General features: G+C 37.7%; 1 protein-coding gene across 1 annotated transcript; it reads left to right on the forward strand.

The window, feature by feature from the left end:
* Positions 1 to 17140: 17140 nt before the first annotated feature.
* On the forward strand, positions 17141 to 45235 carry MGAT4C (MGAT4 family member C). The gene is made up of 4 exons (XM_059846831.1): positions 17141 to 17264; positions 36006 to 36159; positions 40291 to 40438; positions 42258 to 45235. Exons 2-4 carry the CDS (start codon positions 36019 to 36021, stop codon positions 43412 to 43414), a joined length of 1446 nt encoding a protein of 481 aa, XP_059702814.1. The 5' UTR covers positions 17141 to 17264; positions 36006 to 36018; the 3' UTR covers positions 43415 to 45235.
* Positions 45236 to 60948: the final 15713 nt, after the last annotated feature.

Consider the following 60948-nt stretch of genomic DNA (forward strand, 5'->3'; position numbering starts at 1 on the left):
CAATAAGAAGGGGAGATAATACAGTTCATGTCTCTGTTTCTCAATGCGTGAGTCAGTAATTAAAAGCTAATTTAAACTGGTTACAAATTAAATTAAGGGAAATTTCCCAAGTCAAGACCATTCTTACCAGCAGCAAAACTGTGAGTTCACACTATATTTAGGCCAAATCAAAAAGGTGAACAGAAAAAATTATGGTCATGAGACTTGGCATGCTTGAGCCTGACTGTAGCATCCTCTGGCAGTGTAGCTGGAGGTTGTGTTCTAAAGCTGTGCCACATAAGTAATCAGAGACAACCATTGATTAGTAGTCATGCTTATATTCACTGGTGCTTGTTTTCCTGAGTGGCTATCCAGGACAAAATGATAGTGTAACTTTCAGAAGAATTTCATTTTGCAGTAGCATTTGTGGAAAGCACAGCATGAAGTTTCATACTAAACCACACAGTGGTGATGAATACTTTTTGTCTCCTGCTTACATGAGAAGCCATGGTGCTGCTCATTAGCTCTAATATGGCATTAATATCAGCTAGTGACAGTAATGCTAGCACTGGTAGGTTTGCAGATGCTTAGATGTGACTATAGATGTAAAACCTAATATTTTCTTCCCTCACTCTGGATGCTCAATATTTTTTGAAGTAGCATTGAAGCACCCATCTCCATGTCTCTTCCAATGTGATGGGATTTTAGTGGTCAATTACATGGGACCATAGACATGAAAAATGTGGTTATTATTTCAGTTGAATTTATAGTATGTTCCAAGTACCTTTAGAATGATAAAAATAAGTTGAACACAACTTTCAAGACTGAGATATCTCTGAGTCATTTACTACATCACTTGAAAAATTGCCTGATTTTTTTTTTCATTTCAGTGTTCATCTAATGTTAAATCGTATCAAAGCTAAGAAAATATATGAAGATAACCCAATAATTTGGATCTATCAGCAATTGTGTGTGCTCAGCATCAAGAATTAAATGAAGGGTGTTTTTTATCTTCATGTAGTTTGTTTTGAATAAGTGTAAAGTTAAAACTAAACCATACTAATAATTCAGGAAGTCAGGGGTCTATGCTAAAGTCCTAGAGACACTTTTGGGGTTTTTTGTTGCTAGTTCTACTTCAAGTTATATGGTTAAACGCATTTTTAACTAGTAAATTCTTTTTTACAAAATTAAATAAAATGCTGCTCATACCCTAACTCTTGGTAAGACTTGGTAAGTACTCAAATGTGGCATTATCAAAACAGAAGCAAGGACTGAGCAGATGGAACAATCACACCACTTCACTAATCCTATAGTATGCTCCTGCTTCATGACTGAAACTAATGCGCAGTATACTTTAGGAGATCACATTCATTTTTCCTCGTGGGAAATACTTAGTCTTCCTATCTGCAGCAGAACATGCTGGCATCTTGTTCAACAATTATGGAATTAACAAGAGACCCGCTGTTTCTTCAGGATAAATGGAAACAAAAAAACTTGTGCCTTTATTGCTATTGTATGAGTTCTATCCCAGGGGCCAGGCGGAGGGTGAACACACAGTGGTGAAGAGAGTGAAGAGACAGTTGAGGTATTTCTTAATATTTGACTGCTTGGCTTTCAGCACTAGTACTGACCTTTTAAAGCAATTTTGCTCATAACGTCAAGAAATTGGACTATTTAACTTGCCTATGGGTCTATTAGCTATCTTTTAGAGGCTGAGAATCAAATCAGAACCAAACTGCTTTTATTTGTTTTTCCTCTTTTATCTCTAGAGTGCTGTAGCATTCCTGTTTCTTGTATATGTCAGCTATTTCCTTTAGTAGTGTTCAACTTGCTTCTGGCATTTGAATTCTGATGGCTTAAAATTTCAGAGCCTTTTTTCTTATCATCGTTTCTCCATTACTTCTTAGCTTCAAGTGTAGGTAACTGTTACAGTGTATGTGATTTTCATTTCTTTACCTGAGTAGGGGGTGTTGAGTTGAAGTCATTGATCATACCTGAATTGTTGCACATATCAAGGTGTATTCCAGCTTTAATTCCAAGTATTCCTTTCATTTACAACAAGTGTTTTAGTGAAATGCATTTTTGTCACTTTTTAAAATTTTCTAGGAATAACTCTAGCTGATTCCTTTACAGCTGTTGCTATATAGAATGAATTATACTGGAAAAGATGGAAGAAAGTGCTACAACATATATATTTAACAGAGGTTTCTGTGGACAAAAGTATAATATGTTTCTAAAAGTGAACAACTATATATATATACATACATACATACATACATACATATTTATGGCCCAGTGCTAAACTGAGTATAATAATCTTGTGATTCAAAGCTAGCTAAAGCTTGTCTTCATAACTGAATGGTATCACAGTTAAAAAACGCACACATTTATATGTAGCATGTCAAGTGTTTGCTGTTACAGATTATTATCACAAGCCTTCCTCTGTAGAATTGGAAAAATGTTATGATTTAACAAGTGACTTTCCTTCTAGAAGCAGTGATTTTATTGCCTCTTGTGAGAGTCTGCTCAGATTTAGTGAAGTTTATAAAACATTAAATATGTTTTTTTCCCCCTTTCTCACCCATATTCCTCCAAGAATTCCTGCCAAAATCACTGAATGTTCCCATGTGGAGCTAGGCTTTTGCCAGGCCATGGAGACATAGTGTGGGTTCACTGAGCAGAAAAGTTTGTTGTCACAGGGCCTCTGTGTGAAGAGAAGGTAGAAACAAACCCTTCTTCCACAAGACAGCTCCACGGAGCTGAATTCCTCCCAGCCCATAAGACGCTGACAGAGACAGGAATTCTTGATTTCTTTCTTTCAAAACAACTTTTATACAGGCAAGAGGCTATCAGATTTAGTGGTGGGAATGAAGGGGAAAAGGACAGATTCATCAGGAAATACTGCATCAATACATGACTCCAAAACTGCTTGTCATGTAGAAATTAGATAGGCAACACAGCCTATGTGTAAGGTAAACACAGCAGTGACATTACCTAGAGGGAAAAAAGAAAAATCTTTTATAATAAGAAAACTTTGTTTGCAATTCTATGCCTGGATTCAATAAGTTAGCTAGAATATCCCAGGGAAACAATGCCAGCACAAACAGATTAAAACACAGTCCCTGTACACATCTTAGCAGAATTCACTTTTGTATTCTCCTGTCATAAAATACAGTAAAAGTTTCTGTGAGCCCTATTGATATTTTTTTACAGCTAGATTATTAAGGGCAATGTCCCAGTATCTTAATTACATATGGTAGCAGTTTTGAATTATGTAAGATTCTTCTGCTGTATTGATAATTTTTCTCAGAGATTTTACAAAACTTTTTATTTGGATGCTTTTTGTTGAGTTACATTAGTATTCCATAAGAAAGATAAAGTGCACAGAGGAGTCTGATAGCAATGCTGGTCTCCAAAATGTCTGAAAAAATCACAGTCTACTTCAGCATTTTTCATAAGAAATTTGGACAATTATGTACTATGGCCTTGAGTTATGGATAATTTACTCAATTTTTCTGATATGGTAGTTATAATAGACTGTATTCTGAAATCCTTTCACTAAAAATTTGTGAAACATCCAACACAGAATATTTCTAATTTAACATTAACTTTGAAAGCACTGAAAATCAAGGGCTTTTTAAGTTGAATTATATCTCCTATTTTTAATATACATAACGCATATATGATGCATATGTATATGCATAATACATAACACATATATGATGCATATGTATATGCATAATTTATTGCATATGTACATATTTTACTGCACCGGAATAAATTTAAAAATAAACTCAAAACTAAAAATCTCTTTAAACAAAATGAAAGTTAAAAAGATAAACTTTTGGGTTTGCTTTACAAAATCCACCTAGTCATCCTATTGTATGCTAGTTTGACCATGACCTATTAATTCCCCCAACTCTAAGGAATAGTGATTCTTTCTTTTTCTATAGAAGTAGAAATTTCTATAAACTTGAAAATTCAGTATTTTGTGCTGCTTCATATGCTTGGAAGGGGTCTTAAGGGTTTCATTTCACAAAATGTTGGCCCCTAACTACTTTTGAGGGTGTTATGTCGTGGTTTGAGAAGAAATGAGGTTTTTTTAAGATAGTGTAGTCACGCTAATCAGTGTTCAGATTTTAATATTAGCACCTAGTTTGTCTCCTGAGGGCATGGATACGCCTCTGAGAACACAGGGGGTTAAAAGCTGTGAACTCTTAAGAGAAACTCTCTTTGAGTTCCGGTCTTTGAAGAGAGGAGACCTCTCCCCTGTCCAGCTCTGAGCTGGGAGGGGGGAGGGGAGCCATGCGGCTGGAGGGAGGTAGGCCAGGCCTGGACTGAAGGGTGGAGGAGCATTGCACTGCGAGGGCTTCGGGCAGCCATCCCCCATTCCCCCCCCCGGAGGGAGAGAGAGAGAGCAGACTGTGCCTGTGATAGCACGGCTGGAGTGAAGGAGAAGGGGGGGGTGCCCAGCAGGGCAGCCAGCCGTGGGAGTTCATGAACCGAACCGGCAGAGCCTGGGACTTTTAACTTTTCATGGGATGATAGAAACTTTGCAAATGCTGATTCTTTTTGAAGTTGATGAGATAGAGTGAGATAGCAAGAAATAGGCAAGTAAAAGACATTGAGAGAAGTTGAGAAGAATTCTAAGTGAGAAGAAATGATAGAGTGGCCTTTAGCTAGACTTTTCTTGTATAGCCATGGCAGAACTCTTGAGTTCTTGTGACACAGAGACTGCATTCTAGGGGGATGCAATAGCTCAGAGCCAAGAGAGTGCAGTGATGTGAAAGTGTGTGAACAGAGACAACAAGTGAAGAGAGTAGTGGTAGTGCTCTCCGTCTTCGAAGAAGAAGAAAATGATCTCTGTTCAAGAGACCTCTCAGCCCCAGGGGGTGAAGTTTGGAGAAGACAGGTGTCCCAAAAAGAGAGAGACTGTGCTCTTTTTGGAACTGGACAAAACATCCTTAAAGAGAAAAACCCTGGAAGTGGCTCTGGTCCATGTGCAGTGGTGAGAGCACTGGACATAGAAGAAGTCACAATGGCAAATGTTCTCCGAGCAGTGCCAAGTGTGACGCAGAAACACGAGAAGTTTTCACTGTTTCCTGGAGAAGTCTGTAGTGCAAGAGGGACTCCTCTCTTCTCGAAGAATTGAGAATTGATTAACTAAAGAGTAGTGATAGACTGAGTGAGTGATCTAAAAGGTAGTAATGAAATTAGAAATTTAGTAGGGGGAGGAAGAAGAAATTTAGAAAGTTTTCATCCTGTGTTCTGTGGGTTTTTTTCTTGTAGTTTTAAGTTAATAAAGTTTTTTTTCTTTCAATCTTAAGTTAGAGCCTGCTCTGCTCTGTCTCTGATCACATCTCACAGTAGATACCAGAGAAAGAGGTATTCTCATGGAAGCACTGGCATTGCGCCAAGCTCAAAACATGACACGATGTTATGCTCAGAAATGGTGTTGAAGGCCTAAAAGTTACAGTAAGAGCTGCATGCCTTCTAACTGCCATGACCCTTCAAATTCCACAAATATTTCCCCTGTGAGGCTTAGAGTTTCTGATTGCTTGCAGAGCTCTGACCCCTGATCAACTTAACTTTCCAACAAAAGGATTTAACAGAGACAAAAAGCTCAAGTTTTAAAGGTGGCAATAGGTGAAAGGATTTTTTTCCTTACAGTTATATCTGGCAGCTTTATTTGTTTAACTTAGCTGCATCTGTAATTTGAGGTGCAGCTGGTAGTATCTGAGAATTTTTTCTTAATAAATCCCTCCAGAGTTGTAGCATGCTGACCAGTGCCTTTGATCTCTCCCCACTTCCTCTTAAGGAAGTTTATATACCCATTCTGTGAAGTTTATATTCCCATTCTGCCCTATAAATCTAAGTTTTCTTAGATGGGAGAAGTGCTTTCTGACACACAGAGAATGTGAAGCTGTTTGTGGGTATTTTTGGATATCATGCCTTCTGTATAGTTGTAAAGCATTAGGTCAACAACCCAGAGGATTCCTTTAAAACCTTGGTTACCCTGGAACTGGGAAGCAGACTAAAGTGTCTTGACCCAGATGACATGGATTATCTGTAGGCAATAACTGTTGAACCCAGTTTTCCCAAGACAGGTATCAGCTCTGATAGTTTTCTGTCTTGTTATTAAAAGAATGCCTGTCTAATAAAAATACTCAGGTTTAAGACTCATATATATTTTATTTAATGTAAACACATGAGAGATTTTCAGTCTATATACAGAAATAACATCTCCTTTTCCTTAGAGAAACTCATCAAGAAGCCTTCAATTTTTTACTGCTAATACTGCCAAATTTTTTATTGTATTAACATCTTTTCCCATCAATTATTTAGCTCTTAGGTAAAATAGATAATAGTCCACTGTAGACTCCTAACATGAAGCTCTGTGATGCACATAAAAGGACATATACAAAAAAAATATATATTTCAGTGATCTTTACCTAACAATGAAATAACTTTTAACTTACAATTTCCATCAATCATAGCATTGCTATCATAATTTTTCTGAATTTATTAATGCAATTGTAAAGCTATCTCACAATGGTAGTGAGATCTATCTGCAATCAGTAAGCATTTAGCATTTTGACTTTCTAAATACATAAATATTCATACTTAGAAATTAGTGGAAAGCTGTTAGGTCATTATGCTGTTCACTGAGAGTCATTTGGGAACTGCAAGACTCTACATGATCCTCATTAAGTGAAATATCTGCAATGATAATATATTATTGTGTCATCTGCTTAAGAAATTGGTATAAATTAGCACTATAATATCTGACCTAATATTAATCAGTACAATATAAACTATGTGCAAATCATGTATATCAGGATTAATGGATTTTCCAGTCTTGTCTGAAATTTAGTTTGAAAGTAGTCCAAAAGAATATTTTAGTCAAAAGTCTTCATAACACAGCTCTGCGTTGTGGTATCCTTTCCTAGCCACAGGATCCAGCTGGAAGCTGACACACAGGGATACCATCTCTCTGTGCCTCTGAGACCTATAGGGGACTTCCCCACATATTTGTAGGCCAGAAATAAAATCATACCACACTATACTGGCTCTCCACATCTGGACAAGAAAGGCAATATGGCAGTGGGTTTGAGCTGTGGTTTACTTGCCTGTTGTCTATACAAATTGTGCAAATTACTAACTATGGGGAACAGACCTGTTCCCAAACTTGAGAAATCACTTCAGTCCTATTTGTGTCTTTAAGTAAGAAAGACAGTAAAGTTAATAAAGGTAGGAAAAACAATTTTATCTGGAGTATCAACATATTTGCCATTTACAAATGTCTCTTTTAGCTATTGGATCACTAACTAAACTCTTGATTCCATCGTTAAAGGTGCATTCAGAAATTTGAAACACCTACAAAAAGTTTGATATTGATATATTCATCCTGGATACCACAATAATTATTTTTTCTAACTCCAGTATGAAGCACATATTGACATTGAAAAGAGATTTTAGCACAAATACCCTGTGTACTGCAGGATGAATCAGAATATGAAACACAGAGCAACACTTGCCAGCTCTTGTGCATGTTAATAGCCTTTATTCAGGAGTCTGTCTGACTTTAATGACATTCATGATGCACTTATGTATCAGTGATGTCAGAAGGACTAATCTGAAGGCATTTCTGGAGCAGCAGTTAGCTCTGCTGTTTGTCCTGGTGACAGTATTTCTAATGAGCCTGCTGGCTTGAAGTCCTTTTCATCTTTAATTGTGGACTTGCTTTTCTTGACATTGAGATAGCAGTGGCACTGGATTGAGAGCCTTTGTGTTGGTCTCTGCAGCAATGACCTCAGTAATCGTGTCCACTGGGGCAGTGACAGGAGTCTGAGGAATAAAGACTGCTGTCCTGCATGGGATAAGAGAGGCTTCTTTATGAGAAGGTGAGGATTTGGTGCCCATTATGTAGAAAAACTCAGAAACTGTTTTCTTCTCTGCCCTGGGCAGAAGTCATACCTTCCCTATGCCTATTTTGCTGTATCTAGCTCTCTGACCTCCGGGTTCATGGCTGTGCCCAGCAAGACCTGGCTGGTGTTTGCCTGTCCCTTTACATTCCAGCAGCCCTTGTCCTGCCTGATGCTCAGGCACTGTTCCTGAGGGACAGAGGGAACCTGCCTGTCCCAGGTGCCATCCTGTCATTCTCATTTATGTGTCTGGAGCACAATAAGAACAATTTTTTTCTATTCATTGGAGTGCATGATGTGCCTAAAGGTATAAAGATCAAGTTAAAAATCTGTCTCATTTTCCAGAGGAGTCTCCTGTCCCCAGGTTCCAGCATGGAGCTACAGGGTACAGTGCCCCCACTCAAGAGAGTGTTTACACGACATCTCCATTGGACAGAGATTCCAGCTCTGAGGTTCCAGGGCTGTAACTCCAGATGCTGCCATCTATCCACTGAGCACTAAAGAGGACACTCCCCAGAGACAAGGAAGGGCCATGCTGCCTAGCATCTTGAGATTCATCATCCATTACATCTGTAGTATCTGTAGATACCAGACACCTATTTGTTGTGTCTTTTTGGACATGAGAGAGAAATGCAAACTACTGCACTCTCTTTCTTGGTTCTGTTGCTAGGCCCACTAAAAAGACTTCGTATCAGCAGACTGTGATCCTCTACTGAGTGAACTCTGGTTCCTCTCAGAGCTGCTGGGTTCACAAAGGAGTCACAAAGGTGACTCAGGATGATGCCTGGAGTGCCAGGGTTCTCCACCCTAAGAAGTTTTGATTGGACAGAGACATTATATCTGTTCTCCTGGGCTGAGAGAAAGAAAGTTAATGAAGATGGTGAACACTTTAACTTTGCTAATGCTTGAAGGTAGACTCTCCAGTGAGATTTCTTCTTGCTGTGTGCTGGTGCAGGGCTGTGTGAGGCATTGGATGTGCAGGGTTCTGAAGGCAAGAAAAGACCAGAAGTGACCTACTGAACTTTCCATAAAGGAAACGTGGAATTTGTGCTCCTGGTGTTTATGTATGCATGCTAATTAGAGTCTGTAGGTATAGTTTCTTTCATTAACATATCTTTTGGAAAAGAGAAAGGTAAGATATACAGTGCTGCCAAGTATCTTTCCCAGAGAAAAGGATAACACTTTCAGTGAAGAAATGTTTCTTAATATTCAATCAAAATCTCCCCTGGAGCAACCTGATACTCTTTCCTCTTTTTCTGTTTCTTGTTACTTGGAAGAAGAGACTGGCACCCACCTGGCTGCACCCTCCTTTGAGGAAGTTGTAGAGAGAGATAATGTCTCTCCTGAGCCTATTTTCTCCAGGCTAAACAACCTCAGCTCCATCAGCTCCTCCCCATCAGACTTGTGCTACAGACCCTTTGCCAGCATCATTGTCCTTTGATGGATGTGCTCTTCCACTCAATGCCTTTGTTGTAGTGAGAAGCCCAAACTGGAGGTGAAAGAAGAACCCCAATCTGTGCCTGTAGAGACCAAAAAATCTGACTGCCCTCTGTGGACAGATATTATGCAACTCCCAGAGGCCATTCAGTGTGTGTGGTGTTTGCCAGCTCCTAATCCTCCCTGCATTTCTCCTTCTTTCCTATTCTGCACAGTATATACTGTGCTTTGCCCTCCAAGCCCTCCCACCTTTGCTGTGCTAGGAGAGCAGCTTTGCAGTGTAAGGACAGGAGTGAACAACTCACCATTAACATGGGCTGTGAGCCCATCTCACAGAGCAAGCTGGCAGTGTGGGATGTGCCTGGTGCAAAGCCTCCCAAAGAGCCAGTCCTCTCCATGAAGTGGGATTTTGCAGAGCAGTATCCTTCAGCAGGTCTCCTTGCTGGGGACAGGGATGCCTCTCCATCTTCTCTCTTATACGAAGTGCCTGAGAGGGAAAATTCAGTGAGAGAATGTCAGTGCTGTTCTAAGTGTCTGATATTCCATGGGGCTCTAGAAAATGAGCAAAGACCAGCTTTCCAAAGTTTTCCTGGAGGTGCAATAGTCAAGGAGGTGAGGAAGGGAGCATGGAAAGATGCATGTCAGGTGTCAGTTGCTTAAATGTGTGTAGATGTATGGCACTGCAGAACACGACAGCTGTTCACTTGGCTCTAAGTATTGACTTTGAAGAAAAAAAAAAAATTAAGGAAAGGTTTTGGTGCATATGTCTCAAAGATGCTGTCCTGTATAAGAGATCCAATCATAACTACCTTTGAGCTAAATCTTTGGGCAACTATCTGGGGACTGCACAGTGGGGAGAAGTCTTTAAAAGTGAAATGAACTGCCTGCAAATAGAAAAATGACAAGAACTTTTATCTGAAGCCTAATCAACGATTCAAAAGTGGCTCATCAGTAGCCTGTAAAAATTTATATTTTGCACAATATACTCTTTTGCCAAGGGATGCATTAAATGTTCAGCTGGTTCAGGCAACAAAAAAATACTTAGTTTTGAATGTATTCCAACTTCAAGAGTTTAACAGAAATAGCATAAGAGAACACAAAGAAAATATTTCTTAGCAACCTTCTTCACTTTTCTTCTGAAGTGATAATGTAAAAATGATGCATTGGTCATTTTCTTGAGCACCTAGTGTTTATATGTGAAAGAATTGTAGTCAAAAATGGCAAAAGATTATAAGAAACACTTTCTTTTATGAGTTTCTGAAAACCAAGATTGCTTTAAAACTATTATAAACTTTTTTTTGGCTCTCTTTCAACCAAAATTACAACCTGTAAGCTTTCAACACATTTTCTAGAAGTTGATAAAATATTAAAAAGCAAGTCATTAATCTTTTATATGAGTTGTACTTTATTCTTAGCATGTCCTCCCATGGTAATAGGTTTCTTTCAATCTACTAAAGTCAATAAATTGAAAGAGCACTTTCAATTTCTAGAAGTTCAGTTCAAAAGTCTTTATGCACTAGTACTGAAAAGCTTTTTGTCTATTTAAACTGTATATAATAATTATACCACAAATATATCACTAAGTAAATAGTCAAATTAAATTATTTTTATAATGCTACAGTTTAGCTATATCAATAGCTCTAAAATTCTAACACACATGAAAATTCTCCTATTCTGTCAATAGTACTTCTAAATTTAATCTGCCTGTCTTTATTCGGACAAAATTACTTTGAATTTTATTTTTATAAGGACTATAAAAATAAAACATAAAAATAATTTATAAACAAAGGGAGCTGAACTTTAAGTGCTATCATTCAGTAAAAGAATTTTCAGTGACATTTTTCAATGTAAAAGTGTTTACCACTTTAATTGATGTGACTGAGAGCTTTTCTTTAAGAACCAAATGGAAAATATTACAATAACTTTGGAGTTACATTGTAAAGTGTGAAACTGTGAAAAACCACTTCAGATATTCAGGAACACTAAATTAATTTCTCTTTAGATATAATATCAAAAGTACTGAGAAGTATCTGAATTGTCTTGTAATATGTTCTTTCATATTGAATTTTTTTTAAAATTAATTACTATAATATCTGAATAGATACTGTAATACTATAGTATGCAACTTTGTAAAGGAAGAATATGGAGCTATTCCACTCTGCCATTAAGCATTTTTAAAACTCATAATTATATGCAGAGCATATACTTCTTCCATGCTTGATATAAATTTCCTTTTATTTTTTATGGTGGTAAACTAGCACCCAAAGGCTTATTTGTGCACTTTCCTTACCATGAATTCAGGACTTATAAATTCTTGGATTTGTTTCTGTTCTACTCCCAGCCTTAGTGGAGCATTATTAGTTGTCCCAGTGTAAGTGAAATTAGGTAAAACCTGAGTATATTTATATCATTCTATGAACTTTAAATGTTCTTTCCCTCTTCCTTCCCTCTGCCATTTTTTTCTGTAAGAACAGATGTTTAGGAAAGAAACAAAAAAACTTGAACTAGTTAGATGCCATATATATCCATCCAATGGTAGCCTTCCATTACTGTGGACTATGTTTATAATTTTCCTTTTTACAGTATGCATAAAAAAAATTGTTATATCTCATTGGCTGTTTAATAAATGCTAATTGCAATTGTGTAGTATTGTTATATTTGTACTTTTTATACAGTTCTATTTTAAAACATTTTAAAATTAGGGGAAAGCAGTACATTCATGAGGTGAGTGAGAATTAAAAATCTCATGTAGGACCAACCTGTTTTTACATGTTTTTTCTGGTCACGTAGACCTTTTCCCTTCAGAATATGTCAAGATGTGAGCTGTTTAAACATGTGTAGATGCATGACACTGCAGAATGCTACCGCTCTTCACTTGGCTCTATGTACTGACTTTGAAAAAAATTTAATTTATGAAAGATTTTTTCTTTGGAAATGTTAGGGGTTCAGATTGGGTTTGTAGTGGTTTCTGATTTTCACAGACACCCCACTGCCCAGGAAGGTACTTCTGACATTTACACAAGACTAGCACTGGAATAACATTGCCAGTCTTCAGGAAACAATCATTTCTCCTGCCCCAGTAAATAAGAAAGAGCAGTTTGTTCTATAAACCTAGCTACTGAAAGATTAGATAGATAGATAGATAGATAGATTAGATAGATAGATAGATAGATAATCTTGTTTGTATTTCTGCTGAGATGGAGAAAGAAAAACAGAGTGGTTTGGTTTGAACACATATATGTAAATCTTCTATACTATTTGGTTGCAGTATGCAATAACAATTACTAGAAACCAATCTTATTAAATGAGTAGCATAGATGATTGAAAAGATTAAATGGCTTCTGATAGACACTGACTGTTTAGGAAGAGAGGTGCACTTCTTTGGCAGTAAAAAACCATAGTGCTGTGTAAAACTTTATAAAATCAAAAATAAAATAGGAAAAAAAGAGGTAATGCAGACAGGTATTAAATTTTATATTTAAGTGAAACTGGAAGATAAAAGTAAAGTTTTTAAGAACTCCAAGTGTAGCTTTTAATATTTTATTAAATTCTAATTGTAAGTCTTTTACATACATGTGTTTGCAACCATTTATTTATCCACAGATGCAAGAGGAATAGTACCTAAAATTATGACATGGACCAGTTTTGAAGTTCAGGAGAATTGGAGTTTATGTTAAATTAGTTCTTTAACCCATCCCGGTACAGCTTTAAATATTCCAGCCTGTCTTGCAGACATGAAAACTACTTCTCTATTGCTGTGAAAAACAATCAAAGCTGATATTGGCTTCTAAATTAAAAGAAGAAAATGTATAAAATAATATGTATTTTTCCTTCTTTATTCTATTTTCCTGGACTTACACAGTTTCATAGATTTCACTAGGCATATTGAATTTAACATTTTCAGGAAAGCTTATATAAATTCCTGTTTTACTTGGTCCCTCTGGAAAATATCCCCCTCTTTACACATCAGAAACTGCTTTTGCTAGAAGAGATGAGTCCATGTAAAAACAGCCCTTTTCCATCCCCTGCTTTTCTTCCTTAAATCCATAGGCAGCCCTCGAGGTTCCCACTGGGCACAAGAGCAGCGATGCCTGCACAAACCCCGGCTGACTTGGCACAGCATCCCTCACATCTAGCACAGCTTTGCTCCAGGAATGGTGCAGGTTCAATGAACGGCTCAGAACAGCTCCCAGCAGCCATTTCTGGCACACGACAAAAGGAGAAGTGTGCCATGCAAAAAGCCAGCCTTTTGCTGGGTTTCAAGGGATTAAAGAATAAGGACTGGAAGAATGTGGCACAAGGACGGGCTAGCCTATCACCCACGAGGACTACTAGAAAGAGAAAAATCTCCTTTATGATTATTTAATAGGTTAGAAAGAACATTGGTGTGACTTCCCTTCCAGTACTGTTCTAGAGTGACATAATATGTCAGTCATAAGATCCTGCCCTTAGCACAAAGAAATATGGGGACAATATATTATGGATATGCAACATATGAAAATTGAAGCCATTTAAAAAATTATTTAAGAACAATTTCCAGGCATGATTCTGAGTAACTATTTTCAGTAGCTTATACACATCAAAAAAAGAATCAGCAACAGCTTTTGATCTCTTAACTGGAGAGAAATTAAGAAACAGCATTAGAAACAGCATTCATGATTTAGCTTCCTTTACTTTGTCTATTGATGTGAAAAATAACTCTGGGGGAGAGAAACTTAAACTGAAGAAAAATTTCTGAGAGGGCAGAAAAAGGTTATTTAAACTTCAGTAGACCTGTGGCAATTTGCATAAACCAGAGATCTTTCTTTCAGCCTTCTCAATTAAAAAAAAAAAAAAAAAAAGCCAACAAAACAACTACAACAACCAAAAAAACCAAAGGAGGAGGCAGAATAATTATTTTTCTATTCTCTGATCAGTTTGGTTTGTGTTGTTCCTACTCCTCTATTGCAAGCAGAAACTCTTCAGTAAGAAATCACTTCTATCACTTCTTTCTAAGACATGAGCAGGAGCTAGAATTGTTATTATCTGAGGAGAATATTATTGTCATGTAGTGGAAGCAATGCAATATATAAATGTCAAACATTAAGACCAAATTATATATAAATTATTTTTCAATGATTAGGATGAGGCTTATCTAGATTTGGATTTTTTTGAGCTTTTTTCCCCTTTTTTTTCCAGTGTGCACATGCACAGTCTTATGATAAACAGCCAGACATGAGGCTATTACTAGCTGACACTGTAGGAATCTTTACTCCCTACAATGCTTAGTGCTGAGATGATTTTCGTTGCTGGAAGCCTGAGGATGCATACCATTTAGACATAGGTTCTGCTTTCCCAAATTATCCCCTGATTTTTTTTTTCTTTTGGCAGTTTGACATGCTCTCTTTGTTGTAGCCTTATTATTATTGTTATTATTATTATCATTATCATCACCATCATCTATATTCTAACAGCTCTCTTTTTAGAGCTGTGTTAAATTCCCCACAGTCTATGCAAATACACCACTGACCATCATTTATGTCTACAGTAATAAAAGAATTTATCATTTCATCAATTTTCTTGGCTATTTGCAAAGGGAGTTTTATCCTATCTACTCAGGTTTCATTTTGGTCTGAAATATCCAATCTACTCAGGTTTCATTTTGTTCTGACCATGGTGTGTTTTAGTATGTGTAGGAATCACAGAAGCAAACTATCTGTCTACTCAAATTTTGTATTTAACCGGTAATATCACTAAGGATTTAATGGCAAAGGACAAGCTAAATCATTTATCTTGGTACTGCATCCCTATGCTGTTTTCATTCTAATCTCAGGGAAGTTATAAAACTATAATTTTAAGTGAGACTGTAATTCCTCATTTAAGCAGAGGATTAAAATTTCTTGTTTCATTTCATTTGAGCGGCAGAATTATAGTGGTCTTAATGAGTAGGGAAATGTATGTTGCAACATTGTACAAGGTTAATGGATTAACAGTTTGCCAAAGGTACTGTGTTCTTTATTCACCTGTACCTAGATCTGTTGGCTCCTGAACCAATGTCCTTCCCTTCCCTTCCCTTCCCTTCCCTTCCCTTCCCTTCCCTTCCCTTCCCTTCCCTTCCCTTCCCTTCCCTTCCCTTCCCTTCCCTTCCCTTCCCTTCCCTTCCCTTCCCTTCCCTTCCCTTCCCTTCCCTTCCCTTCCCTTCCCTTCCCTTCCCTTCCCTTCCCTTCCCTTCCCTTCCCTTCCCTTCCCTTCCCTTCCCTTCCCTTCCCTTCCCTTCCCTTCCCTTCCCTTCCCTTCCCTTCCCTTCCCTTCCCTTCCCTTCCCTTCCCTTCCCTTCCCTTCCCTTCCCTTCCCTTCCCTTCCCTTCCCTTCCCTTCCCTTCCCTTCCCTTCCCTTCCCTTCCCTTCCCGGAACCTTCCCGGAACCTTCCCGGAACCTTCCCGGAACCTTCCCGGAACCTTCCCGGAACCTTCCCGGAACCTTCCCGGAACCTTCCCTTCCCGGAACCTTCCCGGAACCTTCCCGGAACCTTCCCGGAACCTTCCCGGAACCTTCCCTTCCCGAAACCTTCCCTTCCCTTCCCTTCCCTTCCCTTCCCTTCCCTTCCCTTCCCTTCCCTTCCCTTCCCTTCCCTTCCCTTCCCTTCCCTTCCCTTCCCTTCCCTTCCCTTCCCTTCCCTTCCCTTCCCTTCCCTTCCCTTCCCTTCCCTTCCCTTCCCTTCCCTTCCCTTCCCTTCCCTTCCCTTCCCGGAACCTTCCCGGAACCTTCCCGGAACCTTCCCTTCCCGGAACCTTCCCGGAACCTTCCCGGAACCTTCCCGGAACCTTCCCTTCCCTTCCCGGAACCTTCCCTTCCCTTCCCTTCCCGGAACCTTCCCTTCCCGGAACCTTCCCTTCCCGGAACCTTCCCTTCCCGGAACCTTCCCTTCCCTTCCCGGAACCTTCCCTTCCCGGAACCTTCCCTTCCCTTCCCTTCCCGGAACCTTCCCGGAACCTTCCCTTCCCGGAACCTTCCCAGAACCTTCCCGGAACCTTCCCTTCCCTTCCCGGAACCTTCCCGGAACCTTCCCGGAACCTTCCCAGAACCTTCCCGGAACCTTCCCGAAACCTTCCCTTCCCTTCCCGAAACCTTCCCGAAACCTTCCCTTCCCTTCCCGGAACCTTCCCTTCCCGGAACCTTCCCTTCCCGGAACCTTCCCTTCCCTTCCCTTCCTGGAACCTTCCCGGAACCTTCCCAGAGCCTTCCTGGAACCTTCTTCGATATCCTTATTAAACCATTTTTTCCTGCAGTTTGTAGAACAGCTGCTGGGATAACCATAAATACGTTCCCATATTCCTAATATGCCACTTACTGTAGCACTCTCCCCTTCTTAGAGTTGTTCAATAACACTTTTGGAATTAGGGCAACCTGATTTACTTTTGATGAAAACATTACTGGTTCATTGGAGATTCACAGGTAGATTTTCAGCTGCCTATATTCATTCAGATAAGGCATATTAAGAGATAACACACTTCAAGCTGTGATTTGCCTTCCTTCTATCCTCCCCTTTGCACTTCTTATTTCTTCCCAGATATGAATTTTGAACTACTGCTCAGGGTGTGCTACGAGGATGTGGGCTTACTTGAACATTGGTAACACTGACTATTAACTCTCAGATTCTAAAATACAGATGACTGAATATCATCTGCATTTTAATTGTTGTATAGATAATAGAATAACTTTCCCTTTGATCCACATTGGTAGTTATTACCATAGTTGTCCCTAATAAAGTTGGTGAGATTTGAAAAATGTATTTTCATTTCTTGTCTTTCAGTTTCTCACTTGGATCTCCAAATGGTAAGGCATTCTACTAGGAGAGTTTTCATGTCTTTCTTATGAGCTGTTGTGAGATGACTTTGCACTGAAGTTATCAGTTCCTGCATCTGGTGGCACAAATGAAATGTTGTAAGTGTTTTTATGACTTTTTTTCATATTTAATTTTCATATTTAATACTAGGTAGTGGAACTGTAGCTTTAGCTCTCTACTGATGTCAGAGATTACATCCCGAGAATTACAGATTAGACACCTGGGCAAGAAAAATCTACTGGAAGGGAAGGGCAGTACTGCAACAGGGTACCCAAGAAGGTTGTGGAATGTCCTTGGAGATTTTCAAGCTTTGGCTAGACAAAACCAGAGCTGACCTTTTCTAGTGTTGGTTGTAGCCTGATTCCATGTGGGAATTGACCTGTATGAACTGCATTGGCCACCTCCTCAACCAGCACTTCTGTCTTGGAAGTGGAAATGCTGTGACTCCATAAAACAGCCACCATCACAAGGGCTGTACATAAGGATAACCTTCCTGGAGAATTAGTGTCTTGGGACTTGTCGATTTTCAGGAACTGCTTAATATCACACCAACATCCTGTGATTAAAAGGGATGATGAACAAGCTGGTCACTTCTCCTATGTAGTTGACACAGTACAAAGAAGTGTATCACAAACCAGAGCCTCATTTTCATAGCTTATTTTAGTCTGACAAGGAGTTGCACCAATGTTTGCTCGGGACTGTTTGCAAATTACATAGCTGTGTCCTTGTGACCTGAGTCACACAGCACAGTCTAGGCAGGACAAACAAGAAACTTAACCTAGGGATTTTTCAGCCAGTCTTTAAACCTCTACATCACTACATAGTCATCAAATGATGATTCATGGCCAGCCTTTTGTAACTGGCATGCATTAATTGAATTATAACCAGTATCTTTTTCTATGTAAATTCATTGTTTCCTCTTTGCCATAGGCAAATGTGTTATTCCTGCTACACCTCAGCATAACTGATAAAGTTATTACAGAGTACAGTACAGTCCTTCTGTTCTTATATTTTCACGTTTCACTGAGGCAAACTGACTCACTAACAAAATTATTTTAACTATATGGTCTCCTCAAATGTCTTTACCACAGTCAGCGGTCCTTGATGTCTTCTTGAGGTTCATCAGTGGATGCAGAAAAAGAATAACTTTCATTTTATTTTTTTTCTAATGCTGATAAATCAAAAATGTTGATAGCTAAATTTGAAATACTTTTTACAGAAATCTGCTGCAAAGGGTATGATTGTTACTTTATAGAATGACTGTAGGTGTAGGTGTAGTTAAAAAAAACAAACCTTAAAAATAGCATTCATCATATTTTTCTCTTAATGGGTATGCCATCATACTTGTATATGGTAATGTTGTTTCTGCTGCTCAAATTAAGCACTCCATGCAGTGTTTCAGCTAACAGTGAGCAAACTCAATACTTTACTATGACATCTCTATTGTACTTTGCATTTTATCTCCTGTTTGATACAGATAAATTCCTTAGCTGTGCCACATTTTTCCTCAAGATTGGGCTGATCAGTGAGGGCCATAAAATATTAATCATGAAAGCTTAAAGAATTAGAAGTCTGTAACTGTAGGCAAATCTTGTTGGCAAATCTTTCACAGTCTAAACTATTTCTCTCTTTTTAACTCCAACAGAAATGATGCACTGTAAAAAGTATTATGTCTGTTCAGAATAAAATATATGTGGTTTTTCAGACCAGAAAAAAAATCTGATTTTTTTTATTCAATGCTCCAAGTTTATTTAACAATTTTATACATGTTTTAGTAGCTTTGTTGTCAAAAGCAGAACTGATTTCCAGTATGCCTTTTCTTTTTTTACTTCTCCAATTATGACACTGTCCTGCAGATCACATGGGGCTGGAAGAAAGGATAGAAGGATGGAGAAAGAAAATTATAGCTTCCTTTGTAAACTTGTGCCACTGCAGGGAAAAAGTGCTTAACCATGTAGTTGCCATGGTGGGTACAATGTGTGTTACAGGAGAAGCTGTGGAGAGACCTCTAGTATTTGACTAGGCCCTGTTATTTGGGGATTGAAGAGGAATGGGAAGTGATCACTCCCTCTTCCTTTCTGATACTTTTTTTAGGCTATGCGTTTGGGGCTTGGTTACATTAAACTAAAGGATATCAAAACTTCTGTCCCATACATGGAGGATTGAGTGGACCTTTTCTTTGGTTGAGAGATATTTTCTTTTATCTTCCTTGTTACACTCCCTTGTATTTCTTGGTGTATTTCTTCTTTAGTTAACTACTATGGGTAGTTAACTAAAGAAGAAATTAGTTATTTCTATTTAACTAACATGGGTTAGTTGAATAGAAATAACTCTAAGGCTGAAGAGGCAGCCATTTTTTTCAAATTAATATTAGCCTGTGCTGGGTAGATTTTAATGAATTATCCATAAAGCAGCATAAATGGAAATGGATATCCTGACTCTACAATGAACAATAAAAGTCATTACACAAGAACAGGTCATGCTAAAAGTCCTTGAATGACAATAAGCTGTCTCTAATTATTAGTCTGTGACAATGTGGATTTTTACATCCTTGGAAAATTAACTGTATAGCACTAGGAAGAATTTGCATTTTTCCTCCTACTTGACTCATGCTGCTTGTTATGCATTTATTATTTCTCCTTTGCTTACTACTGTGATGGGATTCTACCACTCTGCTTCAAATAAAATTTGGAGAAAATGGCTCTACATTTCTAGACTTCTCAAAATCTCCAGCAATATCTTAAGACAGGAGTCATCTTGCCTAACTTTACTCTTGAAAAAGTGGGGTAAATGGAAAGAGCTTACCTATTCAGAACACCTTTCTGAAACAGCTATCTTAGCATATATTTGATTACTTTATAATGAGTACCTGTGTAAGCACCATGGATTATGTGACTAATGCTTAAGTGACTAAAACCAGAGGATGAATTATTTTCTATTGGTTGAAAGTGTTGCTGTTTCTGCTCACAGTACTATCAACCAGCTTCAAGGCACTGCCTTCACAGCATGAAGTGTGGGAGACAGTGACACAATAATTAATTCCTGGTTTTATGCCTTGTCTAGTCCTGGTAAACATTAATAATCCCAGTCTGTCTTTTTGATTATCCTAGAAACATTTTTCCCATCAAATTTCCTTGTTGAATGTGTACATCCACCAACAACAGGGACTCAAATCTCATTATCTCTGCCCAGACTCCCTCAAATTTCCTATCAAATATTGTGTCAGTTCTGTCCATTTCCGTAGCTCCTTGTAAATCAGGAATTCAACAGTCCTTCAGTCCCTGAGGTACACCCCAGAGATGCCAAATTTGATGACATTTCTGGGCTCCACATACATTTTACTTATTGTCAGTACCTTCACATGTGTGCTGCTGATGGGTTGCTTAGAGTATTTCCAAAAGTCATAAGGAGTGAGGATCTTCTGGTGAGACATAAGCAGGACAGTCTGACACTCTACTGGAAGTTCCTTTGTTCTGGAACACTGTTAGCATTATACTTTCCATTATTATGCAAAGACTTTTCTCAAAATGTTAGAAAAGGAAGGTAATTTTCAAGACTTGCTGCTTTCTGGAAGACACCCTAATAATCCTCTTGAGGTGACCAGAAACCCTGCTGTACAAAACAGTTCTGTTCTGTGTCCAATGTGTTTAACAGATCAGAGCTAAGGCGACAGTGGTGGGTAAGAACACTGATCCATGGTAAATAGTTGGTGTCATCCCCACGAAAGTCTCATTTTTTTAACCTTGTCTTTCACCTATTAAAATAAAGAAAAAAGGAAAAGCAGCTTTCTTTTAGTCTAGAGTAGAATGAAACACCAAATTATATGTTTCACAAGCACAAGAAGAATCAAGGAGCTTACTATGTCATGCTGGCCTTTTGCATAGTGTTAAATTAAATCACACATTGCTCAAACTTTCTAATTAACGGTATGCTATGTGGAGGAAGTCTTTCAGTAATTAACCTTTCAGTTAATCAAAGCACATTTTCTGCTTCCCTCCATCTTAAATCTATTTCATGTTTTTTTCCTCCCTTTATTTCTTATAATTTACTTTGTGGTATAGATCTTGCCTTTGAAATACTAAGATCAAGTGCCTGATTCACAGCTATCAAAATTTCAAGCTACTCTGTAAGATAACAGAGAAGGATGAAGCTTATTTTAATTCTAATAATTCTGAATTAAAATACCAGTTCTAGTATAATAGAAAAATAACTTACATGAGCCATTTTTCTTGGCTGAAATCATATGCAAGAATAAAGATGTTCTGCTTTTCATTCAAAATCAACAGTTATTCATTTTAGGAATGTAGAAGTCTTTTTGTAAAGGGAGACATAATTGCTGCTTATGTATACAACAGAACTTTATCAAACTGAAAACTGAGCTCACATATCACCTGCAGGTTTTCTCTTTGTTTTCCACAATGTTTCAAATCCTTAAGCATTTCTTAGGTTGTAATTTTTGTCATTGTATTCTATAAAAATATGGAGTCATTTATAAAGAAAGTGCTGTGCAAATAGGAGGCTTACAAGCCAAAATATATAGATTTGAAAGCATAAAGAAGTGAGGTAAAAATCTCTGAAAGAATTGTCTGTTTAATAAGGTAATTTTTAAAAGTTTAAACTCTTTGAAAAATATAATTTTCTCCAGCAAAGAGCGTTTTTTTTCTCTCTTGCATCAGCTTAAGGAAGTAGAATAATGTATTTCAACTTGACTACGTGGAAGAGAGAAATTGCCAAATAGTCAACCTAAGTGATCTGCTAGTTGATGTTTTATCAATATTTTTGCTGAATTAATTAATTATTACCTCATGCATGTGTGTTTCCATATTTTTAACTCACATAAACTAAGAAGAGCCTACAAATAATCTTCTAAAGAGAGAGCATGTAGTGACAGGACTACGGGGAAATGTATTCCAACTGAAATAGGGAAGGTTTAGATTAGATATTAGGAAGAAGTTATTTACTGTGAGGTGGGTGAGGCACTGGAACAGGTTGCCAGAGAAGCTGGAAATGTTCCCATCCCTGGAAATGTTCAAGGCCAGGTTGGATGGTACTCTGAGTAGCCTGATCTACTGAAAGGTGTGCCTTCCCATGGCACTAATTTAGTCTAATTATTGAAATATTTTATTTTTTTGCTCTTCTTTATAAGCCATTACACACTCTAAGACAGTATAAAAACACAAACTGCATTGTCATGTAGTTTAACAGAAGCAATAGAAAATCACTGTGTACTTACTGAGCTACAGAACATGAAATATTCATGCAAAATAAACAGAAAAATGCAGGTTATGTATAATATGCAATTTATTTCTAATCATTTTTGTTTCTGTAGATAGACTGAAAAAAATAACTAGGCTCTTTACTGCACACAAACTTGATGGAATACCTTTCTTTTAGGCAACAAACCAACTTTTCAAGTATCATGTTAAAGTAATCTATTGACATATCTCAGTGGAATCACAGAAAGATGTTATTTCACCTAATGATGTTACAAGGTTATATCATGTTGATGTTATAGGATTTGTACAGTCAGAGGTCAAAGGAACATTAAAAGCCTAGGCTGATGTCTACAGTCCAGATGTATTAAAAAGTGACACAGAAAATGATAGTTTTATAGTCTAATCTCAATGGTCATTAGAGCATTGTATAAAATCGTGGTATAAAAATTTTAATCATATTGAAATTCTTCTATTTCTTCTCCTAAGTCCAAGTTTAAAAAATATACTGCATACATCCTGAGCAGCTTTTAGATACTGTGTCATACTGAGAGCTGATGGCCCCTAAAAACTTAGCTGCATTCTGGCTTTTGGCTTCATGCTCTGGAGGTCACCAGGAAGAGTGGAAAGCAATCGCATCATTTTCCATGTAACTTCGCAGATCTTCTTGAAGTGCCTGTTTCCAAAACTCATGGTGAAGCATTAAAAATATCCCAAGCACAAACATGCAGAAATTTTGCCAGCAAAGAATTCTAAAAATGTTCTAGTACATGAGCCTCTCTTACTACCATATATATTTCAATCAAATATTGGCAACTAAGCCAGAATTTTTGGCTTTTCCCCTTCATTTCTCTTCCTGTGCTCACTGTCTGCATTAAGGATTCATATAAACTTAACAACTGTAAACTTAAAACAAAAGAAGCAAAATATCTGCCTGATTTTTCCATTTGCAGTCAATTCAGTAATTTTCCTCTAGTTTACTATATTTATATGCCTGAGTCACATATTTCCAATATAGAAATCAGCAAGTCACTCTGTGCTTGCTTGGCTGCATTTGCAGATAGGTTTAGTCCCACTTCTCTAATCCACACACAGAAGAGCCTGTCATAAAACTTAGTTGCTAAATATTTACAGTTGAAAAATATTGATCATCAGTAATGCTGCGAATAATTTCTTTCCCGGGGACATTGTGCCTGCAGTTGATGAAGATGCATCCATGGTCTCTAGAGCTCCTATTAAAAAGCATATTCTCACACAGCTTACAGCCAGAAAGCAGGGCTTCAGCATGCAGGAACATACCACTTGTTCCAGAAGGCAAACATTGTAAATAATGAATGTTCCCCTTCCTCCTCCTTCCCTTACCTTTCATATCTGAGCTGACATCACATGGTACAGAGTATCCCTTTGATCAGTTGGGGTCAGCTGGCCTAGTTGTGTCCTTTCCCAGGATTTTGCCCAGGCCCATCCTCCTGAATGTTGAGAAACAGCCTTGGTGCTGTGCCAGTGCTGCTCAGCAGTAGCCAAAGAACACTGGTGTGTTATCAGCACCTTTCTAGCTACCAGTGCAAGGAACAGCACTGCGAGGGCTGCTGTGGGAAGATGAGCTCCATCTCAGCCAGACCCAGCACGTGGGTTGAATACCCCATAATGGATTGAAATGAAACAGCTCTCTGACTTACTGTCCTGCCATTCAGAAAACTTATTCTGCCTAAAATACCACAATTTAAGGTTGTGGGTTCACTGTGGCTGTTAATCCCTTCAATGGGTATCTCTTTCAACTTTCATATATCCTGCTGTAAAGCTATTAGGTACCTAATATACCTCATAGCATACAGCTAATAGTCATACAGCCAATAGTCTGTGTACTGTGGGCTGTACTGTGATTAATCTAGTCAATGGAAACTCTAGAAGCAGCAAAACCATGTTCTGGGTAAAGCCATGGGGGGAAGCTGCAGAGTCTGACACCTGGGGTCAGAGGTTTATGAAATACACAAAGGGAACTGCCTTGGGATAGACAACCACACTTGAGATTTTTAATGGAGGGAAACTTGTAGCAGTCTACTGCAGACAAGATGTGCCAGCTCTAGTGCCATAGGTGGGGATGATGGAGAATGTGGCCTTGTGTTATTGTAGAGTTAAGACATTTCTGAGGAGAAGTTTTAGTCTGTGCTGTAGTTTCATGTTTTGGAGATAGAGACACTGGCTTTTTGATTATGTGCTGCGCTTAAAAAGGAAAAAAAAGAAATTACTAAGGGAACGTGAAAGGAATTCCTTCCTTTGTGTATCTGTAACTGAGTATGACATCTCAGGCTGTTTTTGTAGCCAGTGAATAGAAATGGGCATTTTGGGGGCACAACTCATCTGATGTATTTTAGAAAATAGTCTTTTAGTGTGATGAATCCTAGTTTAGAAATACTTTTCTTCATTGGCTACAAATGGAGACATAGTGGGACTAGCTTAGGTGTCTGTGTTTGGCCAAGCAAATATAATTTAAAAAAAACAATGAAGCCCAACTCCAATGAGCTCTCAAACAATGGGGCGTACAATAGACATATCACCCAACCATCAGTAGTGGAGCAGTGGCCTGAAAGTATCACCTCAGGATCACTGTGCATCTGTCAATAAGGGTATCATATGTTCTTCTGTTGTAGCCTTATTTGAAAGATGCCATGTCTCTTTTCCTTGAAGCTCAGTAAATCTATTTACATTGCAATTCATTAGAAAAAGAGGGTACTGAGATTTTATGAGTGTTTACAACAGTGTTTCTTGCCAATGCTGAGTTAGACTTATGTTTTCCCTGAACTCTCTGTTTTGCCTGAGAAGAAGCCTCTACAAAAGGTGATTCAGAAGGATATTGCAAGGTTGGTGTTCTAAAGGAACCAGTTTGAGCAAAGTGGAACTTGTCATTACTTAAGACTCACCCTTAAACTAACTTGTGCATTTCAGGAGCTATTCAAAAATAAGAGAGCTAGAGTACCTACAAGGGGCAAATCTAAGAAGTGATGTAAAATAAAGAATAAAAAGGAAATTATTTTTTAACTTGCCATGGAGATTTTATTTCTGTTCTTTTTATTTTCACTTTATTTAAGATACTGTAGATATTCTGGTTGCTTTTCTATTCAGTAAAAATGCTACACTTTGCTCCTAGTACACAGGTCCAAATAATCAGTTGGTCTTGTTTGAACTTTACTTGCAAAGAAATGCATTTTCTTTTAGTGAGAAACTCTTTTATAGTGCTTTCTTTTCCTCAAACTCTAAAATTCTATTTTCTTTCCGAACGACACTCTTGCTGCTGGCACAGTAAAAATGAGATAAAATAGATGTTGAAAATGCACATTTAGATTTATTGATGTTATTTTTAACCATATAGTGAGAAATCCCTTCCTGTCCATGTATTGAATTTAATTGAAATAACTGGTTTATTTATTAACCTTATTTTTATATATTGACATGATTTAAGACACATGAAAGAGTCTTCAGTCACTAAAGTGGGAAATTATTTAATAGCTTCTCCAGAGGAAAAGTGGATTGGAAGTCTACATTAAAACACTCAAGAAAAACCATCAAATTTATTTGTTAAAGATTTATTCAGCCTCTGCTACTAGACTTTGATTAATTAAAAAATTATTTGGAAAAATAAGGAATTCAAAAATATTTTTTGTAATAGAAACCTCAGTAACTAACAGTTTTTTATTGCCATGTCTTGAGTCTATTTATAATAACTGAAATACAGAATAGCGGAAAAATTAATTTAAGCCTTTATTAATCATCAGGTTTGACATGTGGTAAGGATAAAAAACAAATTTGGCACACCTGACAGGTTGACTATATCATCCAGCTATTTTGTTGATTTTTTTTGTCTTCAGTTTTAATTTGTTTTGTTTTCAGGAAAGGCAAGGGGGAGAGTTTTTTAATTAGGTTACAAAATTATCCTTGGCACACCCTAACGAATACCACCAAACATAATGCTACTAAAACATAAATTGAAGCTAGAAGTAAAATGAATTAAACATCTTTTAGAAAAATGGGAAATTAATCTGCTGCAAGACAGAGGTAGTAACACCCTCTCCTTCTCCACTATTCCTTTGAATTATGGTGCATCAGTTCAATGGAATCAGGCTTCGGCTGCTCACTGAATAGCAGAGATTTCCACAGGCACAGGACTGGGAAAGATGTTCCCTTCTCAAACAGAACTAGTTTTACGTGACAGGTCACAGAGATAAAGGGTAGCATGGCCATGCTCACTGAAAGCAGCTTTAGATAAGTCGGTGTGCTTGCAGAGATCCCATGCTACTCAGCTTCACGGATCTGAAATGCCTGTTAGCTTGGCATGAAGCTATTCATCCAAGGTCTCTTTTCACTCTGCCTAGAGCCACTTTTATGAAGTCTGTGAGAAATCTGATGATTAAAGTTGAATTCATCACCATTGCAATTGGAAGCTGCTAGTGCACCTGGTCTGCCTCTCTTTTTTGAAGGATTTATTCACAAGGACTCTAAACTAGTATTAACTCAGAAGGCAAAAGCAGCTCTGTTGCTGGTAACAGAGCTATTTAACCCTCCCACTGCAGATCCTGCTTAGCTTCCATGGTCAAATTGCCTTAGACTACAAGATAACATCTCAGATTTTAGGTACCTCTAAAACCATCTTCCTTCCTTACACAGTCAGCCTCAATTAATGTAATTGACCAAGGCCAGACCATTACATAAATAACACAGTCCACTCAACAGCAAAAATTATTTTGGTTCTTTCTTGTTGAAAGAGTCTTCTTAATGCAATCAAGACTACTGGGTTCTGACTCATGAACAGTTTCACAGATCTAAGCTGGGTTTCTGCTAATTGACTGCAGAAACAAAGCAGAAAATGAAAAATTTTTGACATCTTTTGTCCACACAATGGATTGCTTCTGTTGAAAATAAATTTTTAAAAACATATGTTTTGGATGTGATGATAGATGAAGACACAAAACATTAAAAGAAAAGACAAATGCAGCATTATGTAAAGAATTTGTTTCATCTTATATATGGTTATTCATCAAAATTTACTGAAGAATTGTTGGTCACACATCTGTTCATAGTTTTTTAAGCCCTCTCTACAAAACAAGTTATTTTATTGACCAGAAAGTTGGTGCCTGGGTGCCCATTGGAAAGTCTTAATGAAACTTTTGTCTTAGAAACAAATTAGTAGAATGGCCAGTGTAAAAAATGTTCTGGCATTTAATTTTCTAATCTATTTTAAATTACTTCCCAGGGACACCATGACCTTCACAGATACATGGCTTTGTGCAAATATCCAATTATATGGTGGAATCTCATGAGTTGGACAGTTGCCTCTTAAAAGTTAGCCAACTTTCTAAATGGACTTTTTTCCTCTTCTGGAAAAGTTAAACCTAGTCTAACTAGATGTTAAAGGACCCAACCATGCAATTAATTAAAAAAAAAGTAATAAAAATATTTGGAAGTTACCATATTTAAAAAAAATTACTTTTTGATCTTGGCAGTGTCCCCCAAATTTGTATCATGATGTAAGCTCTGTGAAGCAATATGTAAGGATTCCAGGTAAAAACATCTTTCAATATTTGACATAAGTCCATTATATCCAACACCAATCTCCTCAGAAGTGAATACTTATGACAAAAAGTGGCACTCATTCCTAATCAGATAAAATCTCTCAGGGCTGTGCATCTCTGGTGCTGCCTTCTTCCAAGCCACAAACACTGTGAAGCAAGAAAAGGATGGAGAATTATTGTCACAACTCAGTGCCTAGAGCCCCCTTTAGAGTTAGGGTTACATTAAATGATAGGTTGAAATTAGTCACATATATATACAAATGCATGGAGGCTCTTCGGGTTTTTTTAGTTGAGGGACTTTGCTCCACATCAAGTTTACAAATAACTAAATAATTGTAGATGACACAAATCTGGGAGGAGTGGCTGATATGACACAGAGTTGTGCTACAGTTGAAAGGGACCTTGACAGGCTGGAGAATTGGGCTGACAGAAACCTCTGGTGTCAACAAGGAGAAGTTCAAAATCCTGCACCAATAACAACCCCTTACACCAATATATGCTGGGCACCACCCAGATGGAAAGCAGCTTAGCAGAGGAGGACCTGGCAGCTGCAGCTGACATGAATTTGAAGAAGAGCCAGTAATGTGCCCTTGCAGCAAAGACTGTGGGGAAATAACAGAAAATTGGCAAGGAGTATTGTAAACACACACTCAAGTGACTTACAGCTGGGGTGTCAAAAAACACATATATCATATTAACTGCTGTTTAGCCTTGTGTGTTTGACAAGCAGAACATCTGTGTTTAGATAATATAGGCCTGTGATAGGCTTAGAGACACCCTATCAAAGATTCTGGAGATTTATTCTCTGCTGCAAGAAAGATCAAGCACAGTGGTAAACTGTGCCTGTGCAAACCCCTGATACACAGGCAAAACCAGCAGGATCAGTGACTCTCTAGCATGGACCAAGCTCTACAGTCCCTACAGCTCTGTTTGTATGCCTGAGTCCTGTTTTGAGGATCCCCAGCCGGTGGAATAACAAAAATAAATGTAGTCTCTGCATTTTGTTGATAGTTTTATGTTTGATCCTGCATCCTGCCTGTGCTGACTCACACAAAGGTAAAAGGTATCCTGGGCTCCTCAGACAGAGCACTGCCAGTAGGTCAAGGGTTTTTCTGCTCTTGGCTCTTTTGAGGCCACTCCTAGAGTGTTGTACCCAGTTCCAGGCTCCTCACTAAAGGAGAGACATGGACATGCCAAACAGAGTCCAAGGAAGGGCCCCAAGGATGTTTAAGGGACTGGAGCATCTTTGCTATAGGAAAAGACTGAGACAGCTGGGACAGTTAAGTCTGGGGAAGATGATGCTCATAGGGAATCTTACAGTGTATATGAATACCTGAATAGACAATAGAAAACAGAGCCAGCAGTGCCCAGTGGCAGGACAGAGTCAATGGGCACAAATTGAAACACAGGAGGTTCCCTCTGAACGTCATTTACTGTGAGAGGGTGTCAGAGCACTGGCACGTGCTGCCCAGAGAATGTGTGGATCTCACTCCTTGCCTATATTCCAAAGCAGTCTGGACACAGGCGAGGGCACCTGGTTCCAGGCAGCACTACAGAGACATGGAGAGTGGAACAGATGACTTCTAAAGGTCCCTTTACGCCTCACCCTTTCTGTGATTTTTCAGTTCTCTGAAAAAGCCACTCACCTCTTTATTGTGTGAGGCTACAGAGTGTGCTGACGAGAAATCCATGAGCAGATTTCATCAGAATCTCTTTTCATCAGGTGAAACTCTTTTCATCAAGATTAGTCGGCTTTGGTCAAACATTTCTGTTCTTTTTTTATCTCCAAAAGATGTTTGTCTCTGTCTCAGTGCAATTCTATTAAAACAGGGTTGTCCATGGCCCTTGACAAGCTCTTAGCTCTGAACTTTGAAGGCTGTGGGACACTGAGGTCTAAGTTGAGGTATAACACATGGAGGTAGTGTTACTGAGACATTAGCTCATATAGTCTGTGCTTAGGGTGAAGGACCTAGAGCTGAATTATCTTCACAGCAGGAGGAGGGTGTGAAGATACTATCCCTCTAGTTTATTTTTACTGGTCCCTAATAGACTCAAGGAATTTAGTTTATCTGATAGCCTGTAGCTTCTCATAATCCCAGTGCTCTCATACTGTATAACTGTACTGTGTGAGAGCTGTTCATTAAAGTTTTATCTTCTGCTGAATCTATCAATATTTGTGTCCATGTATTCTTTTCATTAATTGATGAGTCAATGGATAAAATCTATTTGGTATATACGTAAGTTAATGTCTATCCTCACCTTTCTAAAAATTCTCCTCTCTGAATGATGCCAGTGCTATTTTCAATGCTCAGGGTTTCTCCCTGTATTCCTGGTGCAGACTTATACCCCACTCCTGTATCTCTAAAAGCTTCTATCTCACTCTCCCTAGATCTCACAGTTACCTGTTTCTTCTCTCTTCATGGCAATGCTGTTTTGTTTTACTCTCTGCTTTGTCTCTGTGGAGCAGAATTTCAGGGTTATTTCAGGTTTCTTTGTTATGTTTTTCTTATCTTCCAGGCTTTTCTCACATGCCATTAACTCACTGTCTATATAGTTTTTCTAAAACTCATATTTTACCCTACAACTTACTTGATAAAATAACTCCAATGGTATACAGCCATCCATCCAGTGATGGATTAGATAGTGCTTTACCATCTAAGTCAATGAAACTTCATCCTTCTTAGTCATCTCTTCCCCTTGATTAGACTTGACTCTTCCATGCCAGAAGAAATGCATTACATTTTACTCAGAATGTTACAGCCAGAGTTTTTGACTCCATTTTATATCACTCTGAAGCTGTCAGACAGGAAAGACACTTCATCCAACACCTGCTTTGAATTTAAGCTCTTTGCTTTTCTGCATTGTTCAGTAACTTGCCTCAGCTGAATCATCCATTTCCTCCCAAACTCTGATCCCTTTTCCAAAACCGTTGGGGTCTGTATATATCTGTGTTTGAAATAATGTCTCACTTTCTGTGGATCAAGGATAATTATGCCTTTCGAATTCTTTTCCAAAACCTACTTATTTAGCCCATCCTTTTTTCAGTGTCACTTTTGAGTAATCTGCCTACTAATATATCTCCACTTTTTAACCTCCTGTATCTAGAACCCAGATTTCAGACTATATAATCATCTTTAAACCATTTCTTTAAGCATGTGTAGCCACACAATCTACTTATGATTAGCTTAAAACCTGAGCTCCTCTGGATATGTTAGCCTCGTTCTGAGTTAAACTTTCCTTTCCCTCACACTAGTTTTTATTCCCCTGCTGCCAGTGGCAGCGAACATCCTGCCTGTCAGCTTTAAACATTTTATGTGTACATTCAGGCTTTCAGTAAGGCAGTGAATCTGCCTGGGAGTATATCTGAGCCCCATGGAAGAGCCTATCCATTAGAATTCTCTAGTATACTACCCTCTGTAGCTCAATTCTACATCACAATTTAGGGTTCGTTTTTGTTATTCCTGCATAAGAAAATCATGGCACTTGCAAAATGTAATAATAACCATGTAAAAAATCTGATTTGTTTTGGGGCTTTTCCTTTTGTTTTTTTTTAGAAGTGTTTCCTTTGTGACTTTATAAAGATAACTGATTGTAATTCTTGAGGTATTGTGTGCAGCCTTCCAAAAAGAAAAAAATGAAAAACACATTGGGCAAGCATTAAGAACTGCAAGTAAGGCATTTCAGTAAGTGGTAGAATGCTATATCACAAAACTGAGGAATAAAGTGCCTGCTTCTGAGTGTCTCTGTCAAATCAGGGATTGCAACAAAATTCACAAGGGTTTTAATAATCCAATCATGATATTTTTGTGTTATCTCATATAATAAATGGGGCAGTGGATCAGCTCCACCTCCTGGAATACAGACTCTACGGTGACAGGTAAATCTTCATGCCTCATTTGGAAATATTAAAGTAATAAAATAATTCAGTTGCCATGTTTCAGAGCCACCCGTGCCTCTCTAAATAAGCAACTTCTTTTGAGCTGCTGGGACACAGCATTCAAGCAGACCAGAATATAATACAAAGATGACCTTGTTGCTCCCCCCCCCCGTTCAGCTGAACATACAAACAAATTAACTGTACTGGTTAGGGGTAAGTATCCCTAGGTATCCTTAAGGGTAAAGTAACACCACAGGGCCTTTTAATGTATCTGTTTATGGAGGAAATATGTAAGGAAAGTAAGTGATAATATCTAAAAGCAGGACAAAGCACCAATCCCTAGTATTCTCAGAAAGTGATGAAGAATTAGAATGGATCAAATATAAAATTGTTTACCAGAGTGAGTGTACTTGAGTTAGAGAAATTATTCTACAAATAGCAAAAAGTCTTTTTCTCTGAAAAAAGGAAAACAACAACAAAAAAATCTTGCTTTATGTAATTTTCTTCCTCTTGGGAATAACCATATTGAAATCCAAATTGAAATTTGTTTTAAAATTTTAATGAACATAAATTTAAATATTTTAATTTCAATTTTTGGTTTCAAGGACTAGCCTTATTAAGAACAGTCTCTTTCTGGATGGTCATTTGAGATTTACTATTTTTTAAAAAAAAGTTAAAATTCTTCTGGGTGTTGCAAATTCTGCAAGAGAAAGCCTCTCAGTGTCATGTGAAAATCAATTCTTGACCTTTTACACAGATTTCAGACCTTTGTAGATCCTACAGAGAACAGCAACTTTCATTGCATTTTTTGGCTCACCATCTCTTCACTGTGTATTGCTTTAAAAAGTCAAAGGAATTATAATTTCACATTAGCATGTAAAACTGCACATGTGTGTCTGATAGCAGCACATACATGTACATAGAGATCTGTGGTTTTACAAGTTCCTTCTCTAGAGACTGAGAAAGCAACACATCTCATTTAGAAAGGAAAAGATTTATAATTTATGCATATTTATTAATTATTGTTTAACTGTTTCATGCCAGCTTTATGAAACAAATTGCATTTATGCCATCCTGATAGCTTCTTAATTATGGATGAAAAATGAAGGCATAAAATCCTCAAGCAAAGCTGTGCCTTCAGAATTGAATTATGAATTGAAACCTTTTATTCAATATCAAAGATTTTTAGTAATGGTGAATATTCTGCTCAAATGGTCTTAAAGAAAATCAGAGGTCTCACTGCAGGATTGAATGACATTACTTGAGAAAAAAAAAAAAAAAAAAAGTGAGATTTATTTTTTTTTTTTTCTGTGCAAATTTCACTGGCGCGGCGTTCCACAATGCAGTCTCTGGATACAGAGATGGAAAGTGGAAGCAGCTCTAGGAAGATGTGAGGGATCCTGCATGCACACAAGGATGACCCTGGGCGCTCTCCAGCCAATCCTTACGGTGTAAGGATGGCAGGCAGCACCTCCAGCCCGGCTCCGGCCGGGGCGCAGCGGCGAGCTGCGGGCTGGGCTGGACCGGGCGAGCCTGCGCTGCCGCCTGCTGTCACCAGCGCTGCCACCTGTGTCACCAGCGCTGCTACCTGTGTCACCAGCGCTGCCACCTGCTGTCACCAGCGCTGCCACAGCCTCCTCCGTGACGGGATCCTCCCCTTGGGGCGTCCTTCCCTTGCCTGCCTTTACCTGGCGAGGACCTCCCAAAAGATCTGATGAACAAAAGACCCCCGCTGGCACGATGTTGCTCTTCCAGATGTTCTCACGTGCAAAGCAGCGGTGAAATGGCTTCGTGGGCTACCAGCACTAGCAGTGGAGGTCATCTCTGAGAGGTGGCTGTACTGTGCCCTCCTCCCTCTGTACCTCGGTTTTAGTCATGACTGTTCCTCTGGCCTTACCCATGTAATTCCCTCTGTATTCATTCCTAACCCAGCACAGGAATGATCTCATACAGTATGACCTTGGGGAGTTCAGATAGGTGGCTCAGGGCAAAGATGGGGGACCTGTGTAACACCACAGTCTAGCCAGCAAATATGTCACATATATTCATTCTATGACTGAAAAAACACATTTATTTATTCATTTCCAAGTTTTGTTGCTATGTTGTTGTTTTTTTTTTTTTTTTTTGGTGTGTTTTTTAACTCAAGGGAAATGTAATATGCTGATAGTGACTGAGAGCACTCTAACCCAGACTAAATGCATTGTCAATCGTCAGGATAGGTAATGCCACTAATAGAAGTGTCAGTATTTAAACCATCCAGTGATCCTCTTACTGGTTTTTAAAAGAGTGTAGTGGTTTGAAAATTAGTAATTGTACTGTGAGAAGGGAGGGGGCAGGGGAGAAGGGGACAAAAAAAAAAAAAAGAAATAAAAATGAAACCCAAATCGTATGTGTAACACAGTCTTTTCTAAAACAGGGCAACATTTCATTTCCACAACAGCCTGCTGGATCCACAGACAACCAGCAACCACTGTGCAGGCACAGGGAGTTGCAGGGGTACAGGGAAGCTTAGTGTTTAGAGATTCATTCAACCTCCTTCCTGAGGTTTATTTTCAATGTCCTTAGATATTAAGAAAAATGAAATCTTTGATGTAACTTAAAAAAATATCTACGCTGGGGTTTTCAGCTTCAGAGTAATCAGGTTTTTGTAATTCAGCCCACCCTAAATAAAGACAGACATGAATGCATATTGTTACTGATTCCTTTTTTTTCTTCATGCAGCCTGTAAGTTGGTTTTATTCTCAACATAGTGAATATAAAATATATGTACAACCAGCCTCCATTTACTGCAGTTACTTTCAAATCTATGGATTCTTTGCAATTACTAATTGCATTACAAATATTTTATACATTTACCTCCTGGTTCTCTGGAGTATAATGGACTCATATTTTATACTGTTAAGTGTGTTTATTCAGTTTGGCAAAACAAATATACATTGGATTTTGTGCTTGGTAGATTTTTTGTTATTAGGACAGAAAATTTTCTATATGACATGACAAATCATTTATGGAACTCCTAATATGTCCTATTTTGTATCAGTGTAGATGTTCAACATTTTCAAAAGTGAAGGTATTTAAGTACAGGGTTTAACCATTGCATGCATCATGTTTTTTACTACTTCACCTAGGCTGGCTTTAAAGTCTTTGTTTGTATATAACTTCTATGCATTAAATTCAATTGAAAAATCATTAATTGCTGTGGAAAAAAATCAAAATATGAGTAAGAATATAATACATAAATAATAAGTTTATAGTCTGCTGTTTTGTTAATAATAATGTTAATAAGAGTTTGGGCAGTGAGATCTTTAATTTAGACCCAAATCTTGTTCAAACACATACAGTCCTACATTGGTTAGTGCTACAATTTGGTGGACAAGAACAGTGTTCATCTTGCTTTCCAGAGTAAAAGAACTAAAATTAATATGCAACATTAGAATATTAATAGACAGCCCTCTTTCTAGATCTTGACCAGAAATATTGAGCGGCTTCATGATCTCTGTACCACCCTTATTTGATTTATCTAATCAGGTTGGTCAGGATTTCCCAATACTCTGCTAAGATGTGTCTGGCCTAAGGTGGAGACCTCTCTTCTGAAGATGGAAATAATACCTCCACTTAACCTTGGGCCTTTGTACTTTGATGGAAAACTCTAAGAGATATCATACAGTCTTACTAGTACTTTTTCACTTCAGGGAAGGTACCTTATTTGGTAGCTCTGGCATACAGAGTTCTTCTACTGGTACCAGCACTGAGTCATGCAATAATTTCTTCCTTGCCCGTTGACCTGGCCAGTCACTGGGAGGAGACACAAGTACATGGGAGAGCAAGGCACAGCATCATGTCTAGCCACCAAGCTGGGATCTGACAGTTCAGCATAGCAAGCTAAACTGTTGCTGCACTCCTGCTACAGTGACATCCATCATGAGCCCACTTTAAAATGGGTACAACAGTGGGTACATGTTTTTCTTTACTGACACCAAAAAATAAAAAAAAAAAGGAAGCTTAGGTTATGGTTAAGATTGTATATTAAACCTGAATATGACAGTGATTAAATGAAATTATTTCTGCCTGAAAGTGCATCCTATGTATGTTTCAAGGGATCTGATACATCTGAAGGTAAGTTTAGCCGTTGTCATGCTGATCAGGTGGACCATGCTTGTAATGCTGTGGTTTCATTCATAGGTGACACCACCGTATGCAGTTCTTCACGAGACACAACTGGAAATATTTTGATAAAATGAGATGCTTGCGGAAACGAGCAGCAGTGTCGTTCTTAGGAATCCTTGTTGTTTGCTTGCTGTTCATGAACTTGTACATTGAGGATAGTTATGTTTTGGTAAGTTGCAAAGAAGTGATCCTAGAACAACAAAACAGTAAAACACCCCTAGTAAACCGGTAAATAGTTGAGGATAAACTACATCTGAATTATTTGTGTGAGCTGGGAGCTTGTTTTTTAGTGTACACTGCAAATCTCGCCTCTGAATACTGCATTAAATGCTTTTATAGAAATAAAATGATAAAAGAAAATTTATACCCATTTTATCTACTTTAAGCTCCTTGCATAAATAATTTCCTTTTAGTGAGCTTATTTTGTGTTTCCTACTTTTTAAACTCAGATTTTAGTCTGATGGGTTCACTACTACAGCATTAAAAATTAGACAAATGAAACCTAATGTCAGTTTATGATTTTGAAAAAAAGTGTGGAAATATTTATGTCGGGAGTACAGTTTATGTGTAACCTGGGGGTGTTTCAGTGCTGAATGCCAAGTGAGCCCTGGAGACTCAATTAATGGATTGAATTTCCAGTTCTTTGGAGATTGGGCTGGGCCCAGTAAAAAACCATAGTGGAAATAGTAAAGTGACTAAACAGAATTTGGTGTATTGTGATATGACCTGATAGTGCTGTCTTTATCTTGAATTGAATGGGGACAGTATGGATTTTCCAATATTTTGAGAGGTGAATTCTGATCTTATTTACATCTGAAAAAAAACATATTAGTATGTCAAAAAGTGTAATACACAAGCAGTAAAATCCTTATGCTATTTATCAGAACCATATATACAGTCTTAATTTTTTTAATTTAAAATATTATAATTATAAAATTATAACAGTACTGTAAATATTTATAATACTAATATTATGCTAGTACTTTTTTAGGCCATTGAAAAGATAGCCCATTCTTTAGCATGTGGCATATTTCAGGCATATTTCCATTACAGGCATATTTCTTTATGTACCACAAAGTTTTTCACTTTTTTATTTATTTAATATTTCTTGGTTATGATTAAATTTGACCTGGCTTATCACTTTTTTTTTTCCTAGTGACATTTTCCCTAATGTTTCTTCTCTGTTCACTAATTGCTTCAAAGTCCCCCAGATGTTTTTGAAAGTGCTTTTATTATCACTGCTAATGGTGTTCCTCTTGGCTTGTTTTTGAAATCTTTTCCTGTCCTATTTGCCAGCTCCCCAGATGGCTCCATGTCTTATTCTTAATTTCTCTTTCTACTCCCACCACCACCCCCCCCGCCTTTTATAAATTCATTCTCTTTCATTGCTTCTCTCATCACAGTTCTGGCATGTTTGCATTCATGCAGCTCTCAGCCAAGTCTCTTGCCAAGTCTCCTGAGAGTTCTTCCAGGTCTCTTGATACCTTTATGGTCCATCAAGTGTTTTTCAAGTGTATTAGGATGTTGACTTTTCAACTCATTTATTTAGTTTTATTCTGAAACTTCCTGACCCTGTCTGACAGCTCCAAACACACCCTGTCTGGTGTGTTTTCTCTGCTGAGGTAAAAGATGAGCAATTTCACTGTTTGTGGTGAAGAGAAAAGCTTGGGAAAAGCTTTTGAGCACAGCAGACTAAGCAGTTTTCCTCAGGGAATGAAAATCTGAAAGTCCTCAGATCCCTAAAGGCTCTCTGAATTGCAGCCAATCTCCTGCTGGATGAAGGTAACTGGTAGAGGGAAGACAGCTGGCCCAAAGTTCCTCCTCCCAGTCTCAGGCAGCAGGCTGTGCAAGGGGCTGTGGTGCTGGTGTCTCTGGCACCAGATGGAACACAAGTGGTCTTTTTAAAAAGTTAGAGCATTAAAATGATGTTCATTTTGGTAAACCTTAAGGGAGAACAGAAACTTTCTGGTCTTGCTCAAAGCGTCTCTCATCTCCAGAGAATCCCTTCACTGTTTTCTGCAGGGCATTTGCTGCAGAACTGGAAAGTAAGGGCAAAATAACTGAAGTATGTTGGGTGGAGGGCATGCAGCTGTGCAGTGCTGATACATGTGCATTAGAAAGGCAGGTTAAGGTGCTTCATCTACAGTGCATGAACTGCATTTGATCAAGCATTTTGAAGACATACTAAGCTAAAATATACCAGATATCACAATATGCACAAGGGGGTCTTCTACCTATTCAGAGTTGTAAGTGGATTGTAAGTGAAGCATGTGTTCTGTGCTCTTCTACGGGTACTAATCACTATTTTGTGCACTATGCAAAGAGCTACACTATTGTAATTGACACAGCATTCTTAGCAGAGCAGGGTATCTTCATAAAGGGTGGAGAACTGTGGCACTTCACCCTATGGCACCCACACAAAACTCCCAGCAAACACTGGAATGCAAGTTGGAGGTTAGTTAGATGAAAGCTGAAAACATTCTGGGAAAAAGCTACAGAAGAATACCAGGGTGAGTTAATCAAGTTCCTCAGTTTCACTGACCTCTACATCTTCAGAGATAGAAGAAACAGAGTTTAATCTTTTGAAAAAAAATCCAGATTTCAGTTTTGCCCATCATTCAACAAAAGAATGAAAGAGCAGCTATTAAAAAGAAATGTTTGCCACAAAAGCCATTTATTGGAGAGGGGAGAAAAAGGAAAATTTTTGTGGTCAGTTTAGATATTTTACTTGTTAAAATCAAAACATTTTTTCCTGACATTGTCTATTTCTAAATATTTTATGTAGCAAAACCTCAGCAGAATGTTTCCATTCCAAGATCTTATGAAACAAGGAATTTTGGTTTTCCATTCTGGAACCCATGATACAATGTTTTGTTCACTTCTCAGATGTTAAAGAAAAAAGAAAGTTTTTGGACCAGCCTTTTTTCTTTTCCACCTGACATTTTTCATGGAAAATCTCCTGAAGTTTTGGTGTATTTTTTTTCTAGATCATTAAGTTACATTTTAATCTTGAACCTTATCATCAAACTTCCTCTCATAATTTATGAGCAAATGCAAAGTGGCACATAAGCACTTGAGAAAAATTACTCAAGAGACACTGAAGATCAAGAGAGCATAACAGTGCAGGTAGATGCCCCTGGATGTCTGCCAAAGATCTTAACTAAGCTCAGAAGTGGATTTTTTACTACTTCTATGCAAGAAAAACAATGAACTATAAATGAATGTAAGATCAGTTTTCAGAAAGATTTATTTATGCTATAAAATATAGCTTTGACACCTTTTTTAATATTTATGCCATTAAATATGAGCACTGTTTACTGTTTCTGCAGTTAGCAGCAGTACTATTGCTGCACAATGCTCCCATGTAATGACATATCCCAAAGTTTTAGTGCATTAATATATTGCATACATCAGAAGAAACAAACTCATTCATACACGTGTCTGCCATCAGACTAAAATCAAACCAGGTAAATTAAATAAGCACTCCTACTTTTAAATTTGGTCTTCATGAGCTGTTAGATATTTTCCCTTTTCTTAAGGACTGAGGTGCTGATTTTCCCTGAGGCCCAAGTGACATTATGGGTAGGGCACCACTGATGAAGCCACTCTTTTCCTGCTGTGCCTTTACTATGACTAGGGAAGCCTCTTGGAAGGACTGAAGGAGGAAGAAAGAGGAGGTGTGGTGATAAATGTACCTTTTGACTATTCCATCAAAAAGTGTTCTCCAAATTCAGAGAAACTTTTACTGTCTTCATGATCACATGCATTTCTTCTTATCCCAAACCTGAGTCAAAGATTCTCAGAAAAATGTCAAAATGAGCCATGTGCCAGGATCTAGATTTGTCTTTCCTTTGCAGCAGTTTTGGTAGATTTTTTAATCACTAGAAACATTTTTTTTTTAATCTTCTGTGTTTCTACATCTGTGAAAATTATCTGTTGCTGAGTGATATTTTCTTATCCCTCTTTTGAATACTACAGATTTTTTGGCCAATAATTTAAGATTTGCTACCTTTCCAGAGTTTTATGCAAAGTGGTTTTTTTTCTTTCCCTTTTCCTGTCATCTGAAGGTTTATAGTAGATTTTCTGTAGCTAAAAATGTATGATATTCAGTAATGCTTGTTGGTTTGGGGGGTTTTTGTTTGCTTGCTTGTTTTTGTTTTAAATGAGGTGACATCTACATGCTTTCATGAAAAATGTTATTCCTGGAAACCTGCCTGTCCATGTTTACTCTCTAACTGGCATTCACAAATGTGTTTCTCTCTCTCTCTCTCTCTCTCTCTCTCCCTTTTCCTGTTATTAGGAAGGGGACAAGCAATTAATCAGAGAAACAGCCACGCACCAGCTCAACCCAGAGCGTTATGTTCACAGTTTTAAAGATTTGTCTAATTTCTCAGGATCTATAAACATTTCCTATCGCTACCTAGCTGGCACACCTTTGCCAAGGAAAAGTAAGTAACTGCAGTTTGAATATTGCAAAATGAGGTAATTTAAAAAGGCATGAAATCCATACAGTCCCGTGGTATTTACCTATAAATACCCTGTGGTATTTCTGTGCAAGAGGGGCTGAGTTAAGCAGTGACAGTGTCAAGAGAGTTAGTGGCCATTCTTGAGTGGCCTCTAGTCCAGACCTGGCAGTGATTGCCTCACAGCCTGTTTACCTTCTGACCAAGTGCCTGACTTATAGATGTCCTGCAGGCAGCCCCTGGATGGTCTGTGGGAGCATAATTCCATGGATCTCCTCCCAGGCAAGAGGAAGATGATTTAGAAAGCAGAAGCAAGGCACATGCTGGTGGTGTTCTGCAGTCACCCTCTGAGATCATACTGTCAATCTCTGTATAAGTGGTAAATCCAATCTTGAATATGCTTGGCATCACATAGAGGCACCCCTCAGATCCACTATCCTGCCAGCCCAGCAGCTGCAAAAGGACCTCCTTGCTCTCTTAGCTGTGCTAAAAAGGGAGCTGAATTGTGTTCTTATCAGGACAGTAAAGGAGGATTCTTCTCACAGCCATAGGCAGATTATGTTATTTAGTTATTGTTACTTCACACATGGTTCAAGATTTTCCTCTAAAAGTGAAATACGGCCATACCTAGACTTTGGGCAGGTGTCCTTTGGGGTCCAAATCAACAAATTCACATACATAAGCAAAGCTCTGAAGTCCAAGCCCAGGAGGTAAAATAAAACAATACGTGAGTTGCAGAAAGCTATAAAGTCTGTTCAAATTAGATTTGAAAAATATGGGGCTCTGTATGCAGTGTAAATGACTTCAGGGGGTTGTGCTTCAGTGTACCACTTCATTTTGAGCAAACTTCAGCCTCAAGGGAAACCCTGAACCGCTATCAGAGCAGTCTTTTACAAATGGCTATATTTTAAGAAAATTGGGGTGGGTTCAACTTAAGTACACCCTGTCAATTACAAAGTCTTAATATTTTTAAATCAGAAGTTACTAAAAAAAAAGATATATTAGCAAATATCTGAAAAAAAAAATCCTGATTTAGAATGCTGGTGAAAATGCAATGGCAATGACTACAAAACAGCAGAAATGAAATTGCTTGTTTTATACAATATATCTCTGTCTAGAAAGAATGTAACGTTATTAAAAATTATTTGTATAAGCAAGGAGAGAAGTTCTCTTCTGCTTCAAAATGATGTCTAAATTGCTGGGTGTTCCCTGTAAAATGCTTGATGAGTCCTGAAAGAGGGTTAGAAGGAAAACTACTAGCAAGGAAAAACTAGACAAATTCACCTAAAAATGAACATACTGAGAAATCACCATCCATGCAAAATTCATAAAACTGTAAAGTTATGCATAGATGTAGCTAGACTTTTAGAGGGCTTAAAATGATAGAAGTGCTGCATTTGGTAGTTCCTTGCTTTCAAAATATGGTGTGAATAATCCCCTCATAATCCCCTTTCTTTTGGCAGATTTACAGCCTTATCGTTGTATATGTGGTTTTGTCTACAAGACATAAAAGTACACACTGCTTTGGCATTTGTCCCCAGCATGCTACTCCTGGCAGTGAGCAAGTGAATGTTTAACACAATAGTCTCCATATGTCCATTTGCTTGCAATATCATACCTCTTAATGAAAAAGCAATAAAGGTCCTTTGTCGCATGCAGCTCAATAAACTCACACACCAAATTTCTCAGTCTTCACCATTCACGAGGTTTATTTAATATAAACGCAGCTCTGGAGGATATCTTTGTGATAAATTTTTTTCCAATATCAGATACTCAGGTTTTGTTTGAATTGTCTCTTGTACAGGGTATCTTACAATTGGACTATCCTCTGTAAAACGGAAAAAGGGAAACTACCTGCTTGAGACCATCAAGTCCATATTTGAGCAGTCAAGCTATGAGGAACTCAAAGAAATTGCAGTGGTAGTACAGCTGGCAGATTTTGACTCCGCCTGGTGCGAAGGGATGGTCCAGGATATTTCACAGAAATTTGCACATCACATAATTGCGGGCAGATTAATAGTTATTCACGTCCCTGAGGATTACTATCCTGTACTGGATGGCCTTAAGAGAAATTACAATGACCCCGAGGACCGTGTGAAGTTCCGATCAAAACAAAACGTAGATTATGCTTTCCTTCTGAACTTTTGTGCTAATCTTTCCGACTATTATGTGATGCTGGAAGATGATGTTCGCTGCTCAAAGAATTTCTTGACTGCTGTTAAGAAAGTAATTACCTCACGAGAAGGATCCTACTGGGTGACGTTGGAATTCTCCAAGCTGGGGTACATTGGAAAGCTTTACCATTCCCACGACCTACCACGCTTGGCCCATTTTCTATTGATGTTTTACCAAGAAATGCCTTGCGATTGGTTGCTCATCCACTTTCGTGGGCTCTTAGCTCAAAAGGAAGTGATACGTTTTAAGCCATCTCTCTTCCAGCACATGGGATACTACTCATCTTACAAAGGAGCTGAAAATAAGTTAAAGGATGATGATTTTGAAGAGGAATCCTTTGATATCCCTGACAACCCACCTGCAAACTTGCACACCAATATGAATGTATTTGAAAACTATGAGGCAAGCAAGGCTTACAGCAGCATTGATGAGTACTTCTGGGGCAAAGCTCCTTCTACTGGAGACTTCTATGGGATTGTATTTGAGAAGCCCATTAAAATCAGTAAAATTAAAGTTGTCACTGGAACTGAAGATCGTCAAAATGACATTTTACATCACGGGGCTCTGGAAGTAGGTGAAAAGATTGTGGGCAGTAAAAAAGGACGACAATGTACGACTTACTTGAGACTAGGGGAGTTCAAAAATGGGAATTTTGAAATAACAGATGTAGAGCACAAAGTTCTGTTTGATATTAACTGCATGAGAATACTTGTTACTAAAAGTCAAAAAGAATGGCTGATCATTAGGAGCATTAGCGTCTGGACGTCTCAAACACCAAATCAATAGACCGAGGCCACCTGAGAAGGTACAGAGTGCATACAATCAACTGGGTCACAACTGGTGCCACTCCCCAGAAAAACAGACACTTCAGCCCTTCACTAGAGACACAGAATATCTGGGGAAATCACAAAACAAGTAAAGCAATTTATTTTTTACCAGTTTGGTCAGGCAATATACAAACATTTTTTTGTTGAAAATTTTGAATTTTATAGAAAACAAAAGGTTCTCAAACCTCTCTTGAGATCTTTAAACCCTTTTTTTATTATTATTTCTCTGTAAGAGAGATCTTGTGGACTATACAGAACAATAACAAAAAAAAACCTTCTTAAAACTGCCAAAAGGTTTAAATCTATGACCATTATGTTGTGAAAAGAAATTGGATTGCACCTTATGCACATAAAAATTTAAAATCTTATGGTAGTATGCGTTTGTACTGTAGTTGGTAATGTGTTTCTTTTCCAGGCAGTTGTGACAAGGAGATCTGTCCTGAAACTGGCAGTTTACTTCTGAGCACTGTAAGAAAATAATGTGGCTAGTCATTGCAACTTCTTGTCAAAAGGGAATGTATAAAATTATAAATCTGACATGACAATTATGTAAGAAATAGATAATTGCATCTGGTTTTCTGTCTCAACAAATATACTTTGTTCTTTTTCCTGGCTCCTTTCACTGAAATGAGCACTACTTGGATTCTATATTACCTAAGGGACCAATTTATTCTCCTTACTTGTTCAAATTGCCTCACACCAAGCAAGCCTTCTGCTTGACTGCCAATGTCAGTATCAAACCCAGGTACCTCAAGAGCAGCACTGCTCTCTTAGAGAGGCATCTCAACAGATCTCAGCTTCAACACGTTTTCTTTCCTTCATGAAATGGAGAACTCCCTCTGAGAAATCTGCAGATAGCTGAATACTACAGCATGGTTTCCAAGGATTGTCACACCTTCCATATCTACCTGTCCAGCTCATGCATGATACAAATGCAAAATGTGCTGGGTTAATCAGTTGGGGGTGAATATAATCTCCAGTCTGTCCTGGATGATCTGCAGTCAATAGAAGAGACACAAAATTAAGAATCCTAATACAATGAGAAATTAATATGTTTCTTAATTAGGAGGGGTTTAGGTGTTCTGGTTTTATTTTTAAATTTTCTAATTCTGATTGTATTAGTATTGTAGATATCTTCCCACTGCCTCTGGTTATTTCCTATCAACATATTTTGCCTGGCTTTAGACAATAAGCAGAAAAGTTCCTCCAGTTCATATGACATCTGTGTTAGCTCTGGGCTTCTAGTGCATCACACAAGGAATCTGTATAGCATATGATTTACACTGTATGCATAGATTAATAGAATTTTTGGGGTTTTTCCTCTAAGTAATTCCCTAGATTGTCTCAGTAGACACACTAAGAAAGACATGAGTTGCAAGTGTGACAGAGATGATCATTTTATTGTCAATCTCATGAATACTATGCTTATCAACTGATTTCATTTAGGGGGTTTAGTTAAACCTGGATGGCAACAATTAAATTTCAAGAATGCTTGCACTGACAAAGACTGAGCTAGCTACTGGATGAGTACATGCAAACCTAACATGGCTATTTCAGAAGGATAAATTATTTTAAAAATTTACACAAAACATCAATGCAATTGATTTTCCTGGTTCATAAATCTGGATAAATTCGAGTCCAGCTTTTGGCAAATACAGAGGTAAGGTATTTTGTCAAATAAATCTTCTGATGTATACTTCTACCTAATTCAGAAAAAACATCTTTTTCTCAAAGAAAGTCTTTGCTTCTTTTTTCCTCAATATATACCTAAATCTCTGTTTTTTTACATACATATCTTCAATAAAATAAATTAAAAGTGTCATACGTGTTCAACTTGAAAAGGAAAATTAAAGCTCCCTTTTAAAAAAATAGCAAATACATGCTACTCTTAAATTATTATAAATACTTATGAAGGACTTGCTTTTTAATATTGATATTCCACATTTCAAAAATATTTAGCTGGTAATTAGTTACTAGTCAATCCCCTTTTTTTTTTTAATAAGCTCTCAGTCTTCTATTTTTTTCTTTTATAGAATCACAGAATGGTTTGGGTTTAAAAGGACCATAAGGATCATCTAGTTTCAACCCCCCTGCTATGGACAGAGATTTCTTCCAGTGGATCTGGTTGCACAGAACCACATCCATACTGAACACTTCCAGGGATGGGGCATTCACAACTCCTCTGGGCAACCTGTTCCAGAGCCTTGTTGTCACCACAGTAAAGAATTTCTTCCCAATATCTATTCTAAACCTACCTTCAGCTTCAAGACATTCCCCCTTGTCCTGCCACTTCATGCCCTGGTAAAAAGTCCTTTTCCAGCTCTCTTGTAGGCTCTCTTTAGGTGCTATAAGGTCTCCATGGAGCCTGCTGTTCTGCAGCTGAAAAACCCCAGCTCTGAGCCTTTACTCATAGCAGAAGTGCTCCAGCCCTCCAGTCATTTTTGCTGCTCTCCTCTGTAGCCACTTGATCATTAACTTTTAATTCATTAATTTTCCTTGATCCCTAACTATTAGGGCAAAACACACATTACTAGGTTAAGCAGGAACCTTTACTTTTATTCAGAAATGAAATATGTCTGAAGAAATTTCCTAAATTAGAATTGAAAATACACTCAATCCCAAGATTTCAAGTACTCTTGTAATCAAAACCATAGACAATGTGAATGGCTAGTACAAATTAAATGTTCTCAACATAAGCCTAAGCAATCTAAATGGCATTTTTTAATTACAAGTTGAACAAAACTGCTTTCCTTTTCAAAATAACACTAGTGATGGATCTCATCTCTGGCACAATGGCTTAGCAGCAAGATGTTTCCTCTGATTGTTACCAGTCTTAGGAGATCAAACCCACAAATGCTCTCAGAGAAAGCTTTCCTTGGCTGTCAATACTGGTAAGTGCTAAGAATGAGAGGCACACACCATTCTTACTGTTGAATTTGACCTGGCTTTGAAGAAATAATTAGCAATACATTTATTCCAGGAGATTCTAGAATTCAGTTATGAAAGCTAATGTTTTGAGCACTCACTGTAGGGCATCCAGCTTCTCCTTCACTGAACACATATTTTATCCACCACATTCACACAAATAAAGGTTACCAGATTTTGGAAGGAAAAAAAAAAAGAAAAAAGAAGCCATAAAATTGATGATAACTGGTTTTCAGGCAGATTTCAAAAAGATATATTTGAATACATGGTTTTTATTCCTGTGCAAGAAAAACTGATTGTCTTCTGCAAGGATGATATTTAATCAGAGATTTATACCTTCACTTTATACCTTTACACCTTTATACCTTTACAAAGCTTGAATTTTCTTTTTTCTTTTTTTTTCTTTTTTTTTTTTTTTCTTTCACTAATTAGCAGTATTACAAAGCTCTGTTCTTTGGTGTATACAGTTGATTCTGTTAGTGTATGTTTTCTGGCTTCATTTGTGGACTGAACATCAATATTTTCATACCAAAATGAATCACAGAATCACAGAATAAGCTGTGTTGGAAGCGACCCAAAAGGATCACCTTGTCCAGCTCCTAGCCCTGTACAGAATACCCCAAGGATCACACCCTGATGTGCCTGAAAGCATTGTCCAAATGATTCTTGAATGCTGTCAGGCTTGGTGCTGTGACCACTGCCTTGGGGAGCCTGCTCCAGTGTCCAACCACACTCTGGGGGAAGAAGATTTCTTGATGTCCAACCTAAACCTTCCCAGACACACCTTCAGGCCATTCCCTCCTGTTCTGCCACTGATCACCACAGAGAAGAGATCAGTGCTTGCCTCTCCTATTCCCCTCCACAAGGAATTCTAGACAGCAGTGAGGTCTCCCCCCTTCAGTCTCCTCTTCTCCAGGCTGAACAGCCCAGGTGACCTCAGCTACTCCTCATATGGCTTCTCTTCCAGGCCTTTCACCAGATTTGCTGCCCTCCTTTGAATGCTCTTAAGAGCTTAATATCCTTTTGTGGCACAAAAACTGTCCCCAGCACTCAAGGTAAGGCCTCCCCAGTGCAGAGCAGAGCAGGACAATCCCCTCCCTTGCCTGCCTGGTGGTGCTGTGCCTGATGCCTCCCAGGACATGGTTGGCCCTCCTGGCTGTCTGGGCACTGCTGACTTCTGCTCAACTTTCTGTCAACCATAACGCCCAGGTGCCTTTCCACAGCTCGGCTTTCCAGCAGCTCATTCCCCAGTCTGTCCATACATCCAGGGCTGCCCCATCCCAGGTACAGAATCCTGCACTTGCCCTTGTTGAACTTCACATGGTTGGTCATTGCCCACCTCTCTAACTTTTTGTGGTCCCTCTGCAGGGCCTTTCTGGCAGTTGACACATCATCCCAGTTCTGTGTCATCTGCAAACTCACATAGTATCCCTTCCAGCCCTGCATTTTGAGTCATTTCTGAGGATGTTGAAGAGCACAAGGCTGAGAATGGAGCCCTGTGGAACCCCACTAATGACAGGACCCCAGTCTGATGTCACCCCTTTCACTGTAACTCTTCGGGCCTGACCTGTGAGCCAGTTGCTGTCCCATCACATGATGTGTTTATCCAGATGTGTGTTGGATATTTTTTTGCAGAAGGATACCGTGAGAGACACTGTCGAAAACTTTGCTGAAATCTAAAAAGATCACATCAATCACCTTCTCTTGATCAACTAGGTGGGTTACCTTGTCATAAAGGAAAATCAGGTTTGTTAAGCTGGACTTCTTTCTCATGAAGCTGTACTGGCTGTGTCCAATGACTGAGTCTTCTTTCAGGTGTTTTTCACCAGAATAATCATCATAACATTACCAGGCACTGAAGTGAGACTGAGACATTCCATAAATACTGAAAATATTGCACTGTGGTCTGGACAGTGATCCATCTGTTCTGAACTTACCTACATGTATTGTTTCTACTAACACCTTTTGGGTTTGCTGATTGTATAACAAGGAATTCTTGGGAAGTAAAATATTATTCACTTCAAATTAAAGAAAAAATGAGCCCTTACTGGAGAATAAACAAACCCAGGACATGACAATTTTCAGGATGACCTGTTTTAGAATATTTAAGATAACTTCTATGATATGGGTGATTCACTAAGATTCTATACAAATGTGATATTTTTTAGATCACTCTGACATGGTGCTCTGTTTTACTATCTGGTCAGTATTCTCCTATGTAAGACACTAATGTTTTCACTTTTATAAAAGGACATTGGAAACTTGTTCATCATTGAATTATTGCAAGTTAAATAAAGAGCAAATTATGGCACCTTAGAGAAGATTTCATTCTGGAAACTTGCTAAAGTAACAAACCTAATATCTAACTGTCTTAAAAACTGTAGATGACATCAGTTTTCATAGTGAAGCATTTCAGAGAATCTGATGGAAATGATAGTTCCTACTGTTCTCTGGTTAAATTTGCAGTTCTGTTATACTACATTTAAATAAGTATTAAATTATGAGTTGTAATGCACATCATGTGTCATGAGCTCTAGCAGTGTCATACCCTCAAATGTTGAAGTATAATATTTTGTAAAAACAAGTGGAAAATACAGATGTATCATAATGAAAACATATGATTTTTATGTCATATGCTATATAAAAAGACAAATTAATTGGAGCATCTCCACCATTCCATCAGCTTTCCAGACAAAGCAAAATAAGGGGCTTAATCTTTATTTTTCAATCCTTAGTCCTTGGAGGCAAAAATTATTAAATTTATACTCCCTTTAATCAAAATTGTGTTGACCTATATATAATAGAAAACTGAAAGGGTGATTTTTCAAAATAATTATATATACACACATACAGAAATATTTGTCTTATCATCTTCATTTTTGTGTTAGCCACCTTGGAAGACTGAAATGAAGATATTCTCCATATAGGTGTATTTTGGTATCTCCAGATGGCATTTTCCAACATCTTTCCTTTTTTACCAGCTTTGCCACAGCAAATACATACTGTGTCACCTAGGTAAGCATGCCCTTTGGCAGAACAGTCAGTCACGTAAAGCAAGGCTACATTGCTGTGAAAGAGAAATGGGACCATGTCCAGAGTGATCCCACTGTACAAGACTTGTCTAAGATCTGGTTCCTTCTACTCAAGTTCTTCATGATGACGGGAGGCCATGCAAGAGGTTTGTCCTGCACATTCATCTCCTAGATAATTAGAGATACAGATCTATTTTTGTATGAATACATATAATACATATAAATCTAGATAAAACTACATGATTTATGGTAACTTTTATAGATAATTTCCCATCAGCAACACCATTCTTCCCAGAAGGCATGTTCAGTGTCTTCCTCATAAATACTATCTTGCAATGAGAATAATTTTTTGAGCTTTAAGAAAAGGAATATGTATCTCCACCTCAATCCAAAGAATTATTTATTGCATGTTAGTTTAACAGTGGAATTAAATACATAGAGAGATTAACTTCAATACCATATCCATAATAGTAATCTGCTGTTAAATTGCCATGAAATTGAGTTGGCAGCTGGGCAGATATTAGGCTACTTTTCAGCCACATTTATAGATGTTTTTCAAATGTCATGCTACCTACTACTGTTCTCAAATAAAATTCCACTTTACTCTGATAGTTGTAAAAAGGTTCTTAAAATTCCATGTAGAACTTGAAAGTACTTTAAGTAGGAATATATTGCTGATTAAACCCTTTGTCAACCCTTGGCTGGGCTTAGGTAAGAACTTCACATTTAACAAGTAAAGCTGAACATCAAAAGTGGATGTTCATTTCCTCTGTTCAGACAGTTAAATAGCTGCCTTCCTTCTTTATTGCTATTTACCCATTAATGTTGGTTTCACTTTCGCCAGACTGAAGTCTGGAGCAAAAATTTAAAGTATTCTGGCTTTTGTTTTCTTTAGTATATCATCACCACTAAGACCAGAGATCCAAAGGTGTAAGTTAAACCCTTACACCAGCCTTTGCTGCCACTGAACGTCTCTTGCTGTGAGCTAATGCCACCTGGGGTATTTCAGTTCATTTGCAACTTTAAATTATATTTTCATGTTACATTTTCACCAGCACACACAGCCATTCTCTTCTCCTCTCTTTAATTTCAATACTGCATAAATGAACATCATCTTGTGTGAATATTGCCAAACCACTTCCACCTCCATTCAGGAAACTGGGATGGTTACTGCCATTTATTTCTCAGAATTACTTCCTGCATTTGGCCATTGCTCACTACATTTAAATGCCACATCTGCTGAGAAGACAATAAGCGTGCTCTAATGCGACACCCTTTTAAAAGAGACCTACTAATTCTTTTTCTCTTTTTGCCATATAACTCTAAGAGTGCATTATCTGATTGTGTCAAAATTATATGCACACCATTTTACCTCCATGGAAATCCCATCAAGCAAACAGGTTTTGTTAATCACTCCTGCAAATGGTTCCTGGCAGCAGCCTGACTTTGCATTTGCAAAATGAGCCAGGTTTCTCTCTTCCAAAGAGCTGAATAGCAACTTTCAAGGCAGGAAAAAAGAAAAAAAAAATCCTAAACAGTTCTTCTCTCTAGTGGTTGTCTGCTACCTTTCAAAGACTCAATTTCTTCCCTATGTTTCTTCTCTTCTCTCACTCAAAATTGTATATTAAAATCATCAGGTGGTCCTCCTTCCCAATACCTCAACTCACTCCCATTTATACACTCATAGTTTTCTTTTGGAAAGGGGTAGTTGTAATTTTAGTTTATGCAGAAATTCTTAAAATTTGGGGAATAAATGACACAATACGGCCACAAAATTTTTTCAAAGGTCCATGCTCATTTTTTTAAACACTGAAGGTTTGATGTGCAATATGTTTGATTCAAAGTATTAAATATATTTACTCAAACATATTTGTGATAACTGCTCCTCACATAAAAGCAAAGAAAAAAGACGTCAGGTAAGGCTTTTTAGGTAAGCAAGTGTGGCATGTGCATTAATAAAGTGCATTAAAAAAAACATTGCAATCCCCCACATCTACTGTCTTCTGTACCAAAGACTTTAAACTTTCTGGCTTAGGAGAGAAACCAGTGTGTCAGAAATAATTTGGATATTAACTTTTATATCGTTAATCACTCTTTCTTCTGATTTTAAGCCAATTCCACAGAATATAATCTCTTGGGTTATAACACTTGCCAAGTTGTTTTGTAAACAGATGCTACTTTTCTTGACTATTGATTATAATTAATATGTTTGCCTTGTCCACAAACTATTCCTTATATTTTTCTTGTTTTGGTTTATCTGAAAGCTCATTTTTTTCTGTTTTAAACTGAAGAAATATATTTTTTTTTCAATAGCTTTAGCATAAACATTATAGTACAAGGGAATAGGAGTCATGTTTAACATGGAATGAAACTGAAATAAACTGTTTTCTTAATATCATATTTGATAAAAGTTATCTAAGCCATAAAAGTATATTTAAGCATTTATCTGTTCTAAAGAAACAAAGAATATCTTTGTTTCAGGACTCTGTGGTAAAATGTTTCCCATCTAAGACCATATGATTGGAAAAATTCCCTTTCCCACACTTTCATTTGTTCTGCCAGCTGCAAGGCATTGCATTTCTTCAGTTCTGTTTCACGGTCAGATCCCCCTAGGACTGTATGCATTCAGTTAATCAACATTTATCTCTTTATACTTATTAAAGATTGAACATCTATCTTGCTGTCATAAAAAAAAATACCGTACAATTCTGGTTAATGTTTCTCATTGTTTTGATAATTTTTGGCTAATATTTGCTTTTATTTATTTATCTTCATAGTCATAGCTTTCTTGAAGAGTGAAAATGGTTGCATTTCTGCATCACCTATTTCTGTCATCACCTTCTTCACATCCTGATTTCACTAATCACTTGCTCAGTGAAGGCACATGCTTATGCAGTGAAAACACAAATAAATGGAAAGGCATTGTAAGCAGTAGGTTTCTGGTAGAGAGGGGAGCATGAGAGAGAGTTAGAAGCTGTCTGAGCTATTTAAAGTTCACTACAAGAAAAGTTAAAGAACATTTGCTTCTGCTGCCCTGCCTTTTGACTGTGACATTTCTTCTGTTTCATGTGTCTTTGTGGATAAGGGATCTGAAGCTCACTGCACTTAGTTGGAAATTTTCTAATAATTTTGCACTTCTTTGCTATTCCACTTGAGCTATAAATCTTTTTCCATGTAAGCCAGCTTGCTTTCTCCTTGAGCTACAGCGTGCAGCATCAATGTACCCGCTAGCTGTCTATGTGGTTTTAAATCTGGGACAAATTACTAACCCAGCAAACATTTTTGCAGCTGTTTAAGTTAGAGAGGTCTGTGCTCCTGCTGAGATTGGGTGCTGGAGCCAAACCTGGCATGCTACATCACCTAGAGGACTGCTTGGGCATGCATTATTGCACCATAGGCCTGCGCCTCGCATCCAGCCAGCCGACAGCTGGAGCGGTTTAAACCTTAGCACCAGCCAGCCTTTGTGATGTTCCCCTCTCTCCCTCTGCTTCAAGTTACACACCCACCAGTGCAGCCAGAAGAAGAAAAGTGCTCAGTGCAGTGTTTTTGCTGTTAGTACTTTATTCCCAGAGGATGAGGACCTGGCATGCCAGAGGCACTGCCCCACGCTTCCCTCTGCTCCTGCCCCGCAGCAAGAATGGGTGCAAGGAGCTGATTGTATGAAACCTTCAGCTGCCCCTTAAAAACAGACTTTTTGAGGTTTATTTGTCCCCTATAAAATCTATTTTTCATGACATTTTTAGCGGAGCTAACGCATTTTAGAGCAGCAAGGTTTCTTTTGGTTTGTTGTTTTTTATTCTTAATAGCAAAGTAATAAAAATGTTAAGGAAATAAAAGAAAAAAATTAAAAGAAAGATGTCAACCCCAAAGTTTCTGAAATTAGTCATTAAAGATAGCTCATATACAGTAAAAATTACAAGATATTTATCTTTTTTTTCCACTCAAATTAGCTTTGTTTTGTGGTTTGGGGTTTTTTCTTCTCTTGTGTTTATGAGTTGCAGAGGCAGCTAAAACTGAAAAACAACAGCAAACTTTTCCCACCCTTGCTTCACAGTTTGCATAGATTTAGAACTTTTTTAATATTTACCCACATGGAAACATCTACCATCTGGTGAGCATACTTTGGTCAGACGTTCTGCTCCCAGTAGTCAGGACATCTTGGAAAAATTCCTAGTTCTGAAAAAAGAAAACAAACCCTTGTCTGTGCCAGCATAGTTTGTGGGCCAGATGCTTATCTGAATTATACTGCTGTGAATAAGCACTTTCAATACTAATGAGAAAGCAAAAAAGCAAAAGTTTGGTTGGGTTTCTTCCTTCTTTATTTTCTCTTACTCAATTTAATACAGTAATTAAATAGACCAAGATTATTAAAACAACCTCACAAGTCTTTTAAGGGCAAAAGGATCTTTAATCAAACTTGAAGTAAGAAGGCAGCAGCTTAAGGTTCCTTCTCTCTCACAAAAGGGAGTGCTACAGCAGATTTCCCAAGAATTTCAGCTTTTGAATCTCAGGAACTCAGAACAGAGGGCCTCTCTCCTCTTTCTTTACCTCAGTATGAGCTACAGAAAAGTACCTTTCTTCCAAAACAGTCTATATTCCAAAGGATAAAATTAGTAATTTCATAAATGGGTGTACATGTTCTAGAACTCTTACGGGCGCTTCTCCTGCGTGTGCCACTGCTCTAAAACACTGCAGTCACAGTAGCTTAAGTGTCTTCACTGCACTGGCATTAGCAGACTGTTTTCAGGTTTCAGTCTTCATTGACATAACATTAAAAAATTAGAAATTATTTCTGCTCTTACTGTTTTCTTCAGCTCACTGCACTTTTCAGACAAAAATTTGAGAGACACAAAGAAACAGAAAAAAAATGTTTATAGCCTTCAGAAAAATTGTTTATTTTCAATCTCTTTTGTGGGAAAACAGATATTTTTTCCCATATAGCACTTCAGAACAGAGCTAATATGTATTCCTAAATGCTAACGCAGATGCTTTTTTTTGTTTTCTCTTGTGTCTAAGCAATCATTTTCTGTTATGGACCCAAGGTGATATTTTGTGTTTGGCTTTTTTTTTCTTTCTCAGCTGTACTGGAATTCAGATGAGGACATCCTAACAGCTTCTTTTTGAGGTGGTTTTTTTAATTATTTTTATTTTATTTTTAGACATGATGGGTACTATTTGTAAGAAAGAGTTCTTTTTTTTTTTTTTTTTTTTTTTTTTTTTTTCTCTTTTACTACTACAAAAGAAGGCTATAACAAGAAGTGGGGCTGAATTTCTGAGCTCTGCTGCACTTCTCCTTTGGAATGCTCTACCATGCTTTGGCAGTGAGCGTGCAGGGTGGCATCCTGGATACCTTCTAATCAGGAAAAGCAGGGAAATTGTTTTAGCTTAAACTGTTTCTTGAGGCTGAAATAGAAATTTCATAGTAACTGAAAAGGAATCAGATGTAAGAAGAGTACAGCTGGTAACAAAGCAAAGGATGACTCGGATGTTTCTAGTGCTCCCATCCCAAAATATTCTGTAACTAAAAATATTCTAAAAATTCCAAAGACCACTGAAATCAAAGGGAATCAAAGGCACGTCTTCATTTCAACAGGTTTGGTCACATCCTAATTTAGAAATTATTTCTGATCATTCAACTAGTCTTAGTGAAGGCACTTTGAGACAATTGCCATGAAAACCAAGCACTGTTGGTATTGAAGTTTTTAAAGAAATTGTGTTTAGAGTTACACAGAATTTATTTAAAATTTATTCACCATTATTTTCCCTGCACTGAAAATAGGGGTTTAGTGGTGCTGCTCCTCTTCTGTCCTGCCTTTCCACCCACTCCATGAACTATGCTGGTACAAGTACCCAGAGAATCATTCAGTGAATCAAATAGAGAAATATAATATGGTTTATTATCAAGAAGGAAATAAAAACTGTGATGTTAGTTCAGTCACTATTGGGCTATATTTGCATTTGTACTGGTATAGTTGAGGGACTGGAGCTAACACAATTCACTCAGATGGAAAGAAGACACTGTGTAGTTAATGACTGAGCAGCTGCTTGCAGACTCAGAGATATTTCTAAACCCTTTTCTTTAGTGTCTGCATTAGCACATACAATAATCTTCTTATTGTCTCAGATCTGAAGATGTTGAAAGGATAAATGAAGGGAGAGAAATAAAAATTAATTAATGCAAGAAGATGAAATAAAGCAGAAAAATACTGAGTTACCAAGGCCATAAAGTAAAATTATTTCAGAGCCACAAGCTAGGCCCAGACCTCAATGTGTTCTCATTGTTTGGCTGCAAATATGTTGTTCTGTTTTTAGTTCTTTGGCTTAGTTTTTTGTAAAATATAATCTCATGGCCATAAGAAAAGCCCTGTAAATATAATCATTGCCTATTAGATTATCTAACTTAAAATTCAATTCCTGTAAATAAACTCTCTGAAATTTAATTAATAATTCATTTTACAATTTTGCTAAGTATTGTAATATATATAAAGATTTTCAACACTGTAAAATCATACTGATTTAACTTCTGCTTAAAATCCATAAATAAGACTTATTTGAATTACAGATATGTGTTTTAAGTCTCTGTAGCCAAAGAGGTGAATGCTGTTGCTAGCAGACTGGTAAAGACAACTGAATATTAACCAGGAGCCTAATGAATAATACAGAAATTATAAGAAAGCTAAAACCAGAAAACCTAGGAATAATCTGGTTGCATTAAAAAAGTCTTCAAATTAGAGCTGATATGTCTGCCAATTCTTTTCCAAAATTCATAAGCTGATGCATATTTTTGATCCATGATGACAACGTAGATGTAATTAAATGTGCATGGCATGTCATTGATAATTGTCAGTAAAGTGCATGAGGTTGCAGGGCACTGTTACTGCTTCAGGACCCCAGAGTTATCCCAGAGTTTAGGTGCCTACCTTCAGCATATCTCACAGTTCCCACTGCTGTGTGAAGGCTCCTGCTTCACCCAAGACACCAAAGGTTTCAATCAGAAGACAACTGTGGAGGCAGACTTCATTGCCAGTAAACAAGTTTCACAGCAAGAGCATGCAAATTCAGGGCACTGTGGAAGGAATGTTGTGGGAATAAAAAAAGAGTGTTTTTTTGGCATAGTTTTAAACCAAGGGATAGAAAACAGAAGTCTAATTGAATTGTCTTGTATAATTTTCTAATGTAATTTCCACAATCACTTGACTTTTATTTTAAGATTGAAAAGGACATTTGGAGTTGCATGGTTTTGTAAAATAACTTTTTGTTTGCAAGATGAAAAGGAGCTTTCAGCTTTTGAAATAATGATATTGGAAAAATTTGGTTATAGTGTGAGAGAGGAATTCTAAGGCTGGAAAAGATAAAACTGCATCAATTTCTTTCCATTTTATACAGGGTTGGACACATAAGTTATGACCTTTAGTAAAGCATTTAAAAAAGAAATTACAAGGGTGGATAAAAAGGGTTCTAGTGCAGCCAGGCCCACTGGGTGGTGAGAAGAGACAGAGATGTCAGAGTCTCATAGCATAGACCAATATTGGATGGGTATTGGAGGGAGATACAGGAGGGCAGGTGAAAATACAGAAAAGAGAAATGAAGAATGAGGACCAATGAAATTTGTGCTCACATGAATAATTTTCCCAGAGCTGTCACTTAAAAAAAAGCCAACAATTCAGACAAAATTATATTTCCTGGGGTTATTTTCTGTTTTGGTGTTTGGTTTAGTGCTAGAATAGAAAATAATGAAGTTAGATTTGCAGATGCCAAATCTCTACTAGTATTAATTGCAGATTTTCAGTGTGAAGGCTGAGTTCTGAGTTTTGTGCATCTTTAAAGGCCTAAAGCTGAGTTTGGGCCAGAAGATATTTTCTATTGAAGCTGATCTCTTTGGGTATTGTGAACCTACTGTCCCTTTATTAAATTAAGATTTCTAATATATCTGTTTCATATTAGTGTAAAAATTTCAGGGGTTTTTGGACTCACAATATCTAATATTTGCAATGCTTCTGGTTTAAATTAAAAGTTAAGAAATATAAGAGAAGGTAGTGGAAAAAAGAAAAGAAAAGGTAACATTTCATCATTTTCAAATGAATTCAACTTGGTTGCAGTAGTATAACTGGGAATGAGAGATGGTAAATGTAATTGTTTCCAATTGTTAACTTCAGGTGTATTGATGTTCAGTACCATTTTAGGCATTATTAGGTATTATTTGGTATTGGAGACATCTGAAATTCAGAATTAATCAATAGGGTATGGGATGTAGGTAATAAACAGCCTTCCAAAGTGACAAATGGTGGCCAAATATTTCTCAAAATAAAAATCAGTAATAGGAATCAGTGCTGAAGCAACCAAAGACAGAGGTATCTGGTCTAAGGTAATCAGTGTAGCTGCATCTATGGTCAGAACAGAGACAGGGGTTCTCCAGAGGGCAGTTCATTGCATGCTAGGTTAAGTGCCAAAGAGAGGTGGTACCTCTCAGGGTACTCCTGGTGCAAGAAGATGTAATGGAAAGAGGCTGACCAGCTTAGACAAGACTGTCATGTCTCTCTTGATGGAGAGACATTTATCTGGATTTGTCTGTTAGATCAATTTCCTCCTACACCTCCACCCCAAAGAGTATTCAGGGTGATATTTCAAACTGAAGATTGTTGTGTCTATGCTTTTAAAAAAAAAAAAGAAAAAAAAAAGCTACTCTTACAACAAGTTGTTGTACTAATTTCAATTAACGGTACAAAAACTTCAGGATCAGCTTGGAAGGATTTCCATTCCACTGTAACAGCTTGCAACAGGTTTTGTTACCCAGGCACTGGCATTTGGCTGTAATTAAATTTCAATGTGTATATCTTCAAGGAACAGTACATCAACTAATTAATGTTAGAAACATCACATAACTTAGGTTGAAAAAGACCCTTAAGACCATCGACTCCAACCATTAACCCAGCACTGCCAAGTACACCACTAAAGCACATTCCTAAATGCTGCACCTACACATCTTAAATACCTGCACAGGTGGTGACTTCACTAATTCCCTGGGAAACTTCTTCCAGTTGGACAGACCTTTAAATAAAGTAAAATTTCCTATGTTATTGAAGAAAATTTTGTTAATAGCATCCTTCCATGGTCTAAGAATTGCTTAAACAAGTAAACAAGCTTGCTTCAGAAAAAAAAAAAAAAAGTTGCAATGTGCTCACAAACTGAACAAAAAGTTTAAGATATATTTTGGCTCTATTCAGCTAATTATATTAATCAGTGGTACAACCTGTGGGTCAGAGGTTTATGCACTAATTGTGAATATCAAGTCCTTAAATGCATAAGAGCTTGATTACAAGGTGGTGAAAGTATTCTGTGTGGAAAACTACAGTGTCTAATTCCAGCAGTACAAGTCCATTGATGACAGAATCTGACCCTTTCACAGCTCACATACAAGTGCCTAGCCCAAACTCTCATTAGGCTTGCTCAATGATCTTTGCAGAGTGTGTGCTGGTGTCTGAAGGGCTCATAGGGGAGGAAAATATTCACAATACTGAGCAAAATATCAGCTATTTGGTTTTATCCCCTCCCACCCACCCCCCCGCTTTGTTTGTTTTCTGGAATAAGGGTACCACCTACTGGCCATCAGGGTTTTTGTGAAATTATCTGAACATATCTTTGTCTTCTGCTCAGTGGCCTTTATTCCTATCCTATTGATTAAAACAACCTAATTTCCCATCATTTTGTACCATTCTGGCCATGTGGATTTGAACAAGTATTCTTTTTGTTTATATATATATATCAATAAAGATCAAAAAATTTATATGCAGGAGGCCAACTGTTCTTGCTTTAGTGTATAGTTTTATTAATGCAGGCAGCAGGCAAACAGTCATATACAAAGGAACAGCTGGATTTCTTTAGTATGAGGCAGTAACAGTGCCCAGAATCACATGCTTTCCTACAAAGAAATGTACAAATACATGCTCTCACCTCTTGCTCTCTTTTAAGGATATAGGAGATAATAAAATCTTCTTACTCATGATTTTCACCTGACCCCACTAGGCACATTTTCTGCCTCTGAAGACTTCATTTCCTGCCAGCATGTGAAGCAGAAAAGAGAGGAGAAAGAGGTGGAGCGCCATTTAGGAGCAGCAAGGGTCCACAAATAGACGATGAAATCCTGAGCATGTCAAGAGCAGGGTGATCTAGGCTGGGTCAGGAGAAACTCTGCAGTCACTCTTCTCACTCAGCACATTCACACTACTCATGAAAAACCACTGATCTTTTCCAGTCTCACATCTAAGACCAAATTTTTGAAAGTTCCCTTTTACATGCCTTAGTCCAGGCCACCCAGAATTTGGGGCATCATGCTGGTGTTTGTAGGGTTTTATTTTCAATAAAACTCATGGACTGCTAGGTATGTTTACTAATTTCCTGACCTTAAGTAGGGGTAAACTAAACCTTTGCTTTAAAATAAGACAAATGAAATCAGCTTTGTAGCAGTGACAAAGGATTTTGCAGACTAATTGTGCATTCCCTTCAGGTGAAGAACAGAATGGAAGGCGTCATGTCTTTTCTTGAATATATTTTTATTGTGATGAAGGTTGTGTATGAAACTGCTTTTGATGCTGTACATAGTACAGAACTTTTGGGGAATATCAGTCATATCCAACATTAATGGCCTGACTAGAATAGAGTTAACTTTCCTCATAACAGCTCAATCAGTGCTAGAGTTTATATTTGTGATCAATACTGATGACATACTGATGTCACAGGCATGGATGAGCAGTGTCTGCACAGCACCAAGGCTGAGGTTGGAGGTGTGAAATAGTTAAAGAGGGAAAGGCAGACTGCCCAAACTAACCAGAGATATTCCATGTCATGTAGCATCATGGTCAGACAAAAAAAAAAGGGAAAAGAGGAATTGGTTGGACATTGGTCTACCTGAGGGAAGCAGTGAGTGATTGCCTTTGCATCACTTGTTTTGTTTTCTTTCTCTCTTCTTCCAGTTATAGTTCTTTTTTTCTTTTTTTAATTAATGGTTAGACACCCAGATTTTTTTGTTTTTGTTTTAATGTTCCTTTTTTGTTCTCCCATCCCACTTCAGTGGGGAATGAATGAGGGCTTAGCTGCCCACCAATGTTAAACCACAACACATGAAGAGAACTGAAAAAAACAGGTGATAATTTTAGAAGTATGGTGGGCCCCAAGAATCTCTTAGAGACAGAAAGCAGTTCTCTGGTGCAACAGAGCTTTAGGTAATGGAGCAATGTAATACAGCCATGTTAGTTTTAGAAAGAAAAGAGAAGGACTTGTTAAAATGTAGAATATTTGTAAAACAAGTCCCTCATTTAAACAATTATGCTGTTTTTCACTCCCTAAAAGTTAACATAGGTTAAAACCAAAAATTAAAAATTAAAAATATCAAGAATGGATTCATGTTGCAAGACACAATTAATTTGTGAAACTCATCATCGAGTGATTGAAAAAGAATGAACAGCTCCATACAAAACTGGAAATATCAATTATAAAAAGGCCATTCAAAATTACTATAAGTATGATAGATCTCATCTTG

Source organism: Haemorhous mexicanus, chromosome 5, assembly GCF_027477595.1.
Source record: "Haemorhous mexicanus isolate bHaeMex1 chromosome 5, bHaeMex1.pri, whole genome shotgun sequence".
In the NCBI taxonomy this organism is placed as follows: Eukaryota; Metazoa; Chordata; class Aves; order Passeriformes; family Fringillidae; genus Haemorhous; species Haemorhous mexicanus.

What these genes read in the sequence shown, in the direction of transcription:
- MGAT4C (XM_059846831.1), top strand. Translation starts at nt 36,019, where the DNA reads ATGCAGTTCTTCACGAGACACAACTGGAAATATTTTGATAAAATGAGA. An exon ending in TTGAGGATAGTTATGTTTTG is followed by an intron (nt 36,160 to 40,290) that starts GTAAGTTGCAAA and finishes TCCTGTTATTAG; the next exon opens with GAAGGGGACAAGCAATTAAT. An exon ending in CACACCTTTGCCAAGGAAAA is followed by an intron (nt 40,439 to 42,257) that starts GTAAGTAACTGC and finishes TCTCTTGTACAG; the next exon opens with GGTATCTTACAATTGGACTA.